The sequence below is a fragment of the Beta vulgaris genome, chromosome 1, assembly GCF_026745355.1.
Source record: "Beta vulgaris subsp. vulgaris cultivar EL10 chromosome 1, EL10.2, whole genome shotgun sequence".
NCBI classification, from domain to species: Eukaryota; Viridiplantae; Streptophyta; class Magnoliopsida; order Caryophyllales; family Amaranthaceae; genus Beta; species Beta vulgaris.
In genome coordinates, this window is record NC_079202.1 from 16,300,002 (window position 1) to 16,372,090 (window position 72,089).

General features: G+C 37.1%; 3 protein-coding genes, 1 long non-coding RNA gene and 1 other non-coding gene across 14 annotated transcripts; 2 read left to right on the plus strand and 3 right to left on the minus strand.

Annotated features, from left to right (window-relative positions):
- The first annotated feature begins 6,656 nt into the window (after window positions 1–6,656).
- LOC104905881 (hypothetical protein) lies at window positions 6,657–37,072 on the plus strand. 10 transcript variants are annotated; one of them, XM_010694523.4, is made up of 11 exons: window positions 6,657–6,939; window positions 7,036–7,131; window positions 11,252–11,362; window positions 12,529–12,657; window positions 13,789–13,814; window positions 18,304–18,554; window positions 19,418–19,622; window positions 20,226–20,571; window positions 23,933–24,967; window positions 27,826–27,967; window positions 28,510–29,138. In XM_010694523.4, the coding sequence occupies exons 6-10, from the start codon at window positions 18,460–18,462 to the stop codon at window positions 27,951–27,953; spliced, it is 1,809 nt and encodes a 602-aa protein (XP_010692825.1). In that variant the 5' UTR covers window positions 6,657–6,939; window positions 7,036–7,131; window positions 11,252–11,362; window positions 12,529–12,657; window positions 13,789–13,814; window positions 18,304–18,459; the 3' UTR covers window positions 27,954–27,967; window positions 28,510–29,138. The 10 variants fall into 10 exon arrangements, 6 of the variants coding, with proteins under 6 accessions (XP_010692825.1, XP_048501943.1, XP_010692831.1 ...); XM_048645986.2 differs by lacking the exon at window positions 13,789–13,814; XM_010694529.4 differs by lacking the exons at window positions 11,252–11,362; window positions 12,529–12,657; window positions 13,789–13,814.
- A 1,952-nt stretch (window positions 37,073–39,024) lies between these two features.
- Window positions 39,025–39,131, minus strand: LOC125494443 (small nucleolar RNA R71). The gene has a single exon (XR_007270692.1). It is a non-coding gene; the product is annotated as a small nucleolar RNA R71 (small nucleolar RNA).
- Window positions 39,132–57,498: 18,367 nt separating this feature from the next.
- Window positions 57,499–58,019, plus strand: LOC104905879 (hypothetical protein). The gene has a single exon (XM_010694522.3). The coding sequence runs from the start codon at window positions 57,563–57,565 to the stop codon at window positions 57,872–57,874; it is 312 nt and encodes a 103-aa protein (XP_010692824.1). The 5' UTR covers window positions 57,499–57,562; the 3' UTR covers window positions 57,875–58,019.
- A 4,192-nt stretch (window positions 58,020–62,211) lies between these two features.
- On the minus strand, window positions 62,212–71,002 carry LOC104905878 (uncharacterized). The gene is made up of 2 exons (XM_010694521.4): window positions 70,054–71,002; window positions 62,212–63,257 (listed from the first exon to the last, which is right to left on the minus strand). Exons 1-2 carry the CDS (start codon window positions 70,618–70,620, stop codon window positions 62,481–62,483), a joined length of 1,344 nt encoding a protein of 447 aa, XP_010692823.1. The 5' UTR covers window positions 70,621–71,002; the 3' UTR covers window positions 62,212–62,480.
- On the minus strand, window positions 63,364–70,046 carry LOC125498219 (uncharacterized). The gene is made up of 2 exons (XR_007275042.2): window positions 66,542–70,046; window positions 63,364–65,369 (listed from the first exon to the last, which is right to left on the minus strand). It is a non-coding gene; the product is annotated as an uncharacterized LOC125498219 (long non-coding RNA).
- Window positions 71,003–72,089: the final 1,087 nt, after the last annotated feature.

Sequence of the window (72,089 nt, forward strand, 5' to 3'; positions counted from 1 at the left end):
TTTAGGACAAAAAAATGCAAAAAAAAAACTTTTTTAATTTTTTTTTTTTTAAGTCACAAGGGCTGCATTTTTTTAGTAACAGCAACCCTTAATTGTTAAGGGTTGCGGTCATTGACCGCAACCCTTCAAAAATGTCAAGGACTGCGATCATTGACGGCAACCCTTCAGAAATGTTAAGGGCTGCCAGGCTAAGGGTCGCGGTCGAAAAACGCAACTCTTTTGCTTTTGACCGCAGCCCTTGGCCTTTTTTCCTCTGGCGAATGAATTCCTGAAATCTCATTAGATGTGATAGTAGTGTTTCTCGGGAAGCTGTTTGTAAATTCCTGATTTGTGAAATCTAGTTATTTATGTTAGAGTCAAGGACTCTTTGATTTTGGTCTCATTCGTTGTTTTCAATTCAGTCAGCATGTCGTCGGAGGATTGTAGTAGTGAGGATGGTGTTAGGGCCGCTTCGCATCCCAAGAAGGCATGGAAGGCTTCGGGATGGACTCCCGAGCAGTTGCATTTTGATATGGAGCATCACGTTTCCCACCGATCGCTTTCGAGTGTCTTGTGTACCTGCTCAGTGCCGACTTCCTTATAGAGTAAACCTTAGGCACGCTTGTTCATTGTACTTGAATTTGCAGGACGAGGGTAGGACTCGTCATCTTGACACCTTCGACTTTTACTTGCTTAAGAAAGTCCGAAAGCTTCAGGCTCGAGTAAAGAGCAGAGCATGCTATTCTGCTTCATTCACGTCTAGGATAGCCTGGCAGATGTTCATTACTCCTAGACTGTAGTTCGTAGTTTGTTGGAGTGGTGATAGGATAGCATCGATTCTTTTCACATGTGCTGGGGACAGCTGACCATTACCCCTCTTTCTCCTTGATTTCCGGTATGTCTTTCACCGGCACCCGAGTGTCCTTAGGAGAGTTACTGTCGTTCAGCACCACGCGGATCAGAGATTTGATCGGCCCGGTCGCCGATGTTTTTCCTCTAGGTTTGTCCTATGCTCCCCGCAAGGTTGTGGCTAGGGGCTTTCTATGCCAGAGAATTCCGACGGGCAAAAGGTACGCAAACTACTGGGTTAGCAGTCTGCGGCCTGTTGCGTATTGATATGGGATTGCGATTCTCGACGCGATTCTCTACGTATGACTGAGCCGAGCTAGGCTATCGAAGTCCTCTGTCTTACCTGCGCACTGCTGGTGGACGGCTATATCTGGATCAATTCCAGGCATCTCTTTAACACTATAGGAAAATGCATCTTGAATCTCCTTGAGCAAATTTATCAAAATGCCCCTCAACTCAGAGGTAAGAGAAGATCCAATCTTCAAAGTTCTTTTTGGACGATCCTCATCCAAACAAATGTCTTCTGGAACCTCTACGGGCTATGGACGTTTAAACGCTACGCCCATAATAGCCATTACTTCTCGAGACGAGGGAGCCTCTTCCTTGACGGACGCAAATTTTCTTTTCTTGCTAGGAAGAATTTTGGACGTTTTCCTTGAGGGAGCAACATGCGTCTGAGGATTTTCAATGGTCATTCTAAACGAGGCTACTTGGTCTTCACATATTCGGCCGCTTTCCCTTCGCCAGCAACCTTCATCAGGTCTTGCTTCGCGGCTTTCCAATATTATGGTTTCAGAGTAGTTAGGTAACACTCTCTGGCCACCTGTTGGTCCTCATACAGGGTATCAATCTGACCACCATCACATTCAAACATCATGAGCATAAGATTAGTAATTATCACTGCTTTAATATGGTTTAGAGTTGGACGTCCAAGAATGACATTGTAAGTTGTCAAGTATCGAACAACCAGGAACTTGATGTACAAAGTCTGGGAGGCTTCCTTCTCTCATACTCAAACTAGCAAAGTAACTGTCCCCATGGGGTTGATAATTCCTCCCCCAAACCCAATGATTGGGTGGTGGAAATGGACCAAGTTCTTCTCATCAAACTTCAATCTAGACAAGCAATCTACACTAATGATGTCTGTTGAGCTTCCAATGTCAATCTGAATTCTTCTTACTCTCATGTTTGCTATCTTAATCTGTACAACCAAGGGGTCATCATGAGGGATTTTCAGCCTTCCCCGATCTTGTTCACTAACTACTACTTTTGGAAGGGGCTAGGCCTTTGTTTGATCAGTTAACAAAATTTGGCCGAGCTTCCTGAGATAGTTTTTGTGCCCCCTATTGATTGGTCCTCCAGCTGCAAATCCATTTGATATGACAAGAATAACATCCTCATCAGTGCTTTTACTTTCTTTCTTCTTGTTTCGACGATCACCTTTCCTTTGAAACTTCCTTCCTCTTTGGGGTAAGTATGAATTCATCTTTCCTTTTCGGGCTAAATCATTCAAAGCCCTCTTAAGGTGCTTACATTCACTAGTCTGATAACCACATTACTTCTGAAAATGGCAGTGCTTGCTCTTGTATGTGTTCCTCTAAGGAGTCTTCATCTCAGCTGGAGCCTTGAGCTCATGTTGATCCTTTATCTCCATAAGAATGGAGTATTTATCTTTATAAGAATGCTAAATTCAATGGGATCAACTGAAGATTTAGATTCTTTCCTCTTTATTCGCCTGGCCGAAGTGGTTGTGGGGGTTATAGCCCAAGTCTCAGCCTTTTTAGGGTTGCTCTTTTTTGGTTGAGCCACCTCTCAGGCTTCTTGGACTCATGATGTTTTGCCTCTTCACATACTTCAGTGGCATGTATAAACACTTCAGCCTCTTTCAATGCTTCCGCAAGAGTGATGATTTTCTTTTTTCACAAGATCAAACTTAAACTTCTTAGCCGTAGCCCTTTGATAAAGGCGTTAAAGGCCACTTCAGCATTAACATCTTGAATTCGCAAGGCTTTGAGATTGAACCTCTTAAGAAAATTTCTAAGTGCTTTGTAACAGCCTGCTCTTCCGAGCAACTAACGAACACACTTCACAACCACAACCTAGAATATGCTTTTCAAGTCTCAGCAGACACCCGAACGGAAGGTTTAACAGGGGAAGGATTTTCAATAACACATCTCAGACTTGATAACTATTCTCAAGTTGCTATACCAATCCAAAAAGTTGTTTCTATTAAGTTTTTCTTTTTCGAGAATAGAGCGAGGACCAAAAATGATATACTGGAGTTTGAATTAGGAGAAACCATCTACAAATGAAAAAGTAAAGTTTTAGGTTTACATTTATAAACATTAACTTCAAATTATAACTAAGGTAAAATAAGTTAAAGACTTTTAGTTTAAAAAGGTCCTCAATTAGGCTAAAATATTCCAAGACCCCAATTCATTTATTCTTAAGCCGGCTTTGGGGCGTCACCTAAGAGATAAAGGATTTAGGTAAATAAAACTTTATTAGTTATACTCCTATAACTCCTGGTTAATAGAAAACATCGCATGCAGAAACCCATTCCTATACCCAAAGCCCAAGTCTTAATTGGATACTTTGTTGAATAAAACTTTACATACTTGTAAATTTCTTAAAATACTCTAAATGTTCTAAGATAATAGGTAATACTTCCTCCATTTTGTTTTAAATGAAGCATTGGGTGAAATGGCACTATTCATGGATCAATTTTCTCTCCAATTCATCATCATTATATAAAGAAAAACATAGTCAAGTGGGGTCTTGTTAGATTGTATTGATGCATAGTACCCAATTATAACTTCTATACACAATTATAGATATTCATGATTGAAGAAGGGCATTGGGTTGCGTGAAAAAACAAACATTTTATTTACAACATAAGGGATGAAGTACCTTGCTTTGGCAAGCCTATTACCAGTGATCAAAGACATGAATAGGTGTTTGTAAGGGTGTGTAACTATTTATTCAAATTTTAAAAAATAGGACTTTAGTTACTATGTTGGTTCTAAACTTAGTCACTTATAGCAATTATAACAAGAACATAATAACAAATTAAAAAAAAAATTGAATATGTAATTACAATTATCCTAGTATGGCCCCTATATCTAAAACTAAACTTGAAGGTGCTCCCTTGTATTCGCCTTTTGATCTCCATCAAAGCTTGATTTTCCAATCAACATACAAGCTAATTGAAATTTAAATTTTGAAATGAAATTACAAAAATACAAAACGGCTCGTAATCCGTATTTAAGATACAAAAATGCATAAACGATATGCAGACCGTATAATCTATTCTAATTTGCGCCATAGTAGTAGACCAAGATTATCCCGGCTCGCGGGCTCAGCCCGATTTTGGGTAAAAAATTCGGACTACGGGCAACCTAGATTTGGAAAAATAGGTCAAATTTTGGCCCGAAAAGCCCGCTAGGCGCCGGCCCGAAATACCGAGCTTTGGCGCGGATTTTTTGGCCCTAAACTTGGCTCAACCCGGCCCGCGACTTTGGCCCGAAACGAACCACTTTTTTTGGCCAAAGCTCGGCCCAATCCGGCCCATGATCACCTCTTCATAGTATTCATCCAACAATCAAGCATATGATTATTCATTCATTCACTTACTTAAAGTAAGTGACCCAATTTATATTTTAGACAATTCTAATACATATTGTTAGTTAAACTAATCAACCATTTTATTTACTTCAAATAATAATAAAATTTAATAGTATTTGAAATTATACTTGGACTTAACATTATCTTGATAATAAAATTGGAACATTATCCAAGAAGTAAGGGTTGAACATCAAAACAATAAACTCCCACTTCAGTGGCGGATCCAGGAATTTAAAAATAGTTGGTAACACTAACGCAAGTTGGAAGTACAATAATGACCAATACATTAAAAAAAATCATTAAAGTTTCCAAAAGCAAAATATCCATATTACAACCAAATAGTACTTAGAAGGTGGAGGAGATGGAGGAAGTGGATTTTAAGTGGGCGTTCTTGTAACAAAAAAACTTGAAATATCCCTTGTATTTTTCCTTTTCATTCTAAAAATTAAAATTAATAATTTGAATGAAATTATACAGCACATCATACACTATACATCATTCAACATAATAATTTCTAAATCACAATTTGTCATCCTAACCTAATTCCTAAATCACAACACAATCATTCTACTATCAATTTGTCATTCTAATTCCTAACCTTAGTAACATAATTCCTAAATCACAAATTCACAACACAATCATTCCTCGATTTGGCATCCTAATATAATTCCTAAATCACAACACAATCGTGATTTCAATTTTCAGCAATAATACATTACAAATGACAAATTTTCAGCAACGAATGAATTAAATCCAAATGACAAAATTAATTTTGATTCAATTTTCAGCAACAAATGAAATCCAATTGATAATAATACACAAATACACAATCTTTAGTAACCTAAATACCTAATTTTCAGCCACAATTGTAAAAATTAATTTTCAGCATCAAGCCAACAATGATTCAATGAAGAATAATTGAAGATGCGATTAAGCGAAGATTAAGAAGGTCGAATTAGAAAAATACTTGAAGACTGAAGTATGGCACTGCTGTCAGTGCCCCCTGCCTCCTTCTCGCAGCCCCCTACCGACGAACATGAAATGAAGAAGTGAAGACAAAGAGTGACCGACGACGATTCACAAGTGAGTAAGTGACGAGGATTCGACAAAGATCTGAAGATCTGAATTCACGAGTCGCTGAACGACTCAACAGCCGAGGTGCCGACGATGAAGGATTGAAGAATTATCGGACCGGCGAAGTCGAAGGAAGTGAACGCTTCTTCTGTTGGGTCAAGGATTCGAGAAGGAGAAAGAAAGAGAAAGAATTAGGTTTTCTTCGTTGTTGAGAGAATGAGCGCTTCAAATGAAAAAAAATTCCAAAAATATTAGTTGCTCACTTGACCACCTATGACCACGTGTAAATCTGCCACTGTCCACTTAGAAAAGGATAACATAACTAGCAGGATTGAAGAAAACATGTACTAAATAAACTTTTAAAACAAAAAAATTAAAATTGAGTAATGCTGTCCAAACATGTAATACAAGCACAAAAGAAATTTTTTTTAAACACTGCAGCCCATACCCAGACAGTAGGCCCAAAGGACCCACTGCCAAGCCAATACGATAGAAGGGAGGGGAAAAGCTGCTACCTACGCACCCCATTACAACCTCAAATTTATAATTTACTTGTTGGGTGCTGCCAACAACCTTCTTTCTTCATCTTCCTTTTTTTCATTTAAAAACCCATTTTCAATAATATGATGTGTAACCTTATCCTAAAAATAAAAGAATTAGACACCCTTGCCTGCAAATTTGTGTAACTTAAAAAGTAATATATACACACCCGACCCAAAAGTTGAATAAGGAATTTCAGCTTTAAAATTGTGTTTAATAATCATATTATTCTAACGAATAATTAAAAATATATAATCAAAGCAGGGAAAAAAATGTATTGATCTTATCAAATAAAAAAAATTGATCTAAGTACAATTCAAATATCATTATATGAACTATTCATAAATAAACTAAAATGATAATCAGTACTAGAAAAGAGGTTTTCATGGCTAAGCAATAATGACAATATTGATTTTTTGACGTTAAATATCACGTTTAACAAGAACTTTTTGAGTTAGTCGTTGTAGAATATTACCCAGTATATATTATTTAATATTGTATGTCGTTAAAAGCTCTAAAAATACATAAATGATAAAATAGAATGTGTTGTCGTTAGGAAAAAAAAAAGCAATTAAGCGGTATATGAAAGTTCTCAAATCAAAAGCTCAAAGCCCTCTTTGTCAAATTTAAGCGCTCAAAAACTATCTTTGTCAAAATTAAGCGCTCAAAACCCTCTTTGTCAAAATTAAGCGGTATCTGATCCATATTTCTCAAATTCGTAATTCAACTCCCAAATTCTTCTCGATTAGTTTCCTTCTATCAAATTCCTAATTCCTAAACCTTTAAATTCGTAATTCTAGTATTGAAGTAATTCGCACTTTATTTCAAGCAATCTGTATTCGTGATCGCAGATTTGTGTTGCCGATTATCAAGGTATGTTTGTGAATTATGATATTCGGATTCTTCTTTACTCGTTTTCTGATGCTTTATCCAAAATTGATCCTCCAATTTCAATTTTCCTTCCCCCAGTTACTCTCAGTCGTTTGAAGCAATTTGAGGATTTTGCAGATTTGCGATTTTGCGGATCGAAGCAAGTCGTTTAGTTTCGATTGCCAAATTGTCGAAGTATGTTTCTGAATTTTCAGTTCCTACTTCACTCATGTTGTTTTTTTTTTTATAAAATACTTTCCTCATGTTATTGGTCGGTTGTTGCTTCTTGAATCGACCTATTATTGCTTCTTGAATTGTCATTGTTTGTTGCATAATTGGGTTCTACTTCTCTATTAATTTACTTCGTTAAGCAAAAAAAAAAAAAATTCTTTGTTTTTATTTTGAAATATAAAGCTTAAAGTTTTTATCCAAGCTCGAACATTCTTGTATGGATTTAGTGTCCTACCACGAACCTTCTCATCCAAAACATAAAAACCAGATAAGACAGAATGTCACTCTTCCTTCTTACAGGAATGTTCATCAACGAATGCTTAACAATATCTTTTTAACTTTTGAAGTGTATTTCACCCGGAAAAAATCAACATTACCCTATGCCTTATACAACATGATGTAAACAAAAAATATTTATCAAGGAAAAATGGAAACAGAAAAATATCAATATAGTTTAAAGTTGTCACCTCTAACTGCATGATCTCACACACAAGGCTCAGGTCAACTATAGATAGCAATTTACTACCTAGCACCAAAAAAAAGTACTTCTCTATTTTGATTTTGAAATATAAAGCTGAAAGTTTTTGTTACAACTTTTTTTTTTTTCTTTTCCTTATTCTTTTCCTATTCTGAATTTGTTGTTTTCTTTCATATGAAGACATTCTGAGCATTAATCTCTGGAGAGTGATCTTCTGCAGTTGTCTCTATGTCACAAAGTTTTGTTGTTATGTTATTTATATTGCTTTATGTGCTTGTATTTATCGTTTCCTTACTAGTAATTTGTTCGGTGTTGTGTGGTGATTTTTGTTGTGTGTATTTTATGTGTTAGTTTGAGATTATGGTCCATTATTCTCAATGTGGGATTAGGTGCTTATCGAAAATTAAGACAAGCAAACTATATGCTTCTGATTAGTTTAAGAAAGTGAGAAGTAATATTGATTATTTACTTCAAGAAGTAATATTGATAATGTGTATTGGTTTCTTTGCAACTTTTTAGCTATATTATAGTAAATCTTATAAATATAAATATAAATATATATTTTTCCTTGTAAAATTTGACTCCTAGTAAAGATTGGATGGCCACCGAAGAATATATGAATGATGAAACATATGAAGTTAGAGTTAATAGTTTTTTAGATTTTGCTTTTCAAAAGTTGGGTACCACGGAAATTCGTTGCCCTTGTTCCAAATGCCTTAATATAGAGTCTGGAAATCGTGACAAAGTGCGAGATCATCTCTTAGTTTATGATATAGTTAAAAAAAGGTACACCTTTTGGTATCATCATGGAAGCTTCCTCCTGGCCCATATAATATTTCCCCCAAAGAGAAGCGAGTTTTTTGCAATTTTTTGAAAGAGTTAAAACTCCATGATGGGTTCGCTTCAAATACATCTTATTGCGTCAATTCGAAAGAAGCTAAAATTTTGGGTCTTAAAAGGCACGATTGTCATGTCATACTTGAACATCTTCTTCCTTTAGCAACACGTGGACTTCTCACTCCACTTGTACGTGAAGCTCTAATTGAGCTATCAATGTTCTTTACAATATTATGTGCGAAAGAATTGGAGCGAATAGAGAAACACATTCATATCACCCTTTGTAAGTTAGAAAAGGTTTTTCCACCTTTTTTCTTTACTATTATGATGCATTTACTTATTCATTTAGCACGTGAAGCTATAATTTGGGGGTCTGTGCATTTTGATGTATCCTATTGAGCAATACATGTTACAAGCGTAAATCATATGTTCGAAATAGGGCTTGTTCAGAGGCTTCCGTCGCTGAAGGGTATTTGGTAGATGAGTGTATGACTCTTTTCTCAAGGTATATGGATGATTTGGAGACCAGATTCAATTGTCCTAACTGAAACAATGAAAATGCTACTGGTTGTGATGAAGCATTGTCTATATTTAGTCATCCTGGTCGAGGTTTAAATGCTCCCACCATTAGACATCTTGAGAAACGTGAGTTCGATCAAGCTCACATCTATATTCTAAAGAATTGTGATGAGGTTCAACCTTTTCTTGAGTAAGAATCATAACTTGAGTTCTCACCTTTTTTCTGTTAATAGTTACTAACCATGAAACCAAGTAATCCGTTTCTTTCACTTTTATAGACAATATTCTACTATTGAAGCATCCAATGAATTAGTGCATTCTGAGCCTTCTAAAGAGGAGTGGGCTGAGAATTTTAAAAGTTGGTTTAAAAATGAAGTAAGTAATCTAGATCTGTATTGTCTTTTATATATTTGAACATAGTGTAAAACAAATTATGTAATTTCTTTTTCATTTTTCTTTGGTAGGTCGCGCTCTTATATAAGAATAATAAGAGTAAGGAAATGGAACACTTGCTCTCGTTATCACGTGGGCCAACTCAATATGTAACATCTTATACTGGTTATATTGTTAATGGTTATAGGTTTCGCATAGAAAATCATGATCAGAATTTGAGAACACAAAATAGTGGGGTGGTTGTGATTAGAAATGCAGGGAATGAAGATGAGATATATATTACTATGGAATCGTAAAAGATATATTCCAGTTATAATACTTGGGGGAACCAAATTGTGTTATTTTGTTAATGGTTATAGGTTTCACATAGAAAATCGTGATCAGAATTTGAGAACACAAAATAGTAGGGTGGTTGTGATTGGAAATACAGGGGATGAAGATGATAATATATATTACTATGGAATCGTAAAAGATATATTCCAGTTATAATACTTGGGGGAACCGAATTGTGTTATTTCGTTGTAAATGGTGGGATGTATATGATAAGGTGAGAGGAGTTAAAACGGATAAATATGGGTTTGTTAGTGTGAATTGTAACAAGCAATTAAAAGGTGATGAACCTTTTATCTTGACTAGCCAAGCAAGACAAGTGTTTTATATCACTGACACCATTAATAGAGGTAGACGACTCATTTCCAAGACTCAACCACGTAACTTTCGCAAGACTTCAAACGACGATGGTGATGATAGTACTTGCGATGACAAAGAGGAAGCATACCATCATGGTGAATTATTTAAACATACATATATAGCTTCCTCCTCAACAAGCGCGAGCAAAGTTATTAAAATCTTACGATTTTACGATTCAAAATATGGTAGACGATTCGATTCGCGATTCTAGACGATTCTATACATTTTTGTTGACTAGCGAAAACCTCGCAAGTTTAAATCATGCTAACAAGGAAAATAAGAAATATATATTATTAGCTATTGCCAATATAGTGGGTAAACAACTATTTTTTCCAATTTTTAGGTCTTTTAACTTATAATTTTAGCATATATTCAATGAAAATTGAGTGCAATATCTTGCATATTCAATGAAAACTATTCGATTCTAAAGGTTGTTTTCGATTCAAACTAGAATCTCGATTTTAACAACATTAAGCGCGAGTGATAAATTTTGTAGGAGTAGGCCGGGTTTAGTTCTGATTTTTGTGAACGATAATGCAAACAAAAATAGAGAACAAGGGCCTAGGAAGAAAAGAAGAGAGAAATAATTTTTGTTATTTGTCTTTTACTTGTATGCAATTTTTGCTACTGAAAACATGGTAACGCGAATTTGTTTTGTCACAGATTTGTTCTTCTCTTCACTATAAGCACTTATTTGATTGTGATTTTATGTGTTGCATTTAACTTTCTGAAATTCAATAAGATATGAGTGTTATTACAATTGGAAGCCTAGTTGCTTATTTGAGTCTGGTAGAATTACACATCATTTGCACTATCTTATCCTTCCTGCCCTTGTATGTGGTACAAAATTTATCTCCAAATAAGATCAAATTGCTGCATATTACTATGTTAGATTACTTGTATTTTTATGTGTAAAGACACACATTTGGTGATTATAGCATTGGTATTTTTAAGTGAATTATAATGTTAAATACTGGTACGGAGATAGCACTGCTCAACAGGTAGGCAACCTCTGTCACGAGCAAATCAGAGCTACTGGGCAGCCTCTATCGCGAGCAAAACAGAGTTGCTGGGCAGATAATTAACCATTCATTCAAGTTTTTGTTTGATTCAATTATGTATCTGCTAATCCTATATATGTATCTTGCTTGGTGATTGTGTACGTAGGTTTAGGTGCTGGAAGTAACATGGCTCATCGTAAAATGCATTTAGGTCAACCTACTTTGCCAAGATCTAATAGGCAATATGTGCCTCCACTTATGCTAGCAAAGGGACGAGGTAAAAAGTTAAATGGGTTGCATTCTTCCCAAACTCAGTTTGGATCTAAATCTTATATTAGCATTAGATCTAATTTGATTAAGAAATCTACTATCGGAGTGGATGTTGGAGTCTTAAAATTCAGAAAAATTGGTATCAATCCTAATGGTCATGGTGATGATGATGATTTTTATTCTTCATTGGAAGATGAGGATATGGAAATTGATGAAAGTAGTGAAAATCTTAATAGTCTTGATGATAAGGATGTAATGATTTTTATTCCAGGATGTGTTTCACAATGACAATATGGAATCTTGTCGTGAGCATGTTCTTAATCATATGAAAGAATTGTGGACGAATTGGAGGTCAAATTTGTTAAGATATAATGTTACAAAACAAAAGATCACTTTAAAAGCGACCTACAATTGTAAGCCATCGAACGGACTTTACGGGAATGAGTAAAAGTGGATTATAAAGGAGACCTATTCAAACCTTCTTTCAACGTAAACAGGGAGCAAATCTTTTAGGCAAGTCATTTGGAACGATTTGGTGAGAAACCTAATGTGTTAACCCTTATATGCTCTTTTAAGTTATAAGCTATACAATTCAATTGACATATGATGTGATGCAAGGGTGGAAAATGAGGGGATAAAACCAGCTTTAGTTGATGTATTTTATACAATTCACAAGAAAGACATGTCACCTCCGAATGCTGAGAAAACAAAAAAAAAAATATGTATGTTTGTCAACCACACTACTTTTTTATATTGTTCATCTTATTAGAATTAAAAATTCTTTGCTTATTTTATAGGATGAAATTCGATAAATAACATAAAAAGATCCATCACTTTCCTATGTTGAGTTAACTCTCTCCTTTTCTATCAAGTTATGTAATCATAATGTTGATATTTGTGGTGGAAACTTTTGGCATATATGTTGATCGTTTATTGTTCTTGATGTTTGAATTGACATGTCGTTGATCATCGTAATGTATAGATGGTTGATGGTTGAACTGGTGTTAATGGTTGTCTTGTATGCTCACATGTTTAAATTATGCCATATGCCTTTTGTAATATTTATGGGGAGATGATGCTGCCAAAATTTTTGTGGAACTGTTCTCCTTTAATTTTTATTAGGTCAACAACTACTCATTTACATGTATTTTATTTTCTCATACATATGTATAGGTTGCACAAAGGATTTTTAAATCTAAATCCCGAGATCGAGTTGTGGGATTTGGTGGAGGAACAAAACTTAAAGATATAAATGGACCACAACCTAGTAGAGAAGAACTTGAAGCTGAACTAAATGATGGAGTAAGAAGATGAATTTGCCATGGATTTTTTTTTTTATTTATAAAAAAACAAGGTAGGTGAATGACAGTTACAAGGCAACACATTCCATAATTATGGGAAGGAGATATAATGCTGGAGGAAAAGTGAAATTAGAAATGGAGATTATTTCAATCTTTATTTCGATTGTTTAACCCCTTATATAACTCGTCATCTAATACCTCTTTATTTCGATTGTTTAACCCCTTAAATAACTCGTCATCTAATACCTCTTTATTTTTTAATCAACATACACCTCCTTTCTTAGTTTCGTCTTATGCTTGGCATTTCTATCGTAGAGAGCCTCATATGATCTGCTCATATGTGCTGCAAGCTTTTCCTGGAGATCAAGGTTTAAACCTCCTTTAAACCTATTCATCCTTCGACGATCCGTTGTCACTAAGTAAGGAGCGAAACGGGCAAGTTAATTGAACTTTACAGCATACTCTAGGACGAACATATTTCTCTACTTTAGATGGATAAACTTGAATTGCATCTGGAGCTGCAGAAATTGAGGATAAAATTCATTTATCATAGCCTCCTTTAACTTCTTCCAACAAAGTCAGTTTGGTTTTGCATCTCCTTGGCGGCTTTCCACCAAAGATCAGGTTGCCTTTTGAGATAAAACATGACAAAGTTAACCTTCCACTTATTAGGGCATTGAGTAGCATTAAACAACTTTTCCATACTGTTTAACTATTCTTCAAACTCAGTAGGGTATAGTTTTCATCATATGTCGGTGGCTTATGAGCATAAAACCTTTTTTTTGGTTGATAGTAGCATAAAACTGTTTAAACATGTTCGTTAATTAGTTAAAAGTCTTGACCTGAATAAATCATGATTAGTGGAACTTAGACAAAATTTAATAGAAGTACTAAAGCTAAACTTTTTTTTTTTTTTTTTTGAAAGATACTAAAGCTAAACTTAAAATCAACATTTAGGCCTGATTAATGCTATATTTGGATAAATAAATAAAACGTAGAGAATTGAAAAAGGGTTAAATTTACCATTGAAATTTTACCTTAATATTTCTACCGTAAATCTTTTTACAACGGTATTACTCGTTTATTCTTACTGTTTCTCTCTGTTCATGATTTTCTCTCCCCTCCACTTCAGTTTTCACCTCCTCCGAACTACAGCAGGTCAGTAATACTCTCTCAATTTCTCTCTTCCTCTGGCAATTACTTTTCAATTGTACATTTCTGCATTTTTGTGATGATCTTGGATGTATAAGTGTACAACTAATTTGCATTGTGAAGTTTGCAGCCGTGGTTAGTTTGCTAGTAATTTGCATTGTTTAAATTCTCATCCTTTTGTGTTTCTGAGAGTTTTGCTGATTCGAGTTTCTTCCTAACTTGAGAAGCAGCTTCGTTATCGGATTTGGACACTTGATTTAGTTTGATCTGTATGGAGTTGCGAAATTCAATTTAAGTATCGTTTGAAGTGCTGATAATTTTTGAGGCCTTTGACATCTATTAGGTGTACTGATTTTACTGTGTTTTCCTTGTTAATGTTATTGATATAGGATTATTAGCTCGTCCTCACTTCGAGTTTCATGATTAGGTTTTTTGAACTATTAACTTTATAATGTTTATGTATTTAGTTAGTTTGTATTTGGTTCATCTGTTCACTTTGTATAAATTGCTGTGTGGAAGAATTTTTTTGATGTATATATAGTTGTGTTATGGTGGACACTGATTGGGGATCAAATGGTGCTCTTATCGGACGATAAATGGTGGAATTCAGAATCGTTGATGAGAGGTTTTCTTGGTAAACTGAAACTCAGTTAGTACTACATGATTAAAGTACGAATATCTGTTAACTTTGATCAAAGTTGTGTCACCTTTCTCATTCATCATCAAATTATATTTATACATCCTAAAGGACAAAGTCGTACTCGATTACAAACTAGGAATAATAATCCTAAATAATGTCATAAGCCATATAGAGTCTTGACACCCCTCAAGGTGGAGCGTGCAAATTCCGACACCCCACTTTAACAACAAGAACTCAAACTCAGTCCTACCAAGAGCTTTAGTAAAAATGACTTGGTAGGAACATAAGAGGGAGTAACAAGCCCCTGCATCACGAACAAACAAAGTGACAATCAGTTTTAATATGTTTAGTTCGCTCATGAAACACTGAACAGTTAGCTATATACAAAGTAGATGGACTATTACAATATAATGCTGAACTCCAAGATCACCCAGTACTTGCTTGACCCATTTCAATTCACAATCTAAAGCAGCCATAGAATGATATTCTGCTTTTGCAGAGGAACGAGATACCGTAGGCTACTTCTTGGTCTTTCAGGAAACTAGAGAATATCCTAGTATAACAGACCAGCCACTTAGGGAAGGTTTTGTAATAGGACAACTAAGCCAATCAGAATCACACCATCCTTCTAGGCGGAGATCACTTGACCGGGCTCATCCTTTTATGTTGAGGTCAGTGCAAGTCTGTCTATGATTAAGAGTCTAGGTGGTGTTGAAGCTGGCAGAACGAAATAAAATGTTGTCCTGGATTTTTCTTCAAATATCTGACAACTCTAAGAGCTGCCTCTTGTAATTAATTTGGACCATAATTTAAGAGGGCCTAGTATGCTCGCAGAATTGTTGAAATTCAAGCAAAAGATCACAAGGTATGTGTTCTTTAGTATGATAGAGCAACAAGCCATCATCTTTCATGGTCGATGATGTGACCGCATTTATCATTTTGGTTGGTGCTACCCCTAAATCAAAAATTTGGACTCCATTGTCCATAATCCATGGATTAGTACCTATAAGCCTCATAAAGGCCTCCAAATAGATTAATTACATGGAATTGAACCAGTAAACATACTGCTAAAAGGTAATTGTGAGAGAAAAAATCCCATAATTCAAATTAGAAGAAATTTTGGACAGTTTTCTGGAGTGAACTTTCTTTTGAATAAGTTTCACATCCCACTTCACTGGGTCTTTGAACCTGGGAAGCGATCAGTTGGCCACCTCAGAATCGATGCCAGGGACATTCAGGATGGAAGGAAGACTGAAAACAAGCGTACTTTATTCATAATTATAAGCATAGAAATCCTATACCATCTTTTTAATTATTTGGGTGTTTGGGCTTTTACTCTAAATTTGGCTTACCGGAGCAACGATGTTTCTTTTCAAATATTCAAATGTGGATTTTGTTTAGCTTGATTCTAATATAATGAAGGCAGTTTGCTTCTCTCCACATGAAAAAGTTTCTCTTCCATTGTTGGTAATATCTCCCTCCAAAATACAGAAGGCTTAAATTTCTCTCTTTCTTAACTTCTCACCAACACCCTTTTCAAAATTTCCTCCCAATGCAGCAGTGCCCTAGTACTTATTTAAGTAGATCCTTGATGAAATGTTCTACTTAATCTAGAATCTGATATTTGTCCCTCCTTTTTCTTTGATATCTACCAATTGCATGTATTATGGTTCTACCATAGAGATCTAGACTTATAATTCTTTCACAAATATGGGTTTGGACCATGGAATTAAATCTCTCCCGCTCCGTACAGAACGGCCGTTCTGTAACGGATTTTGGATTTACCATTCCGCGAAATCTCGTTACGGAACGCCATAATAAAAATCACATACTATTCGCCGCGTTAGAACGCTTTTATCCCCGTTACATCCGTTCTTTTCAAACATTGTTCAAAAATATTTTATGATTTAATTATATAGCTGATGAAACATGATATTCTGATAGATTTGATTATCTTATGTTGTAATAATGCTTCATAAACTAAAGCAATGCAAATAAGGTTAGAACTTATTAATGCGAATTTTTTTAAAAAATTTACGCCGTGTCGGCCACGAAATGTTTGATTCCCCTGTTACAAGTCGTTCCTGCGAACGCGACCATGACCGCGACCATGACCGCGACCTCAATTTTTTTTCCATGGTTTGGACTTTGGTGAATAATGTAATAACCAACTATACACAAGGCCTTGATTGATTATCTCCTAGTATTATGACATGATAAAGTTGACAAGTTTGAAGCTGTTTTTGGGTCTTCCAATTAATATGCTAAATTTATTGAATTTCTTGCGCCGTGACTTAGTTGAAGGATGCAGATGGGTCTTGATTGGTTCTGGGTGTTTTTTATCAGATGCAATCTTCATCTCTAAATTATGATGTTAAGAAAAGAAACAATTATTGTTGTGGTCATTTTATGTTGCTTTTTTTGGTTAATAGTTATTAGTGATGTGACTATGTAACTGAATCATATCAAGTAGCCCCAATACATCCTCTGTTTCATAAATAAATAATTCCTCTGTTTCTTAAAACTTGCAACATATTCCTTTTCGTGATGTTCCACCAATACTTGCTACATTTCTTTTTCGGTAACTTTTTACACAAAAATAGCTTTGTTCTATATTTTAAGCACATGGACCATGTTTCACTCTTGCTTCTCCTTGGTTCTTGTGTCATTTACAGCTGTTGCAAGTATTAAGCAACAGAGGAAGTATGTATTATTAGTACAAGACTACTGGTTTTGTTAATCACTGAGTATTAATATTTTGTATATAATTATGCTATTCTTGCTGTTTGCATTTGTCCAGTAATACCAGACGAACTACTGGTGGCCCCTGATCAGTAGCTCTTTTACGTACTGCTCTCAGATGCTGCTGCCTTTTTTTACTGATTTTTTGAGCTACCAACATCTGCATCACTTATTTCTCCTACTCTTCGGGGATCATGAGAAAAGTGAGCAGAAATAGGTTTAGAATGGTTTATTGTAATTTAAGGTACCTTTGACTAGAGACTGATTTTACAGGAGCGTCTACTTATTTTTGCCTATGTCATTTGAATATTTGACACCATAACTGATTTATGTGAAAAGGCATAGTATTATAGGTTGGAAGCTGCTATGGAGCCTTTCTATTAGTTAGTAGATAGTAGCGAAGAGAAGGAACATATACTCGTAAATGTTGTTTTACTAATTTTCTTAAGGTTCCTGGATTGATATACCTTGCGCACAGTTTCATGAGCTCTGTGCCAAATTCAGGAGGCATATCGCATGATCACTAGTATGTATCTAGAGGTACATAATGCTGTGAGTAGTAACTATGAGTATATGCAATTAATACTCTTTGGAGATGCATGACTTGAGTAGTTTGGATACTTGAGTTGTGTCACGATTTGTGAAGGTATCCTTTACATTTAATTGAGTATAATTTGCATTTCGTAGTCTTCAGTAACTGTGTTATCTTTTACAATCCGTGCAGTGTAGGTCCCTTATGTTATAATTTATATACGGTTCAATAACGGGCTGGGGGAGGGGGTTGCGGAGGAGGGGTGGTGGGTTAGGGTTAGGGTTAAGGTTAAGGGGTTAAGATTAGGGTTAGGGTTTAGAAGGTAGGGTTCAGGGGTTAATGTTAGGGGGTTAATAATGACAATATTGCAAATAACTTAAGCGGCAAGTTAATGTCCGTTAGAAAAAGGGTATTTGGTGAATGTTTTCGGAAACTCGGGGGTATATGGTGAATATGTGAAACATTGAGGGTATATGGTGAATTTCATGATTTGTCGGGGGTATTTGCCTATTTGGTGAAAAAACTGATTTATATATATGCGGATGATGTTTCATGAATTAATGGATGTGGGTGTTTTGCAGAATGAGTGGCGGTTAGAAGTTTAGCATGCAAATACTTCGAGCAAATCTATTACTTGCAGGGAAAAAGGAAAAAAAGATCTTGGAGTGATCAAGACAAACGCTTCCTCTTCTTCAGCTGCCGCAACACATAACGTGAATTCGACAAAAGCTGCTTTAATGGTGGATGATACCATTGCAGAGGGTTCTGAAGTCAAGTTGGAAGCTAAGCATAAAGCTGACGGTTCTTGGCATCCATGTCAAGTCTCTCTCTGGTAACTTTTTTTTTTCATACTAGCTATCTATAAGCCAAAATTTAGGCGGAACCAACCGTGATAAAGGCGATTTCGCATGCGTTTCCAGAATTTCCCTTGTCAAGATTCCCAGTGCTCCCTACTATAATGACATAACTCAACATAAGAGAAGACGAGGCAAACAAACAACAATTTAAGGGGAAAAAGAAATGCTATATAAGTTAATTTTATAATATATAGTTCAAATCATAGTATGGTGAACTAGGAGATATAGAAGATTTTAATAAGTCTTACAAAATTACACTTCATTATTATACCATCACAATATCGGCATAGAATCATAAAAACACCTAAACAGGACAATAATGCCAAATTTGCAGGCAAAACCGCGAGCGGTACACGTTGAACGTATTTGTTTCGTTCCCACAAACCACATTGATTTGGAATTAGATGTCTTTTAGGGCTTAATATGGCAAATTGATTCCGGTCTCATTGCATGCGGAGTTAATTAATATCATTATGTTACTCCGTAAATTTGGTTTTGAATTTAAAGGAAGAGAATCGGAAGACATTTGGGTTCTGAAAGAAGTTTCTCTTGCTCCCTGATCATGAATTCCCTAGATGTTAAAAACATGTCAAGCGACTGTAGGTGGGTATAGGGGAAGGAATTCCCCCTGAAACGTGTTAACAACTTTCAGTATGGTCTTGTGAAATTATCCATATTAGTTGTATCTTGAAAATGATTATTTTTCGCATATGAAGGAAAATTATTGTATGCATGAAAATCTTGATCTTATAATATGAGCTGTTTTGCCATTATTTAACGTATTGTTTATTACAAATCTTTGCTGGAACAACTTCATCTCTACAAATTGTCATAATAGCTCTGGTGGAGGACTTTCTGTAAGATTTGAAGGTCAAGTTTCAGAAGATATAATATTGGACGTAGAAGATGCATTAGTCTGTCTTCGAGTACGTTCAGTTCCTTTGCAGGGGGATGATTGCTATTATATTGAGGAAGGCAAACGTGTTCTTGCTGCTTGTGAGAACAACTTCCAGAGGTTCTATTTTGATGCAGTAGTGCAAAAGGTGGATCTATCTCCAAGATCTTTTTGTGTAAAATGCTTCCTATGCTTGTTTGATTTTTTTGGTAGCATAAAATGTATTTAGGTGTTCGCCTCAGGGCACTTCGCCTGGCCTGGAATTAACTTGCATATATAGACCTTTTCAATAATATCACATTTCAAAACGCTTTGTAAATAAGGGCAATCTTCCTCAGGGCAAGCTTTCATGCTCATTTTTACCTATATTAAAATATGCACTTCCTTCCTAGCTTGAGATATGTAGGTTGAAAGGTTTCAGTGCTGTATGCATTATTAGTGAGCTTACTAGGTCTCCTTCATGAAGCACAAGGCGCTTCGGTTGCTATAAGACATTTATATCTTAGCAATAAGCGCTGCTGGGAAGGGCTTGCTTTACTTTGATGGAAAACATTAAACTTCATTTCTGTCTTTGCTACTCTGTTGTGGGAGGCTTAAAAAAGACTATCATGGGAGCAATGCAATTGAAATTTTGTTTTACTTGGAATGCTCCTACATCTTTCTCCTGTATTCTGACGAGTTATTTTTTTTGGATTAGTGTTGCTACCTGCTGTTTGTTTTACTAAAATTTTCTTGTTCCTCTTCTTTACAGGTAACAAGGGTGCGACATTCAAAAAGGGCTTCTTGCAGATGCACTTTCATGATCCAATGGCTTTCTGAGCATGTTGAAAACGGAACTTCATGTATTCCATCTAGTTCCATCATGAAGCTAGCTACAGAAAGCATTAAGTCCCATCCAATTGTTGCGGCTTTTTTAAATTCCCTGGAAAGATCATATTTGTCTACTTCACCATCAACCCCTACAGCTTTTGATGATGATGACACTCAAAACGAAATTGATCTTCAAGGACTACTGAAGCATATAGAAGGAATTGGCAGCTTCGCTGATGCATCCAAGAAGGAACTTTTAAAAGACACTCTTTTAGGAGCTGACCATGGTATATCTGTTGTGACTAATCTATGTTACAGTTTCCTACTTCCTATGTACTTGACATCCTGTCATCTTTACTCTTAGCCTCAAATAGCAAGTTAATGCTATTTATGTTTGAATAGTGCTACAGGGCTATGCTAGAAGATCAGAGAAATTGCTAAATTTCTTTTTGCGGGGGTGGGGGTATTTGTGTGGTGAAATGCTAGAAGCTCGTATAACATGATTTAAATGTTTTTCCTTCAAGGCTCTGTCATTTTTAAACCTAATTCTCAGGACAATTGTTTTCTCAAATATGACCTTAATATCCCAATTAGTGTTCTTGAAGATTAAAATGACTAGTGACTAGTGCCCTTGTAAGCCCTTAAAGGCATTTCTTATAGGTAAGTAACCACGGTGACTTATATGGTTCTCAATGCAAATTATGATAAGATGTGGTCTACATATTATTGTTTACTTATGCTTTGAGGACGGTTTCATGGCCATTTTAGCTCTTAGAATGCAATAGTTTTAGCATTCATCTCTAAGTTACCCATACCAGGTGATTTATATTGTTCCTTCAAGGCTCTAGGTTCATGATTAAAAAAATTTCAAACACAACTAAGAGCTTCAGGATGATTGTACGTTAAGATTCGCTTAGCAATCGATCCCCCCTCATGAGGCCATTTTTATGAACTTTAAGGCTTTGTTTTTTTGCAATGAGTACAATTTCCATATGTAAATAGGAGCTGTGTGGAATATGGAAGTGGAAGTGGAATTTATATGGGATTTCGAGTTTTATGGGCATGTTTTCTATGTTTGGTCTACGATAGAGCTCCTATGAAGAGCTTGATAAAGATCAATACAAACCGAACCAATCAATAGGTGGCTGCACATTCTTTGACCCATGCAGCCAAATCCTCCTCAGATATGGCCTTGATCTCGCTTGATTTCTGAATAAATTTAGACTGCTTACTAGAACATTTGGGTATTTTTCCCCCCATAATCATTTATAGACAGGATATAAGCTGATGTTGTTAGACCTGGTGAATCACCATAGCAAAACCTTTATCAAGGTTGCTGATTTTGTATATTAATTACCTTATAGCATTTTTGAATGATTTTACTAATTGCAATCACTTTCTCACTTTTTCAAGAATGCATTGAATTCTTGTCTTTTTTGTGCTTTTGAAGATACACCCCACACTTCTAACTTATACATGGAGCTACCTTCTCCTACCATATCTATTTTTCTCGATTCCCTAGATACAAATTATCCACTATTTCCAATCACATTTGCTATTTCTTATATCCTCAATAAAGAAATCACCTATTGTTATAAAGAAATCACCTATTGTTATAAAGAAATCACCTATTGTTATAAAGAAATCACCTATTGTTTCTCGTTACATTGACTTTTCTATCTCTTTCATATAGAATTACACGCTATTTCTATAATTTCAAAGTTTTACCAACACAATGGCTCACTATTATATGCATAATATTGTTTGGGGTGGAGGAGTTAGTTGAAAAGCTTCATGGTTCTTAATTCATATTCTAATGGCTAGGTGCTGTTGATTATGCCCGTTTGCTTTGGCAACCACTCTTGTGCTTGTAAGGAAAGTTTTGGCAATTATTGGCAGATCGCTCATATAATATGAGCTATCACTTATGCAGGCTTTGGAGTTTGAGGTTTTTGGCTCGAACTCTTCTTTAATATAGTGAGGTTCTCGCTTGGAGATATGTTTCCTATGGCTTCAAAATGAATTAGTGTTGGCAATCACCGTCATAGAACAGTTCTACGCTTCTGATTTATAGGACTATATTCATAACTCAAAGTTATCGCTCTCATTTGGTGTAAGGTAATAATCTGAGAGATGGTGATGAAGATTGTGTATAGTTTCGCATGAGTTTCCTCATGTGGTTGTCAAATACTATACATATCGACTAGGAAACTAGCTAACTTGTTTGTTTCTTCATTACTTCTTTTTGTACCTATACTCACATTCGCCAGGGTAATGAGTAGTTATGACAACTAGTGGAGAAAAATACTTAATTGCTAGTGGACATTTATCATTTTGGATGCACATTATGGAGCTTTCATTTCAAATCATGTGCCAACTTTGTTATCTTTCTTATGCTTTTGTACCAAATGGGCTATTAGGGTATTTTTTTATCATTTATATGGCAATGTCAAAGCTTTTGTAAATTACTATTTGAATCTTTTTATTAATTACTCTTTGGTGATCCACATATTGTGAGTTACAACTTATAATTACAGTTGCAAAGTCTGGAATCTTTTTTAAGTTGGGCCTTGGGGGATCTGACTCTGTTGAGTGACATGATACTCAAATGTTTTGTTACATGTTTGCCCTTCAAATCATGAAGAAGGCAGATTTAGCAGTCACTTCCAGATTGGCCACACGATTTCAAGGATTTTGCTTTTAGGGCTCCAGCACTCTAGGTGCTTAAGTGCTTGACTCAATTTCTCCTCAAGTTTGATTAGGAGTTCCCTTCTGGCATATTGGCCATGTTCATTTGGCTTATGCCCCAAATGCAACTTTTGAGAAATGACCTCTGGCTCGATATGTAACAACAGTAATAGCCTTAAATATGCTGTTAACGGGACCTTAAATTCAAACTATGTGTTGCGATGACGGGGCCATGATTGATGTTCTTGGGTGTCCAAAGACAATTAGTAAATAGGTGTCCCTTGCGCGCTCAGAATGCTACTTAAGGAATTAACTTAAGAGATCACCTACCTCTAATGATCTGAAGGCTTTGGTCCGGGTTCTCTGCTAAAAAGTGCCTGATATACAACCAAGGGTCCGCAGCCTACTGATGTTTCTTGGCCTTCATATATCTCTTAGTGACATCTTCTCTCATAAGAAACTTTTAGCAAGCACTTTCATGTCACCTATATGGTCTGGGAGTTAAGAACTGCTACTTATATAGCTACAAGGTACTGATCCAAACTCTTCTAAGATATGTTCCAAGGTTATTCCCATATGATGTGAGTTCTTTTGTTTAAATTGCTCTATGGTTTTAGGGTCAAAACCTTCTTCATTGAAAGGTATATTTCATCTGAATACTTACTCTTGGTGGGGAAAGTATATCTAGTTTAACAAAAAATGTGGCGGTTTAAATATCAATTGCCTTATATAGGAATATTTGCATTATCTCACACAAACACAAATGTTTGGAAGGAGAATCTTGAGTATAAAAGCCAGCAGTTGAATGAAAAATCTCGGATTTTATATTTGAAGAAGCAAGGACATGTATTCCCCTTACTTATAGCCCACCATTTTCTACGGTTGCACATTACAATAAAATTACAAAATGATTTAGTTAGTATGATATTTCAATCAACTTTTTTTTTTCATGATTAACAGCTGGAAGAGATTGTTGGAACAAACTGCTTGCTTCAGAAGAAGTGAGCAAATGTGTTCAAGTTAGTTGTGAAAGGAATCATTTGAGGAAACCAGCAAGGAGACAAAGTATACAACCAGAAAGTGAGACTGTGGTAACTTCTGCACCATCATCTACAGAGGAACAAGTACAAAATGTGTCTCCTCTCAGTCCTCTTGCAGCTCGTGCAGTCCTGGCTTCGTTAGTGTCAAAACTTCCCCACGAAAATGAATCTGTTGTCCAAAACGAAGGAAAATGTGTCTCTGTGTTGGATTATTCCAAATTTATGCGTGTTTCTGGGGGCTCTGGTTCTTATATTGTAAACAAGGTGAAAACAAATGAAAGAAAGGGTTCAGGCAAGAAGCTTCATTCACGAAAGTCGAATGGAAAAATGGTGTTATGTAATAAAGTCGAAACCTGTATGGATTCAGGTGGCTGTTTAGCATCCTCGATGAGAGATGAGGAGTTAACCCAGCCCGTGGTAGCAAGCAGAGTGACTCGTTCAACAATGAAAAGAGAAAGTGCAAATACGAATCGAGATGATGAAACCACAACATCAGCGAAATACTCAACAACTGTTCCAGTGACACGATCTGTAGCTCACAAAGGTAAAGGAAATTTGGCTGTCAAGGTCAGTGAAAAATTGCAGGACAATAAGGCGAGACCAACCAGATCAACATGTTCTAAAATAATAAAAGAGTCTGAAGTTACAGATGTAGAAGATGAAAGCAGAAATCTGGATAAAGGGGCAAAATGTACCACCTTAAGCAGTACAGTTCGTGTCACTCGTTCGACAGCTCGTGCGGGGACAGGAAATTTGGATGACAGGGCCAAAGAACGATTCCAAGCTAAGCTAGAAACTGATAGTGCTCAACTAGATTATTCTAACTCTGATTATGAGGCTATGATATCAACAAAGAAAAGGACCTCTTCATTGATCAATGCCAAGCCAACATTAGCAGAAAGTGCTAAGAAGCAAAAGGGATTAGATGCTGTTGAGAGGCGACAAAAGACAACAGGTTCTTGCGGAAACTCTATTGATTGTCTTTTTCCTATCTTTGGTTTTCCCGATATACTTGTGTGCATTTTCTTGTTGTCTTCAAAAATACAAGCTATTATATTGTTTCTTATACAATGCAATAGCTACAATTTTATACCTAGTAGAGATGAATTCTATCGTCCATTGTTTTGCGGCATTTACTTTACGATTTAAACTAATAAGCTGGGTTAATAAAAGAAGTGCTTCGAGCATCTACCTGGTTAAAGTTCAACCTTTGTGCCTGTGCCTATTTGGCTTAGTCCAATCCATTGGGTATGGAAGTTAATATTTCTTATATGTATCAACTCTGCACGCCAGCTTTCAGACCAAATGGCTGCAGTACCAAGGCAAGCAATTCCCTCTGTTTTAGAAGAAATTAAAATGTATTACATGCATAGCTTGACTCAGTTATTGAATTATGATGGCATGGGTGACTATCTCTGTCCTGCAGAATTGACCGCCGAAATTAGAATCATTAGCAGTTTGGAAAAACTTTCACTTCATCTTAATAAATTAGATGGGTAGGTGGGGAGTCTTTCATTTTACAAGTTGATGCACTAATAAATTGCTTGTCAGTGTCGTCTTCTATATTAGCGTGAGGAGTATTGTTTCGGCAGTGAACTGTCAGAAGGAAAAGAAATTTATGTGCCGAACGAAGAAATTCCCCACTTCCCTGCCAAAAGAATCACCAACTTTTGGCTTCAAAATTGATGGACTAAACAATAGCTTATTGTGAAGTAGCAAGCAATTGTTGCTTTTGGGTCTAGTTTCCCTAGGTCTAATGGAAGCTATCCCCGTCTTATGATAGGGGTTGCGCTGTCCGCTGTGGACACTCTATCACCCCTTACCACCATAAGAGAATGGTTTCTGCAAGAGTTTCTTTAAAGCTGTTGCCTTAACTAATATTGTTATTAATTATGGGCATGGTAAGTCTGGCTTTTGACGAGTTATGATGCCTACTTTAGGCTTCATCCTCCAACTTGAATGGTTCCCTTCCATCTTAGTGCCTTTACCATGTATGCTTTTTTGCTTTCTTTCCTCTACCTTTTCCACTTCCTTTGTTCTCTTCTCTTTTGTTGGAGCTTAAGCTATATATTTCACTACGGTCATGTTTGGCACCAGCCTTTTAGTTGGCATTTTATCTTTGTCCAAACACTGGAAAGTAGCTTTGTACATCTTGTAGGTTAGTTTTATGTAGTAGTTAGAAGTTTAAGTAGGGGTCGTATACGTGACACACTAGCTTTTGGTATTTGAAGATTAGTATTTCATAACTTCCATGCTTAAAGACATATCTCATTTTACACCCTTCTACAATCTACGTTTACTAGATTATCTCTGTCAACTTACATTTATAAGTTCCCGATTTTACAGATTGGTTTCTATTAATGGTTGGGCAAACTGCTTACTTCTAGTTTACAGCATCCAACCATTCACAGCTTGTGAAATGACTAACCAGAAATTGTTGAGAACATGGTGTTAATTTTTTATTACTATTTCAACAAACTTTCTTAAGCTAGTTCACCTGTTTAGCTCTGTATGATGCATGTGTGGAGCATCAAAAATGCACAATCCTAGTTCTCTTAGGATTCTTTATGAAGTGTCCTAGTTCTGTTAGGAGACTATGTATTCTAATTACTTTATAATTCTATGTTTTAGGTGTTTGAGTGATGAAGGAATCCTATTATATTTAGGAGTCTAACTCTAATTCCTTTGTCATTGAGTCTTGTTAGGAGTCTAAGTGAGCTAGGATATAGTAATTCTTATCCTATAGGTGTGGCTAGGCTTAATATTAGGCGTGTGAGTAAGTTTTGGTTTATCTTTAGGATTAGGCGTGTGATGATAGCTTTTGGTGTGTGATAGGATTTAAAGTGTGTTAGGATAGATTTATTGGTGATGTTTTTTGTTTATCTTTTATGCTTTCATAGTCTAATAAGTTTAGGACTCTTTGTGTGCTATATAAGGCCATTCGGCCATCATAATGAAGAGTAGGGTTTTCTTGTTTAAAGTTAAACGTGAGTTTACTATTGAATTTGGACGGATTTTCCAGATTTATTATTGTTTTTAGGGAGTGAACCTAATCTACAAGATCCTTGATTTAAACGAGTGAAGTTTAGATTAAGCTTAGGTGAGTTGTTTAGAGAGTGAAGCTAAATCAAATCATCTAAAACCCTTCATAATTCAAGTTTAAGGTGAGTGAAGCCCTAAAAGTGAATTAGAACCCTTAGTGGAGATTAATTGAGTGAAGGTTCTTCGAAACTAAGCAGATTTCGTTCGCGGAATCATATCAGATAGTACTCCTGTTGTGGCTACTCGGACTTATGAATTCACCTAGGGAGCCAGTTCCCAGTAACACACTTGCCAACATGGCCCATGACACACGTGGGATACACCAGTTATGGACATGATATGGGTTCAGCAGATGCATTGGCTTCAGAAGCAGAAGGAAAGAGACTATTTAATGGCTGAGGGAGGGGAAATAATTTCATTTACTGGACTAGGCAAACGGAATATTACACCCCGGTAAATTTGGTCAAAATAAGGGAAGAGTGGACTCTTTGGTTTCTTAGTTGCTAGGTTGCTCAGTACACTGACTATCTTTATTCTCTGGGTTCCGGAGCTTTCTTGTTTGTGTTTTCTGTTTTTCTTTTTCTTCCAGAATTATTTGTTTAAGCTTGTCATTTAAAATACAAGGGAAAATATTAATTTCATTGAAAATCAGATGTTTCTTGAATCACATAGTGGTAGTAAGAAGTAGGAACTCTTATGTACTCCAGATCCAATGCTTGTTCACTTCAGAAGATTATAACCTGAGATTCAAATTTTGATATGCTGTTGCAGTTGAAGATCTTCATGGAAATGTAGATCCACAATCCCAAAAGACACCAATATCTTCCAAGAAACAGCCTGCACGATTTTCACCTCGGCTTAGGTTTTCGCCTCGCATTCAGTCACATGATGAATCTTAACTTCAGATTCAACTGTAAGTCATGCCTTTCCACTGCTACTTGTTCGTGCTTACTGCGAATTTTAATGAACAAGTGACTGCTATTGTTCATCTTCATAAAACTGTCAGATGCACAAGGTTTGACAATTTGATGAACTTTAGCATTTCTGATTTATATAATATTTTTATGCAATGGTTGTACCGATGTTTTTGTCCTCCTACAAGTATGTTATGCTGACAAAGGTTTTCTGCTCTCTTAAATGGCCCTGCAGCCCTATTGCTCTCTTTGTCGTCTATATTTTTATTTGAAATCATTTCTCACTTCATCATAATTCATATAGTAAAAGATTCTATTCTCACCTCATCACCTCATCTCTCTCTCTCTTTCTCTCTCTACATCACATAGGTCTTCTCAATAACTGCGTCAGTTTCTGGCAAACGGAGGGATTACTGTTATATTGGTGTTGATGTTAAAGATGTGTATTCTTCAGATTGTTGATTTCAGATGAGCCTTACCTATTCTCCTGAACATTAACAGAAAGAACATGGATTAACTAACCTTTTTGCTTGCTTTGCAGGATAAATGAGGCATGTAAGCGGAGTGGAGTCATTGATGCAGTATGTACTTTGGAGTTGCATATACTCTTATTTTGTCAGGTAATCTTCTTATTGAGATTGCATCACTGCTTCGCCAATTCTGTATACTACTTAGCAAGAGAAAGGAGAATATTAATATGCTTGTGACTTGCGTGGTAAATGAGAACGTTACTATTATACCCCTGCTCTAGCTTTTTGAAAGGCCTCTTATTGCAAGAGAGACTGCTTAGTCATGGTGTGAGAACTTGCTGTAGGTAATATAATTTCTCTGTTTGGCCAAGTTCCATTATCGATGGTCAATTATGGCTAATGCTCTGTTAGGCCAAGTACTGGAAATAAAGCTTCGGAAGAAGGAAATAGAAAATTGCAGAAAAGGAAACATTATGCTTACAACTTACAAGTCATTGTATTAGTTTTACTAAGGCATGTACCCCTCAAAAAAAAAAAAAAAAAAGTTACTAAGGCATGGACCGGGGAGGTTTGGATGTATGCTTTTGTACCCATAGTTGTTGAAAATTTATTAAGCAGTTGTTCCTACTAAAAGACCGTGTATGAGCATATATGGAATGTATGAAGTATCAAGTATTATTGACCCCGTAGTGGACTTGTACATGAACTCCTTGCATGTTAAACTCGTCGGTGTGCTCATAGGCTCGCAACCTCGTCATAGCCTAAATGGCTCTTAATGACTCACTGCATTGAAGGATCCTTGATCGTTGGGCCCTTGGTGGTCTCCCCTGCCACAATCTTTTATTCCTGGCTTCCTACTTATTATGTTCAAGAATTGCTTATGCATTCATGTTAATGAACACAGGTAAATATTCTGACAATTATACGAGGCAGATGACATATATAATAGAACTCATTTGTGAGAGTTCGCAAGAGAAGTTGTATACTAAAATTCATTTCTATGGGCTCTACTTTATTGACAAACAAGCTGATCCCGAACATTTGCAACCTTGTTTTTATAGAATGAACTCTTAAGTTTTTTTTTGATTGTTTTTGTTTTGACAACGAGAAAACTTACAACTAAAACACTAAAAAAACCAAACTTAACAAGCAAAAATACGGAAAACTAGAAAGACGATAGAGCCTTCCTAGAGCATGAGTTGTAGCAACCTCATCCCTGTGAACTTTTATGATACGACACCAGTCAAACAGCTTGGCGGTATTCCTAATATCCTTGAGTGTATGTTGGATCGGAATATCTTGAGCTTTAGAGGATTAGAGAATGCGGACCAGAACAACCGAGTCAGTATAACGATAACACGAGAGAATGCATTATCCCTGGCCTAAACTAGAGCGAGAAGGCATGCTCGAGCTTTTGTATGAAGAGCAGAAGCAGTAAAACATTGTGCATAGCTAGTTGGCGTAGCCATTCCCCGAACCTGTGCAACCCAAGCAGCAACCCCTTTTTGATTATGTTTAAACCATGAACCATCCACACGAAAGATAACCTCAGAAGGGGTTGTTGTATAGCGCCCAAAAGTAGAAAATTGAATGTTGATGCTTATACTTCTCAATATGAGTCTGCAAGGATTTTGTCGTAGCTCGAATTTGTTTGAAAACCTACGCATTAGGTGTGTTCCAAATAGCCCAAAGGGTGTCGATGTAGTCTCTCAGATGATCACTATTGAGTCCAGTCCGCAAAAGGTAAAGAGGTATTTTCAATTTCCGGATTTATTGAATTCGAGCTAGCCCGTGCTTCCAAAGCAAGGGGGTATTCCCAGAAAAGATGCTGGCGTAATTCTGAATCCCCAAACATATAAGACACGAATCAGAGTCACCAATCCCACGAAGATACAAATTAGTCAGTGTTGCGAGACTATTTTGCCAAAGTTTCCAAATAAATAATTTCCATTTTAGCATGATTTTCAATCTCCATAGAATGCGAAAAAAACGCATATGCATTAAAGTCATCATGCCACAAATATCATGTTGCTGATTGAATAACAAGAGCGTATGGTGACTTGGTGGAGTACTCACCATAATTTGTATGAGGTCATTATAACTCATCTTTAGTAAAGGAAAAAGTGGGAAGTTCGATACCTAAAATCTTGGAAGCACTTGTTGGAAAAAAAAAGACTATGAATTTTACTACTATTCCATGCCTTGTATGTAGGAGAGAGCAGATAAGCAACTCGTAACCTGACAACCACAAAGAGAAGGACATCATCCTTCATAACCAGTACTTGACCATCAACCCATTTGTCCCTTGCCACTAGAATACCTATTCCATCCTCAACTTTCAAAGCGCAATGATTTCTCAAAGTCCTTGCAGCCTTTATTAGACCCCGCCTGCCCCAATAGAGATTTCAACTCCTTAAATGACATTGAGGCGCGCAAAAAACACGAGAAATAAGTAATTGCGGGTGTTGTTGAATGCGCCAGGCTTTTTGCATCAATAAAGCTTCAGTAAATGTACCAATGTTGCCAAGACCTAACCCTCCTAGGCCCTTTAGAAGCTGCAGGATCGAACGTTTTCTCCAATGTATTACTCGATCTAAAGTGCTTTTCCAAAAGAACCGGGTAATAAGACCATAAAGTTTATTAACTATAGTTTGAGGGATGCTGAAGAGCGCAAGGTGATGTATAATAGTTAGCACTAGGATGGAATTAATAATAATCATTTTCGTTGATTGCGATAAAGTACGATGCTTCCATTGAGAGATTTTCCCGATATTTTATCCAGTAGAGGAGTGAAATGGCGGACTTTTGAATATCCACCTGAGTTCCTAGGTACTGACCAAGCGAGGGATGAGAATCCATCCTAAAAATCTCTTAATACTCACATCGTTGCGTCTGTGGAAGGTTTGGACTACATTTGACAAAAGATTTATGTAAATTAACATCTGACTCGAGATGCTACAAAATCTCTCTATCATAGATTTGACGTTTATGCAGGCCTATTGAGTCGCTTTGAAAAAGAAGAGCGAGTCATCCGCAAAGAATAAATGAGAAATAGTCGAACCTTGTCGATGCATCTGAATACCCTAAAACTGTTGTATATCTACTGCAAACGAAGTCATTCTCGATAGGATATCCATACTGAACAAAAACAAATATGGTGAGAGATGATCACCCTGCCGTAACCCACATTGTGGAACAAAAGGAGCTTTAATTTTGTCATTGACCAGGATCCTATATGAAACTGTGGAGATGCATTGTTGAATCAAATTGACCCTTTTTCCGAAAAACCATAAGCCATGAGGATTTTAAGAATAAATAGCCAACTTACACGATCATAAGCTTTATTCATAACTAATTTAAGAGTTGCTAAATGATGGGCCCATGATCTCTGTTTATTGATGTTATAAATAAATCATGGGAAATAAGAATATTATCTCCCATTTTCCTTCCATGAACAAAAGCAATCTGATAATTATCAATTAATTGTGGAAGTAGTAGTTTCATCCGATTTACCAGGCATTTAGAGCCACATTTATAGACAATCTTATAGAGACTAATGGGTCTTAGATGATGTACCTCTTCTGGTGAATCATTTTTGGGAATAAGCACCAACAAAGAACGATTTCATTCTTTAAGAAGATGTCCGGTTAGCAGGAAACGATTCACTGCTTGTAAAACATGAGACCCTAAAGTTGGCCAGTGAATTTTGAAGAACTGGAAAGGAAAGTCATTGAGCCCTGGTGATTTATCATACTTCTTGTAAAACATGAGACCCCAAAGTTGGCCAGTGAATTTTGAAGAACTGGAAAGGAAAGCCATTGAGCCCTGGTGATTTATCATACTTCTTGTAAAACATGAGACCCCAAAGTTGGCCAGTGAATTTTGAAGAACTGGAAAGGAAAGCCATTGACCCCTGGTGATTTATCATTAGCAATATCAAACATTGCATCTTGAATTTCCAGAGTCGAGAACAGTGTCAAGAGTGAATTAGTGTCAAACGGAGTAAGAATAGGTAGATGTAGTTCACGCATAACCAAATCAATCTTCTCAGCATGATGTTGAGAATCCACTAAATTTGGTCCCGAAAGTGAATATAAATCTTTGAAATGATTCACAATAAGCTGCACTATGTCATTTTGATCATCCAACCATGTGCCATTATCATCTTTTAGCATGAAAAGTTGGTTACGCCACTTTCTCTGTTTAATTCTGCTAAAAAGAAAGGAGGACGACAATTCTCCGAGTTGGACATGCTTATCCTTAAGCCACTGGCCCCCATAAGCATGAACCAAGGAGGCTTCCTCCATCAATTACGTCGCCTACTGCCAAGAATCGTACCAGAGGCAACAGTGGTCACATGTGTACCGAAGGTTTGAAGTTGAGACATTATCTTGGCCCAATTAATACCCCCGAACAATCTTTTATCTAAGCACTAGGTTTTAGACGATGTTGAAGAATATGCAATTTTCGAGATAAAAAGTACATAGGCGAACCGGTAATGTGTAGTGACCAAACCTCTTGTATTATTTTCACTACTTTAGGTTGTTGTAAACACCAACTTTCAATTTGATAAGGTCGTTGATCTATACTCATAGGTGGTTCCATGATAAACCTGTGGGCCAGCCCTATGAGTATTCTCGTAACCGAACAAAAACTAGCAGTAGCTCTCATTGATCTTTGGGCCCAAGCTCCCAATCCCGAAGAAGAAAAATCCCCCTGTTACCTGCTTGTGGCCTTGTCGCAGATTGCGAGTGGTTTGGGCTTTGTGGTTGGGGAGGTAATTAAATTGAGATCCGACCCTTTATTGCGCCTAATCTCCTGCCCAGATGAAGGGGCTACTGAACCAGTTGAAGGGAAGTCTACTCCGAATCTTGTACAAGGTGAGGGAGAATGATGAAATCGTTAGCCTCGAAGGAGTGAGATTTCTCATTGAAGAATTCGAGAAATCTGGAGGTGGGTTCGTATAATTTTGAGAGTTTTGATCCGAGTACCCTTAAAACGAGTGTTGAGGAAGATCCAGTGGTGCATCATAATAGTCTTTTGAAGAGACATCAGGAACAATATAGAACCTATACGGGTCATGTTAAGGCCCAACAAGATTAGGGAGAGTATGTAGTAGATTGAGCTGATGGTTTCTATGTATAAACATGTCCCTTAAACCCGTAATCGTCTTAGTATATTAAGGAATACCTTCCCGTGTGCGCAGAACTAACATACCATCATCTTCTAATTCACGAAAATACGATTTGCATCATAAGCTGAGAGATTACATCGACCCTTATTGTCACCTACGCAACCACATTCTTTACAAAATTTATAAATGCCTTCATACCTGAGGTAGACCCTAGAGACGCGATTATTGTCCAACAGTAGAAAGCAACCAAGGATTAGTGGCTGCGAAAGATCAGCAACCACCCTCGCCCGAAGGTAGGGGTGGAGAGGAAGGCCCGACCCGTGGCTGTCAAGCTTCTCCACGAACCCAACGTGACTTAGCAAGTGAACCATCCACCCCGGTTCAAGAAATCCCCAGGGGAGATCATGAATTCGGATCCAAATGCGAGCAACATTAAAATTTATACTAGTAGGGATTTGGATTTTCGAACTTGGGCGAAAAGTAATCGGCTTACCATCGATGATAGTAGTATATAGATGAAGTAATGCCTCGCGATAAGTGAGATTTTGACATTCAAAAACAAAGTACGGACCCGTACGAAGGACACTGTGTTTCCCAATGATTATTAACTATATTAAAGACAAAGCTAGACGTTGGGGTGAATTATCGAAGAACACGCCCACTACCGCATGGGACCAGTTGATATATGGAAAGTGATGATTGGCAGGAGGGTGTTAGATGAGTATGCTCATGCGTTGCATCTGGGGTAATGTGGTGGAAAAGTGGAATTGGTTGGTTCTGTAGATGATGAACTGGAGTTATTCATGATGTAGTAATAAAGAAGCTTTAGAGGATATTCATTATGAAAAGTTTGGTAGGTAGATTTTGTAGTTATGTGAGTAAATTTGCAATAAATAAGAACGAATTTATAAACTGAAAATCCTGGATCTTTGACGGCTAAACAAAAAAAATGTAGTGTTGGCTCCACGTTCGCATGCACTAAATATGTCACCTAGAAGGATAATCTTGCAAACATGTTGACTGAAAGGCATCTGCTTACAGGAGATCTGATTGGATGGGTTGGAGGCGCCTTGGAAGGCGTAAAGACGATTATGGGGCAAAATTAGGTTTCCCTAACTCTAGGGTTTATTTTTCCTCTCTTTGAAGAGTTTTTTAAGTGATCCCTAGAATCAAAGCAAACAATTCTCTTTTGAATGAACTCTGAGTCAGTAGAAAATTTTGAGTCAATCAAGTTGGTAAGATTTAAATGTAACCATAGAAAAATATTTTAATGTAGTTGAGCATATTGTTAGATTAATCTTGTACATTGGTGTCTTTTCTGGGTTTCAACTTTCAAGACTCAAAATTAGCTTTTGTCAGACAAGTTGCTCTCACACACACTAACAACAATGGTAACTTAACTAAGCTCGAGGTTGAACTTTAATCAAGCCTAACACTAGTGGAAATTTTGCTTATTTCTGCGGTGGAATTGCTAAAATTTTACCCATACGCAACAATAAACCACGTCAAAAGAAAAGGTAAAGTAGAAAATACACCTATTGTTGCGGTTCCCAGTCGAAACCGCAGCAATAAATGCCAACGAGAAAAATTATCAAATTTGATTGACTGTTTGACCATTTGTATTGATGTGGTTACGGCTTGAAATCCTAGCAATAGATTAAAATATTATTTTTTAAATAATATTTTAACCTATTGTTGGGGTTCCTACGAAAAATTCCAACAAGGCTGTATTTTCCAGCGATATAAGCGGGAGATGTTCCACATTGCAAGATTTGTTTGACGATCGTAGTTTTTATGAAGGAAATTTTTGTTTGATTCAACTTATGTATTTGTTTGATTCGATTGCTTATGTAGATGTCGTATGACTTTTTTATTAATGAATTAATTTTACTATTCAAAAAAAAAAAAAAAAATTATAATAAAACACGTAAGCTAACCTGATAGGGTTCACCTTTTGCTTCTTCACTCTCTTAGCCGTTTTTCTCTCTCACCTTCTATCCCCTCACTCTCTTCTCATCTCATTGGTCTTCATCGTCTTGTCAGTCTTCTCTCATCATCTCGTCAGTCATAAATCCTCGCAAGTCTTCGCCGAAATCATCTCGCGGGTCTTCTCTCTCACCGAAATCATCTCACTGGTGTTCATCGATCTCGCCGATCGTTCTTGGCTAGTCTTCACCCAGATCTCGGCCTTGGTCGCTGGTCCTTTCTCTCACCGAAATCATTTCGCCGGTCTTTATCAATCTTACCGATCGTTCTTGGCTCGTCTTCGCCCAGATCCTCGCAAGATATTGCAGTTTGTTTTTCGTTTTTATTTCTTTTTTTTTAGTTTAGTTTCTTAGTTTTCTCTTAAATTTATTTTTTTCGTTTGTTTTATGATCTTTGAGTTGTAATCTATCGCCCAGATCTCTATGTAAGTTTCTCTTCCAATTGTATTTGAAATCTTGATGCTTTTGTATTTTTTTATTTAATTCTTGTTTAATTTTTTGGAATGGAGTCACTGAATGTTGAATGTTATGTAATTTTTAAAATGTAATAATTCAAGAATAATTTTAGGCATGTGGGCCTTATTTGGTAAGTTGATAAATTAAATTATGCCTTTGAAAGGTAAGTTGGTTGTTGGTTAGGTTCAGCAAATAAGAAAGATTGGAATGAAAAGGAATTAATCTTGGATTGTAAGTTGTGTGATCACTTATTTAATCCTAAGATAAAAAGGAAGTTCAGTGGTAAATATTTGATTGTATACATTTGTGTTACTTGCGTGTCATGTTACTTGTGTGTGATAACAAGTAATAAATTGTAAATCACGTAAATGTAACTTGGATAGTAATAAACTTTAGACTGATGCACTTCTGAAGTTGGACAATCAGGATTTGGAGTACATGGTGGTAGCCCATGACTTTTTCTGGGAAATGGATTGATCACCATTCCTATTTTTCAAATATTCCTCGATATCGTAGGTCATTCTGGAATACGGAGTCGCGCCTGTGTTTCGTCTTCCTAGGTGAAGGCAAGTTTAGTTAGACAACTCGGTCCAATAACTATTTCATTAAAGTAATCAAAAGATGTTAAAGTTTAGTTTAGTAAAAGTCATCTAAAAAAATGTTATATTGTTATATTATTATTTATCACTGCTTATTATTTATTAGTATCATGTTAGGAATGGTTATGCATTATTATGTAATACTCAGCTTTGCTGATTACATGCTTTGTTTGTGATTGTTGATCATGGCTTTACCTTATAGATCATGTGATGACCCATTTTGGTGAGCAGGTTCTTTAGAGCATCGTGAACAGATTCTTTAGAGCATCGATATCTACAGGTTTGCAGATGTTGCATCATGGGGATTTGGGAATGGAGAGCTTGTATAACAAATTGTGTTATCTATTACTTTAGTAGGAACATATTATATTAAGTTTGGTATTGAAGTTAACATTTATAGTGTGTTGGTTTAAGTACTTTGTTTATTTATTTATTATATTTAAAGTATGAAGTTTAGTTATATATGTTTTTCGCTGCAAAATTCTAAATAAGCCGATACGTTATCACATGGGCGATAATGCTTTGATGATTCTCTAAGTTTTATATTGAAAATGTGTTTTTGAAAAGAGAGAATTGTCGGGGTGTTACAAGGATGATAAGTGCGTTCCTAACGCACTTTATGACTTTCTTTTGGCTTGTTTTGGTTCCCTTTTTTCCCTTTTCTTCCCTCTTTCTCCTCACTTTTCCCTTCTATTTCATTCACATGATCATACTTGATCATAGTGACATTTTGCTAGATTTTCGATCTATTTTGATCGAATTTCTAGCACATATGCTTTCACCATGTTTGCTCGTGTTTTTATTGCAGGAATGACCCCTTTCGGGGCCGAGTAATGCGAGACATGACTCAAGGGAACGAGCTAGAGGATGAGAGGGAGCATGAGGTGCACTTGGTATGCCCCGCACACGATGGTGCACCCGCACACGCTACTGGTGCGACCGCACCATCAACCAATCTTGAAGCAGATTACATCGACTTTGGTGCGCCCGCACCAAGCACAAGGTGCACCCGCACCTGTGTCAGGTGCGCCCGCACCAACCACTTTTAAATATGTTGTTGATGTGATTGTGATGTTTAGAGAAGTTTATGCATTGATCTTGGTGTTTTGAAACCTTAGGATAGATATTGATCACATTTATACTTTGGTATTTAGATTTCAAAAGTTCTTCAATCGAATTTTGACTCTTTTATCATTCCCAAGAATCAACTTAATTTCTAGGCCAAGATATTGGGTAGAAATTAAGGGGATCCTTTATTAGGAATTTTCCAAACTTATTGAACCTCTTAATCAATTGACTAAAGACCATTCGAGAGAGGATTTAGTTGATTGATTAAGTGATTATTCTTGAGGACCATTCGAGAGAGGATTCAAGTAATTTAGAGTGAAACTAAACCTTGCATAATCATCTCCGTACATCACAATCGCATTAGCATTCATTGGCTATTCTTATTCATACTAGTAACCTTAACTCTAGTGTCTTTTATCTGATATTTAAACTCGTGTTATTTGCTTATTCGTGCTATTAGTTAGACTTAATCGATACCAAAACTTTTTCAAACCCCCAAATACCCTTCAATTAGGTAGTCTAGACTTGATAGACTTTAACCAATCCCTGTTTCCCTGTGGATCGACCCTTGACTTGCCCTTACTATTCCCTTAGTAATTGCTTGTTAGGACTATAAATATTGTTTGGAAAGCGGTTCTTAGTGCCTTAACGACACACTAAAAACCTCTTATCAAAATGGCGCCGTTGCCGGGGAAATTGTGCTATTGATTGAAGTTTATTTTAGTTTAGTTTGCTTAGTTGTTTTTTTTCTCTTATTTTCTTTTTGACTGTGGTTGTTATTTGTTAATCCTCTGCTTAGCTTTGTTGTGTTACATGAGAAGAAGAACTCACGGTTCACCCACATTGCCTCTAGATCCTGAAATCGACCGTACATTGCGAAAGCTTCGGAAGAATTTGGAAAATTTGACTTTGGGTTCCGAGCCATCTTCACCAATCTCAAGTACATCAAGTGAAGTTGAATCAGAAATGGGTGAAGCAAATCCACAACTGTTTAGGGATTTCGGAAATCCGGGTTCCTATGTTCTTCAAGGTGGAATTCGACTCCCCACTACCACTGTAAGTTTCAGCATTCACCCTCAGTATACTCGGATGGTGAAAGCAGAGCAGTTTTGTGGGGGGTCGGATGAAGATCCTCTTGACCATCTTGACAGGTTTCTTGAGATCTGTGCCATGATAACAACTAATGATGTCTCACTTGATTACATCAAGATGCATTTGTTCCGGTCCTCTCTTACCGGAAAGGCAAAGTCATGGCTCAAGAGCTTGCCAGCTAACTCCCTCACTACATGGGAACAAGTCACAATGGCCTTCTTGAAGAAATACTTCCCGGAGTGGAAGATTGCGGACATAAGGAGGAAGATCTCCTCATTTGAGCAAGAGAACGATGAGACACTTGCCGAAGCTTGGGAGCGGTTCAAGGAGATTATCCGTTCATGCCCACACCATGAGTTCAACAAAAATCTACTCATGCGATTTTTCTATGATGGTCTTGATCCGATTTCACGGGCCAACCTTGATGCTGGAGCGGGAGGTCAACTTTCTAAGATCCCCAAGAACAACTTGAGTCCACAATTGAGGAAGTGATCAAGAACTACTCATGGGGTGGAAGATGAAGAGGTGCTCAACCTAAGAAGAGCAGAAAGTTTGAATTAGGTCCCATGGATCAAATTCAAGTCAATACGGACCAACTCGACAAGAAGCTCTCTAAGATCAATCTTGCCTCATCTACTCCTTCACAGGTAAACTCTTTTTCTTGTGATATTTGTGGTGGTACTAACCATGATACTTCTTATTGTGGAGGTACCCATTCGGAGCATGTGGCGGCAATAATTCAAGAGGAGATGGTATCAAGGAAACCAAGGGTATAGGAACAATCAACAAGGAGGTTGGAGACAACCTCAACAAAACTACACCCAAGGATTCAACCAACCTCAACAAGGATGGAATCAACCTCAACAAGGGTATAACCAAGCTCACAACCAAGGGTTTGCGCAAGGGTACAACCAAAACTATAACCAAGGTGGTTCCTCCTCACAAGGGTCCAACACTTACCAAGCTCCACATCAAAGGACCAACAACCCAAAACCTCCCTCCAATCTTCCATTCCCCAAACAAAATCCCGAACCTACACCATCTCCCGATCCAACCTCTCTCCAAATTTCCAACAACTCCAATCCATGAACCAAATTCTCCAAAATCATGAGCAAAGGTTTCAAGAGCTACAAGCTCACAACAAAATGCTTGAAACCCAAATTGCGCAAGTAGCCGAGAAGAATCCCTCAACCCCCACAAATCAACTTCCGGGCCAACCCATCCCTAACCCCAACCTCCATCAAGCCAAAGCCATTCATTTGAGGTCGGGAACAAGCTATGCGGGTTCTAAGATGCCTAATGGGGAGTTAGAGAAGGATGAAGAAGTTGAGGTTGTTGAGAAGGAGGATAAAGCTGAGGAAACTGAGAAAGAAGAAGTTGAGGAAAAAGATGAGTCACATGTTCAAGTTGGTGACAAAAACCCATTGCCATCACCTCCACCAACCAAGACTTATGTGCCTCCGGTTCCCTATCCTCATAGGTTGGTAGAGAGAAAGTTGAGTGACAAGTTCACTAAATTTCTTAATGTGATGAAGAGCCTGTAAATCAACATCCCATTCCTTGAGGCTATGTCTCAAATGCCAGCTTATGCTAAGTTCTTGAAAGAGATCCTCTCCAATAAGCGAAAACTTGAAGATGAGCTTATCTCCCTACCTTACCAAGTGAGTGCTCTTGTGCAACGAACTATGCCCAAGAAGCAAAGAGATCCTGGGAGTTTATTGCCGGTGAAGATAGGTGATTTAGAGCCTAAGGGTGCACTGGCCGATCTAGGAGCGAGTGTTAATTTGATGCCCCTTTCTATTGCAAAGCACCTAAAATTTCCTCTTCATCCTACGCGCAAAACGATTCAATTGGCGGACCGCACTGTGAGAGTTTCCTGTGTGAGTTGGAGGATATACCGATTCAAGTTGGGCATGTGTTTGTACCATGCGACTTTGTGGTATTGGATATGGAGGAAGATCCTCAGATTTCTCTTATTCTGGGAAGAGAAGCTCTAAAGACATTGGGTGCCATGATAAACTGCAAAAACGACACAATCACGGTTGAGGTAGCTAATGAGCGGGTGGTGTTTGAGTTCTCTAAGACATTGAAGAGACCTATGATGGAGAGAATTTGCTGGGTAAGCCTAGTGGAAGATGAGGTAGAGGACGCCATGAGTGTGGTTGCTACTGGGGATGAGTTGTATTCTAGTCTTACCGACACCCTTAGCTTGGACATGGAAGAGGAAACACAAGATGAGGCGTTTGAGGTTCTAGCTACATCATCCACTGATAAAGAGGAGTGTTCTAAGCCTCCTCCCGAGGTAGAGTTCAAACCCCTTCCTTCCTCTCTTAGATATGTTTTTCTTGATATATGCATGCGCTTATCCTGTTATTGTCAATTCGAGTCTTGATGACATTTCTATATCCCAACTGATTGGAATTTCGCAAAAATATAAAGATGTCATTGGGTATTCGATTAATGACCTTAAGGGGATAAGCCCTTCTCTTGCTATGCATCGTATCCATCTCATCGATAGTAATGTCTCCTCCATCGAGCATCAGAGAAGGCTCAATCCCAACCTCAAAGAGGTTGTGAAAAAGGAGATCCTAAAACTGTGTGACGCGGGAATCATCTATGCTATCTCAGATAGCAAGTGGGTGAGCCCGATTCACGTGGTTCCAAAAAAGGGAGGCATGACTATAGTTGAGAATGAGAAAGGAGAAACAATCTCGACTAGGACCGTCACTGGGTGGAGAGTCTGTATTGATTACAGAAAACTGAACAAATCCACCCGCAAAGATCATTTCCCCCTTCCCTTCATTGACCAAATGTTGGAGAGGCTTGCTCGTCATTCACACTTTTGTTTTCTCGATGGTTATTCCGGATTCTTTCAAATCCCCATTCATCCGGATGACCAAGAGAAAACCACCTTTACTTGTCCGTATGGGACATTTGCATATCGAAGGATGCCCTTTGGTTTGTGTAATGCCCCATCCACTTTTCAAAGGTGTATGACAACAATCTTCTCTGACATGCTAGAAGATTCCATTGAGGTGTTCATGGACGACTTTAGCGTGTGTGGTTCGTCTTCTGACACATGTCTGGTTAATCTTGAATGTGTGTTAAAAAGGTGTCAAGAGACGAACCTCGTCCTGAATTAGAAAAAGGCATTGTCCTTGGGCATAAAGTGTTGAAAAAGGGTATTGAGGTAGATCCGGCAAAGATTTCGGTTATTGAGAAGCTTCCGCCACCGAACTCGGTGACAGGAGTTCGTGCTTTCCTTGGACATGCTGGTTTTTACCGGCGTTTCATCAAGGATTTCTCTCAAATAGCCAAACCGTTGACAAATCTACTCCAAAAAGATGTTGATTTTGAGTTTGATGAGTCTTGTACTACGGCTTTTGAAACTCTTAAAAAAGCCCTAACTTTTGCCCCCATTGTGCAAGCTCCGGATTGGAGCTTGCCTTTTGAACTAATGTGCGATGCTAGTGACTTTTCAGTGGGAGTTGTTCTTGGGCAACGCATGGAAGGGAGGCTTCATGTGATAGCCTATGCAAGTAGGACTCTGGATGATGCTCAAAGGAACTATGCAACTACGGAGAAGGAAATGTTGGTCGTGGTCTTTGCATTTGACAAGTTACGTTCCTACATGACATGTAATAAGGCGGTGGTGTATACGGATCATTCTGCGGTCCGGTATCTGATGAGTAAGAAGGATGCCAAGCCTCGGCTCATTAGGTGGGTGTTGCTTCTTTAGGAGTTTGATTTTGAGATGAAAGAGAAGAAAGGGATGGAGAATGTGGTAGCTGACCATCTTTCTCGCCTCCCTCTTGATAATCTGTAGGAGATTCCTATCAAGGAAGATTTGAGAGAAGCAGCATTGTTCGTCATTCTGAACAATGAGGTTCCATGGTTCGCGGATTAGTCGAATTATTTGGCTTGTGGGATTGAGCCTCATGGTTTTAGTTCCCAACAAAGGAAGCGGTTTTTCAAAGAGGTTTCAAGGTCCTAGTGGGACGACTCGCTCCTTTTTAAGAAGTGTCCTGATGGAGTGTTTAGGAGGTGTGTTCCTAATCATGAGATGACCTCTGTTTTGACTCATTGCCATACTTTGGCATGTGGAGGGCACGGTGGAGCAAGCAAAACTGTTGCTAAGGTGCTCCAATGTGGTATGTTTTGGCCGACATTGCAAAAGGATGCTTGGGAATTTGTGTTGGCTTGTGATAGATGTCAAAGGAGTGGTGGCATCACAAAGAAACATGAGATGCCTCAACAGAACATTCTTGAGGTTGAGCCGTTTGATGTCTGGGGAGTCGACTTTATGGGTCCATTCGTTCCTTCTTGTGGCAATGTGTACATTCTTGTTGCGGTCGACTACGTGACAAAATGGGTTGAAGACATTGCCTCTCCTACCAATGACCATAAGGTAGTGACCAAGCTCTTGAAGAAGATCATATTCCCTCGATTTGGAGTGCCCCGTGTGTTGATCAGTGATGGCGGTTCACACTTCGCCAAAAAGCAATTAGAATCACTATTGAAGAAATACGGGGTGAATCACAAAGTAGGTCTTCCTTATCACCCCCAAACCCAAGGCCAAGTTGAGGTCTCGAATCGAGAGGTTAAGAACGTCCTTGAGAGAGTGGTCAATAGGACACGAAAGGATTGGTCTTTGAAGCTTGATGACGCTCTTTGGGCTCTTCGCACGGCTTTCAAGACACTTATAGGCACCACTCCCTATCGCCTACTGTATGGCAAAGCATGTCATTTGCCGGTTGAACTAGAGCACAAGGCTTGGTGGGCAGTTAAGGAGCTCAACATGGATCTTCTTGGCGGGAGAAGCTCGAAAAGAACGGCTAGTAGAGCTGGAAGAACTTCGTTTTGACGCTTATGAGAGTTCTAGACTATACAAAGAGCAAACGAAGAAATGGCACGATCACCGGATTCAACAACGAGAATTCAGGGTTGGGGATAAAGTCTTGTTGTTCAACTCAAGACTAAAGCTCTTCCCCGGAAAGTTAAAGTCCAAGTGGTCGGGTCCCTTCTCCGTGTTGACGACTACTCCATATGGAGCTTATGAAGTTATGGGTGAGAACGGTCCATTTTGGGTGAACGGTCAAAGATTGAAGCTCTGTCATGATTCTCATGCCGTTGGTTCCATTGGTTGCTTGATTCTTCGCTCACCTGAGCGACTCTTATGATGGATGTATCCTTTTTAGTCAAGCTAATGACTTAAAACAAGCGCTACATGGGAGGCAACCCGTTTCTTTTATTCCCTTTCTCTTATTTTAGCTTCTTTTTCTTTTGTTTGTTAGTTAGACTTTTGATTTATCAGTTAGCCATGAGAGCTACATTGGGACATCTGAGTTTTTAAGAAAACTTGAGTGAATGAGTGATTTGGAAAAGAAATATGTAAAAAATAGACGGGTAAGGTGCTCCCGCACCTTATAGATGTGCGCCCGCACCAATTTAAATTTTTTTCGAAAATTTTGACTGGTGCGCCCGCACATCTTGTAGGTGCGCCCGCAACTTTCTCTAACTCGTTTTTGCAAAAAAGAAAAAAAACAGAAGGTTTGGTGCTCCCGCATCTCCTCAAGGTGCGCCCGCACCTAGAGAAAATTTACGAGAAAAAAAAACTTCGGTGCGCCCGCACCTTTACAAGGTGCACCCGCACCAAATCCTCCGGAGTTTTTGAGGAAAAAAACAGAAGGTTTGGTGCGCCCGCACCAAATCCTCCGAAGTTTTTGAAAAAAACAGAAGGTTTGGTGCGCCCGCAGCTCTTGATGGTGCGCCCGCACCAAACATTTTCTGAAAACTTTTTTTTCGATTGGTGCGCTCGCACGAGGAAGAGGTGCGCCCGCACCAACCCGGCTGGGAAAAAAAACACAAGTTTTGTAAAAAAAAAAATTCGGCCCTCCTCACTCATTCTTCCTCATATTTTCGAAAACCCTCTCACACTCACTCACTTTCTCTCTCTTCCTCCTCTCTAGATCCGGCCACCACCATCTTTTCTGGCGACTTTCGACGGCAAATTCACGGAATCTTCATCATCTTCCTCTCTACACCATTCAAGGCACAAAAATTGGGGTTTTGCAAGGTTTTGATTTCTAGGGTTTCAAATTCGGGATTTTCATCTCCATGTTGGTAACTCTCTTCTAAACCTTGATTTTTCATCAATAATCTAGTAATTTGGACTTCTAGTGTGTTTTCTTTTAGATTGCATGCTTGTTTTCCTTAATTTTTTTTTTATTATTCATGAACTTTGCTCATATTTGTGTTTGATTTTGTGGTGAACAAGTGCAATTTTCTGTCGTTTGTGATAAATTCATATTATTCTTACACTTTGTGAACTACATTGCATGAATTTCTAGGTGTTGTTCATTCTTGTGCACTAATTGTGGTTGGTTTGGTGAAATTGTCTTGAAAGTCTCTTTGTGAGTGGTGATACTCTTGCTTGTTAGCAACTTGGTTGCTATTGCTTGTGGATTGGCTAGCTGGTAGATTCTAGGATTAGTTTTTCTTTCTTTTTGATTTTCTTTCTTTGTGTGTTTCTTTGTGTGGAGAGTCCGTTTTGTGGTGTATCGTTGCAGCGAATCATCACTTATCCTTCCCCTTTTGCAAAACAAAATTTTTTACCACCATGGGAGAAATAGTGGTGAAGGCTCCTCTAGGTCTAAGCGAGCAAAGACCGGGTCCTCTTCACAAGGACCCTCGTCTAGCTCTCATCCCCTCCCCTCTATGCTCTAAATTTCCCAATGCCGCTCATAAACAAATTTTTACACAACTTTCTGAGCGCACACTTCGTCCAACGAAGTTCTATGACTCCACTACCTGCTTCTACCTTAGAATCAACTCGATGATAAGGGAGATGGCAGGTAATGTCGGGCTATCGGACTTCCTTGCTGTCCGTGAACCTACTTATGATCAACTTACTCTCGAATTTTTGAGTACGTTGAACATAAGTAGGGAGGCGGACACGGGTGCTCTAACTCTTCAGTTTCGTATGTTTAATCAAGTTAGAACATCTCTTTTTGACGAATTTTGTGAGGCATTCGGGATGGATTCTCGAGCTCCCTGTGATGCCCCTTTGGGCACCATCTGGCAGGGATACAATGAGCAAGAATGGTGGGCTAAGATCACCAACGACACGACTCCGTATCGGACGAACTCGTCCAAAGCGTCGGAGATCATCCATCTTGCTCTCCGTTACTTCCATAGGATGTTGGTTTACACCATCTTTCCTAAATAAGAAGTCGGGCAGTTGAGAAAGGACGAGCTGCTGGTTCTTTGGTTGGCCACTGACGGGGCCCACCATAGAGCCTGAATTAACTTTGTCGCACTCTTCCTTAACCGACTGCAGGAGATTCGGGGGGGCACTACGGTATCAGGGGAGATCGTTTGTGGTGGAATGATCACACGGCTAGCGTCATACCTCGAGTTGGACGATGACCTGGCTCGCTTGGAAGCTAGCGTGCCTACTGCTGGTCAGTCCAACAAATTAAATGGTGCGAGTCTGCAGTAGATGAAATATCTGCGCAATTACCAGAAGGAAAACTGCATTTGGCTTGTGGGGGGGGGGGCGACCTTATTGTCTATAGGGCCCGACTTCATCTGGACCTCCCGCTAACAGTGAAAACCGTTGGTGGGTTCCCCCTACCCTTGTCGCCCCATGGGATGTCCCTGATAGGACTGTCACTCAGTCCATCCCTACGGAGAGCATTCCACGAGCTCTGAGAGGTCCGAGGCGTGACCACCACATTCCTGAGAATGAGGTGGTCGAAGCTTCCTCCTCTTAATCGTTCGATATGGGCTCTGTCATGGCGGCTATAGCCCAGATGCAGGCCTCCCAGGAGGCCAATCACCGTGCGGTTATTGCTACTCTTGCCGGTATTCGCACCGACCTCGACCATGTGTGTAGGGTGGCTTGGCGGACTCACCTCGCCAATGTCCACGCCGGACATGAGCCTCCCTTCCTTAACCATCCCCACTATCCTCCTTCTTTCGACCCTCGCGAAGGGTCGTTTGAGGGTCCTTCTTTCCGTCCCTCTCCCCACTATCCGCCTTACTATCCTGACGGGTCCAGTGGTGGGTATTTCCCTCCTTACCCCCTCCCGAAGGGGGTAATGGTGGGAACTATTAGGAGCTTTTCATAACCCCTCTCTCTCTCCTCTTTGCAACTCCGAGCGCGGAGTTTCGCTTAAGCTTGGGGACTTGCATGTATGCCTATATCTTTGGGAGTTTTGGGTCATCGATGGTTAGAATTTAGGGGTGTCATTGGTTTTCGGTATTAGTCGGTGATTGTTCATGTCTGTTGGTTTTGACTTCCCCCACCACTGCTGACTTCTCTTTCACCTGTACAGCTTTGCTTTGGTAGTTTTGTTTTGCTTTGCATATATTTATAAAAAAAAAAAACATTTTCCTCTTTTATTCTTTTTCTTCTTTTTTCTGCATTTAAGGATAGCTTGGTTGCATGCATGATTTGTGGCTAAAAGTGTTCATGACTTGATTGGAAGACCTCTTAATTAGACTTGATGATTTTGGAAGCCCTGTTGTGATTTAAGCGTCTCTTGAAAGCGATAACTTTTGGTAGAGTCTCTTTGAAATTAGGCGATTGGATGAATGGATTGCCTTGCCCCTTGTGCGACGAATCCCTAGGAGGGCCAAGAACCTCGTAAGACTCACTCAAACCCTCACCATTGATCGAACTTGTGACTTGCATTTTAGCTCCCAAGATTACATAAGACGAGCCTCTAGGAGAATGATTTAGGGCGTTTTTTTGCTAGTAATAGGAGCTACAAAACCAAAAGCTTGAATACCTGCATAATATCGCTTCTCAACCCATCTGAGCCTTTTATCCATTTTTGCTTAACCCACATAATGAGTCATGGCCAAACTTTCCCCAAAGTGGAGTGCATGTGTAGTTTGTGTTGAGTTAAGTTGTTTCGATACTAAGTCTTGGTTGAAAGTGAGTTAATTTGCTTGTGTGATCGCAAAAGTTGAAAAAAAAAATTTGTGAAAAAGAAAGACAAAAGAAATAAAAGAAAGAAAGATCTTATTGTTTGATTTGGTTTTTTTTATTGAAAATGAAAAGAAAAGAAAGATCAAATTGATGAGAAAAATGAAAATTCACAAAGTGAAAAAGAAACAAGTGAAATTCAAGGTTATGTGTGAGATTTCTTTATTGAGAATGTGTTAGGACTAGCTGGGGGAGTATTTACCCCTAGTTTGTACTCCACTTACCCTTTTTGCACCACATTCCTAGAATATAATCCACACCCCTAACCTAGCCCGTTACAACCTTAACAAAGTCCCTTTTGACTTCTAGATTGGACTTGGTCGATTTAGTAGTGGCGGGCATTTTGTGCAAGTCATGATAGGGTCATCAAAATGTGTAGAGGCGAGCAATTATGGTTGAGCATCCCTAGGGAGGAGTCAACTTGGGTCTTGGAAGTGGAGAAGAGTGAGAAATCATTCTTGGAAAGCTTTCTTTCAAAAAGACTCGGTTGATCGGTGGATTGAGACCTTAGAGTCACTCTTGTGCTTCCTAATCATCTTCCCTCTTGTGTTTGGTTGGTCTCCTAAATCTTGCTATGAACTCATTTAGCTTGCATGTCATGATTGTAACCTTGCATTTAGAGCATATAGGTTAGTTTGTTGCATGTTTCCCTTTTCTTTTATTCTTCTTTTCCTTCATTCTACTTCTTGGTTTACTTGAGGACAAGCAAAAGCTAAGCTTGGGGAGTTTGATAAGTGCGTTCCTAACGCACTTTATGACTTTCTTTTGGCTTGTTTTGGTTCCCTTTTTTTCCTTTTCTTCCCTCTTTCTCCTCACTTTTCCCTTCTATTTCATTCACTTGATCATACTTGATCATAGTGACATTTTGCTAGATTTTCGATCTTTTTGATCGAATTTCTAGCACATATGCTTTCACCATGTTTGCTCGTATTTTTATTGCAGGAATGACCCCTTTCGGGGCCGAGTAATGCGAGACATGGCTCAAGGGAACGAGCTAGAGTATGAGAGGGAGCATGAGGTGCGCTTGGTATGCCCGCACACGATGGTGCGCCCGCACACGCTACTGGTGCGCCCGCACCATCAACCAATCTTGAAGCAGATTACAGACGACTTTGGTGCGCCCGCACCAAGCACAAGGTGCGCCCGCACCATCAATGGAGGCTTTTTACAAGGAGACAGAACACTCAGGTGCGCCCGCACCTGAGGTCTGGTGCGCCCGCACCTCCTTTGGTGGGCTCGCACCATGCGTTCCGGAAAAGAAATTCATCATTAAACCTTTTTTCTTTTAGTTTTAGGAGTTACGCTTTATTCTAGTTTTTCACACAACATTCTAGGGTTTTGTATTAGAGAGAAAACACTTTAGTTTTCATTGGTAATTGAGATTAATGAGCATAGTTTGTGATTCCATTGATATTAAGGTACTTTTCTTCATCTTAATTCAAAGTTTCAGTTTTTAATTCATTCTTTTGTGTTTCGTTTTTGCTTAGATTATTTTAGATCTTCATTCTCTTAGTTTATAATTGCGATTCCATTAGTTTAATCATTTCTTAATCATGTTTAGCCTTAGATTAGTCATAGATTTATTGTTTAATTGCTTTAACTCCATGATTAGTGAGTAGTTTCAAATCTAGGGTTAGGGTGAAAGTATGAATTAGGGTTTTAAATATGTTGTTGATGTGATTGTGATGTTTAAAGAAGTTTATGTATTGATCTTGGTGTTTTGAGACCTTAGGATATATATTGATCACATTTATACTTTGGTATTTGATTTCAAAGTTTTTAATCGAATTTTGAACTCTTTTATCATCCCCAAGAATCAACTTAATTTCTAGGCCAAGATATTGGGTAGAAATTAAGGGGATCCTTTATTAGGGGTTTTCCGAACTTATTGAATCTTTAATCAATTACTAAAGACCATTCGAGAGAGGATTTAGTTGATTGATTAAGTGATTATTCTTGAGGACCATTCGAGAGAGGACTCAAGTAATTTAGAGGGAAACTAAACCTTGCATAATCATCTCCGTACATCACAATCGCATTAGCATTCATTGGCTATTCTTATTCATACTAGTAACCTTAACTCTAGTGTCTTTTATCTGATATTTAAACTCGTGTTATTTGCTTTTCGTGCTATTAGTTAGACTTAATCGATACCAAAACTCTTTCAAACCCCAAATACCTTCAATTAGGTAGTCTAGACTTGATAACTTTAACCAATCCCTGTTTCCCTGTGGATCGACCCTTGACTTGCCCTTACTATTCCCTTAGTAATTGCTTGTTAGGACTATAAATATTGTTTGGAAAGCGGTTCTTAGTGCCTTAACGACACACTAAAAACCTATTATCAAAGGAATGAAAGCTAATATGGCTAAGTCATCCTTGTACTGTAGTGGAATGAAAGATAGTGAGGTACAGAGAGTTGTTGAGGTTTCAGGACTCAGTCTTAGTCCTCTTCCTTTTATATATTTAAGTGTTCCTATTTGTTCTAAAAGGATCTCAGTAGCTCGGTGTGATGGCCTAATAGAGAAAATGGCGGCTAGAATAAGGGTATGGAGTACAAGGCACCTGTCCTACTCTGCTAGAGTGTTGCTAGTGAACACTGTCTTAATGAGCCTCCATATGTATTGGGCTCATGTCTTCACTCTTCCATAGAGAATATTACAAGAAATTTAGAAAATCTGTAAAGCATTCCTATGGAGTGGTGATAGCTATAGTCACAGACCACAAAACATTGCTTGGGAGAATCTCTGTTGTACTAAAGTTTCAAGAGGGTTAGGTTTTAGGAATGTTATTAAATGGAATACTGCAAATCTGGGGAAATAAGTGTGGGCAGTTGCTACTAAACAAGATAATCTTTGAGTGAAGTGGATTAATGTAGTGTATTTAAAGCATGCTGATTGATGGGAATATGTCCCAAATACAGGGGAAAGTTGGTATTGGAAGCAAATTTGTGGCATGCATGAAAGATCAGTTGAAACAACTGTTTACTAAAAATGAATTTCGGAGTATAACTCAATACTTTGTCAGCCAAGTTTATGATAAACTGATGGGTGCTTCCTCGTGTTTATTAGGATAAAATAGTGTGTAATAGAATGAGTGTGCCAAAACATAGATTCATTGTTTGGCTAGTTGTGCAAAGGAAGCTTCAAACTACCTGCAGACTTGCCAAGATTGGTGTAAGCCCTACTGGAGCTTGTCTAATTTGTGGCAGTGTTGATGAAAGTCATCATGCACATTTATTCTTTAAATGTCATTTTGGGAAAAAAATGTTTGATTGTATTCAAGAGATGGTTGAAGCTTAGTGCTGCTGCTTCTGATCTGAATCAGTTGCTTAGATGGATTGTTAGATGTAAATGCTCAAGATTCAAAAGGGTTGTTTGGGTTATTGGTATTTCAGTTGTGATTAACATGATTTGGAGATGTCGCAATGAGGTCTATTGGAATCAGCTAGTTCCTTTAATCCACAAGATTGTTAAAGAGATTAAGCAAATTGTAAAAAATAGAATTCAGGCTGTTATTCCTTCAAGAATTGCTAGAAGAGATTATAATTGGTTTATAGCATTGTAGGTGTCTTAATGTATAGTTGATCTCTCTAGTTGTTTCTTAGCCAGATTATTTCGGTTGTAAACAAGGGTTTGGTTCATATATATATACACATCTACTTACTTAGAAAAAAAAAAAATAACGCACACAAAGTGTTCGACAATATGCATTAATGAAACCAGAATATAATATGGTATTTGTATATATCTTCTATATGCTAGTGTTATGTGTGCTAATATGATAGAATGGCTTGAGAAATCAATTCACCTACTATTCTATTAGATAGTAACAACTAAACCATGTCATTGGTCTCTAGAAATTCCAATCACAGCATATTGAACTACAATATGACATCAATTTTCGTATATATCCTTATTATTTGATGGGATCAATCATTTAGTTGGACCTGCTGGTATTATCTATTTGTAACACTAATCATTTGACAAACTTCTCAAGAGAAATTCATTTGTTATTTAAGCATTCATGATCAATGCACTATCTAAGTAACCATGTGTCTCCAAAAGCAAATGCACTTAGAAATATGTAAAGTTACTCCAGTACTAAGGGCCAATAAGCCAGTGAAGTTTCATTCTTTTACTCGGTTTTTATTTGGATTATGTGTGCTACAACTTCCATCTACTTAGAATTACTTTATTTAATCTAGCAAAATAAAAGCCGAGGACAAGACCTGTACAACCTCTTATTGCAGCATTAGTCGAGCACACTCATCGATCATGGCTTACAAACCATGCTACAGACCACAGCTCATATACCTCATATATATGTTAGACTATGTCTCAGTAAACTCATGTGTAAACCATGGTTGGCAGACTCCACTTCTTTTACTATAAAGAATAAGATGCGCTCAAGTCACATAGAGTTGCAAGAGCTAGTCGCGATACAAGGCTGAACTCATAAGCTTCCATTATTTGCACACTCGTGAAGCTCTTTATTTGAGTAAATGTATATGTCATTGAATGATCGTCATCGTTTGAGTATATGTATAGCATATCTGCACATTTACATAATAAAGGTAGACATGAATATTTCGTGAATCTAGTGATCCTTTCCATCAAGGTCACATCAAACCAGACTTGAGTTTTTCACTCCATCATATGAAAATAAGCTGCTAACAGCACTCTCATTATATATGAGCAATATGCCTCAGTATTGGTACATAAACTCCAGTTCACATACTATTATGCTCTTTATTTGGGTAAATCAGGATGAACTAACGATATATGCATTAACGACTAACAGTCGGGGAGAAGCGAGAAATAACACAATAGCCATGACTATCTCTCTTATCGATCTAAGTGCATTTGTCGTTAGAGGGAAGCAGGCCCCAAATTAACTATCTCTATCAGTAGCCTACGACCTAAGTGGATCTGCCGTTAAAAGAGAAGCACACCTCTAATTGACTATCTCTATTAGCGGTCTACGACCTAAGTGGATTTGCCGTTAAAAGAGAAGCAAACCTCAAATTGACTATCTCTGTTAACAGTCTACGACCATAGAAGACCTTCAGGACATAACTTAAAGGAGCATACATACAAAAACCATATGCATTAAATGACTTTATGGCTCATATCCATAATATATTTTATAAATGTCAGACCATACTACTCTTAAGCTGACTCAAACTCAACATAAGAGTGGGGACTAGTAAGTATATGTCAAGAGGCTAAAAAACGTGATAAATAGATTTGTCGTGTACATACTACATCTCATAGATAATTGTTATGTCTTCCACTAATAAGCTCACATGTTATCTCAAAAAGGGAAAAGATACAATCTACAAACAGCAAGACTACAATTTCTTTTAGCAAACTCGAGGAGTGGGGGCTAGAGAGCATATACCATCACAAAAAAGTTTTTTGAGTATTGATTTCTCAAATCATCATAGAAATGTAAAGTTAACAAAGTGACCAAGTTGTTAATTGTTAAACTACATTCTTTTCTTCCAAGATAAAAAGAACCTGACAATTTCCAACAAGGATCCATGTATTGTCAGCTGACCAATTAGCAACTTGTGATTCGAAAAGTAGCAAGTGCAACGGTACAAGCTCAACACCATTTTACTGTCAGTTGACAATCAGCAACTTGTGACTCGAAAAGAAACCAAGTGCAACGGTACAAACTCGACATTATCTTTGTAACACTAACTGCAAAGATTGTAATATTTTATAAAGCCTCAAGGCACATCCCATAGCTAAATTATAAAGCGTCCCTCTCAAGTTCAATCTACAATCGAACTTAGACCTATGAGGCTAGTTGTATGGGAATAATAATGATGCCAATTAAAGCAGTCTATATTCCTAATTATCTTAACAATACCATAGCGGCCCAATACGAGTATGATCATTCTCTGTTGGGAATAACTCGTTATATGGCCCATACGCCTTAAGCGGCTCATTTACTCTATTTAACCTAATAAGTCACTATTATAAAAAGGGATTAACGGTCAAGGTAGAGGGATCTCTCTCCACTCTCTACAAATTGCCCTATTTTCTCTCTTATATTATTTATCCATCTTTGGGTACTGACTTGAGTGTCAGAGGCTTCGCGACGACGACACATGCATCCCGTGCTTAGAGTTCATCTTGCAGGTACATCTTATAGGTGAGGTTCAAGGATTATTTTACATGGCGGCCTCACCCTCTTATTCAATATCGAAACAAAAAGCTTGTGTACATATTTTTACAATTACATATATAATTATAAAATATTATTATGTTTTATGTTGTAACATTAAGCATTGAAATTGTAATGGATTAGTGGTTAAACTCTCACATTTCACTTCATCTCAAAGATCTGTGTTCGATTTTAGAAGAGGGTCACGTGACACCGTTCCTCTAATAGGAAAGCCTTTTAATATATTTGCATAAATATATTTTCTTCTGTAAAAAATACCATATATAAATATATGGATTAATATTCTCCAAGTTTATTCACTCTTTGTCCCGATCTCCCTAATTCCCGAACTCTAGATAGTGAAATTCACGCTTCTAATTAAGCTACATTATCTATTTTTTCTCATACTACTACATGCCACATGGTCAGTGGCGGAGCTACACGTGGTCCCTGTTGGTCACGTGACCAACTATTATTTTGGAAAAAAAAAATTAAAACTCTCTCTTCTTCACTGACCAAAAAAATCAAACGCTGCCCCCTTTCTCTCTCTCACGTCTCTTTCTCTTCCTCTCTCCTTCAACCTCAAGTTGTTAACTAAAATTCTTGAGTTTTGTTTACATGAATATCCTTTTTCTTTCAAATCTTCAACTAAAATTATCATCTCGTCTTGATCTACCGATTGATACTCGTTTTGCATTTTTCAGAGAAAAAAATTATCATTCAAAACCCTAGAATTTGGGGAAAAACTCGTGTGTTGTCGGGTTGGTGTCGCAACTATGGTGAATTGGTGATTGGTGAAACTCGTGAAATTCTTCTTCTTCGAATCGTCCTCTTGAATCTCCTATTTTTCACAGGTTAGTTTTTCGTTTTACGTAATTTTTTTGAAATTAATGATTTTGATCCAAGAATTCTTGGATTGTTTTGTTAAATTAATTGATTTGGTTGTTGATTTTATTGAATAAATTGGAGGCCTTGTCAAAATTTCAGTTTCATGGATTTAGGTTCTGATTTGCATTAGATTTCATTGATTTTTCGCTCAATTAATGCTTCGATTTGTTGTATTTGAAGTTTGGTTTTGTTATTCTAAAGAAAATCTTTGAAATTTCACAACTATTCTATCGAAAATCCTAGATTTTGAGACTTGAATAGTCCAAGTATCTTGACCAACGAGATCGTACTTGCTACCATGATCCGAATCTTTATTCTCATCCTCATTAATTTGATGCATCACCTTCTGCAGAACTTCAATCCAAAACGATTTGATGCTCTCTTTTAATAGTTTGTGACTCCATAAAATCATTAGTACCCGCAAAGAAAGAAATCCATTATGTACCATTTAATATCGGATCAGTGTCCTTAAGAAGATTAGAATCCTGCTTAGTAAGCAGCTTGTGTTTGGTACATAACACCATGTTGTTGTTGTTGTTTTGTTTTTGTTTTAGGTTTATGAATCTCTTTTCACTTCAATTCGACAGCCATGGTTATTTTCGTCCAGTTATTAGGAGGCTAGAAGGTTTCTGTTATATCCCCCATTCAATGGACAGAGAAAGAAATATGTAGATGTTGATTGAATTTTTTTATGGCAGGTGTGGACGTGTGGTGGAGCTTATCTCAGACTTGCTTATTTTCGTCGTATTTTTGATCCGTCTCTTGCTTATAATTCTATACTTTGTTGTTTGCTATCCTTTTCTTATGATTTTTGGCCTTTTCATGTTGTGGCTATGCTCTGATATTGGGAGTATTTTGTGATTTTTGTTGATACATTAATAGTTTGATGTGATTATTTATGGAGATAAAGTGATTTCACTCGGAATCGTGTACATTGCAAGTTTAGAGCAATTGTAACTAGCATATGGTGTTAGCCTTGGTTCTGCAATTGCAAGTTAAGTTGTTGTTTTTTTCTTTTAGCTGAATTTATGTCGTACCCATTTTTAAAATTTTAATTTTGAGGTTTTCCATCCATGTACCTATCCGGCCGTCCCTATATCCGTTTCCGTGCTACCTAGAGTGTGACCAACTATTCTCAGATTCCTGGATCCGTCACTGCACATGGTAATTCAAGTCTCTTACAACTTCGAAAATAAAAGGAGCGAGGAATATGAAATTTTCAATCTACATATAAGAAAAAAGTCTAATATATATTTGAATGGTAATGAATAATTGGTTTGGATAATTGATTGCTCTAGGTAGAATCAGTGGCGGATCCACTGGGGGTACAGTGGGTACAGCTGTACCCCCATTTTCAAAAAAAAGTTTGTCGGAAAAAAAAGAAAAAAGAAAAAAAAAAAAAGAAAGAAACGCGCCCCAAAGGCCAAAACTGAAAAGACGCGTCCCTTCTTTCTCTCTCTCAGACTCTCACTCACGCGTCCCTTCTTTCTCTCTCCTCTGGTCAGTCTAACGTTTCTTTTTTCTTTTCTCTCTCCTTCTTGGCTTCTTTCTTTTCGCCTGCCGGAGACCCGGACTCCCGTCGCCAGACTCGCCACTTTCACACTTTGCAGCCCAGAATTATTGTAGACGTTGTCGCCCTTTGCCGGAGGCCCGGAGTTCTTCACTTCTTCTTGTCGCCACGAGCCCACGGCCCACGCCACGAGACGCCACCGCCGGCAGAACTCACTGTAAGTGTAAGTCTGTAACTCCTTACTCCCGTCGCCACTTTCTGTTTTTTTTTTTAATTTTTTTATAATTTCTGCTAATTTATAAAGGATAGGTTATTAGGTTACTTGAATTGAACTTAGAGATTTAAATGTTGAATTGAAATTAGAGATTACTAATTACTTCATTACTTGAATAGTTGAATTGAAATTACTTGAATTGAAATTAGAGATTACTTCATTATTTGAATTGAAATTGAGATTACTTGAATTGAAAGTAGAGATTGTAAAATTGAAATAGAGGTTGTGAATTGAAATTAGTTGAATTTGGAATTAAATGTTGTGAAATGTAATTTGAAACAAGAAACTTTGGTATTAATATCTAATAATATGTTTACTTATACTAGATTTGGAAGATGAAAAACAAAAGTTTAGAATCTTTTTGGAAGAGAAGTGGAGGAAAATCACAAAAGTCTTCAACTTCATCTTCTCCAACATCAAAGGAGCCTCTAATTGAAGAATGTAATCATGAGGTTCCAATAATTGAAGAAACTAATCATGAAGCTCCTCCAATTCAAGAAGAAAATGAGGCATTGAATTTTTGAAGAAACTAATAATTGTATTTGGATTTGAATTTTTATTTGAAACTTATGTATTTTTGTCGTTTTAAATTAGTTGTAATTTGAATTATTAATTGATATTGGCATTGTATTTTGATTTGAATTTTTAGTCGTAACTTAACTCAAGTATTGTATTTTGTTTTATTTGAATTTTTCTCATCCGTACCCCCATCCCGTAATTCCTGGATACGCCACTGGGTAGAATATACAACAGTTGCAAATGTTTGCAGGTGGACATAGTGTCAACATGAGTAGCTCACACGTGGCTACATAATCATAGTGCCACCTAACCATCAAAGTGAAACGTGTGACTTTCATAATAAACACATCCTCCAAAACTACAACAAACCACTGTTACTTATCCAGAAAGTAAAGTCAGTCCGAAAAAAAGTAGAGAGGTCAAAAGAATGGAGAAAAAGAGCAAGGAAAAAGAAGGAGAAATAAGGCAAAGAGAAGATGATAAACAGAAAGACTATACTTATGAATATGAGCATCATCAAGCTCCTAACATTTCAGAAATGAAATCGACGACTACGAATGCGTATGGAGGTGGGATGTACGCCCTCGAAAAGGCAGATGAGAGACCCTCACATCCTCCTGCTAGCCAAACTCAAAGTGCTGATGGCCCGGCCGAGGCAGAGCATCAGCCAAAGCATCAGCCTCCTCCTTCCTCTGGAGACCGTGACATTGATATCACTGGCCAATCTTACATACAATAGTTTTCTTTACTAACTTGTAATCTCGTCCGATCGCAGCTTACAACTGCATGCTGTTGGCTGTTTCAACTTTCACGTGTGTCGTTTTGAGTTTTGTATTGTTTGTTTGAGTTTAATGGTAGTCGTTGTTTATGATGTTTGTTTGAAATTGATAGTATCAGCGGTTCGTCATGAATTAAGCATCAAAAAGATATGAACGAGGCATTTGTTCCATTATAAGCCTTAATATGATAATGACTTATGAGTCTAAAGTCTACCCTGAACACAAAGACTCGGAAGGAAATTAATTAAGGGGTCGTTTGGTTCAAGATATAGAATGGAAAGGGAATGGATACAAATAGAGGAGGGGAATGGTAACAAAGATGATTATCTTTATTGAGGGTTTTGTTTAAGCCAAGGAATGGAAATGAAGGGTAATTATTAACTCTAAGTAATAGATTTTGTTACTTGAGGGGGAGGAAATGTAACAAATTGGGAGAATCTAATGGTAATAGATTGATGACGGGTTGAACCAAACAAGAAAAAAAGGAATCGGTAATTGATTCAGTTTCTTAAAACCCAAAAATAGTGAACCAAATAACCCCTTATACGATTCCTTTTATTCATGGTTGTCTCCTACGTTAAAATAAATTATAATTGATATTTAGTGAGTATAAAGAGACAAAAAAGTTTGTAAATACTTTTTTTTTTTTTTTGAAAATAAAAAGAAACGAAGTAAAATACAAAAATTAATTTTTTTAAATTTGTATTTTATACAAGGATTAAAATGTAATTAGATTTGATTTATGCCTTTATATTATTTTTGGATTATATGTAGTTCACTTTGCATATGCTGTCTCTGCTCTTGTTATTAGATAACAATGCCTAGTGTCAACTAACAAACTGATGACACTTGTTTTTGGTGCAACAAACATGGTGACTTTGAAGTATGCAGAACTAATCATCTTCCACAATTAGGACCTCATCACAAATTAACATTTTCTTGTTTCTTTTGGTGCAACAAACATGGTGACTTTTAAGTATGTCAAAATAATTATCTTCCACAATTAGGACCTCATCACAAATTAACCTTTTGTTGTTTCTTGTTGAGCGAGGGATATGTATATAAGGTAGTCAGGATATGGAACGTTGGGAAAAATCTTATATGGAATTATTTTTGGAAGCCTCGTGAAAATTTCTACTGGAAAATATTGTATGGTAACATTATTCATTTCAATTATACTCATTACTAAGATTAAGTATGGGTTAGAGATCGATAATGAGGATATGGTTATTAGGTTAGTTATGTGTTATAAGTATTTTATTGAGGCTTTATTATATGGTGCGGATGATTTGAATTTGGATGATGTTAGCGATGTTTTAACTCAGAGAGATTTAATTGGCAATAAGTAAATTGTTAAATTTAGTGGTTCATTTCAATCTGATGTTTTATTGGTTAGTGGTGGTAAGAATAACAAAATAAAAATTTGTAACTATTGTCGTGTAAAGGGACATATCAAGTCTCTGAGTGTTGGAAGTTGAAGAATAAAATTAGTGGTAAATTAGATGATAGGAATTAGGAAGTCTGTCACTGCAAATTTTGTTGACACTGATTTTGATGATGATGATAATGGTGCAATTTAAGCTTACAAAAATTTTGGATTGAGTTTTCACGATGTCTTTATGACGAATGTCTTTGAGATTGTTGGTAAAGCGAGAAATTATGTTGATTTTTTTTATGGAGTCTAAGTTAGTTTGTTTTTTGAAATACTTGAATATAATTGTTTCTATAGTTATGCTATTTTTCATCTCAATTTGGTACTTTTATGATTTGTTAAGTATAATTACAATTTAGAAATTTTTGATGTAATTTTAAATTTCTAGAATTGTTTATAGTTTGGTTTTTTGAGATGAATAAGTGTTTGAATAGAGTTGGGCTAATTCAGGTAATGCATGCTTTAGCATTGTGGCATTATTCTCTTAATCTAGGCCATGTTGAATGTTCTAGTTTCGGAGTTGTGTTCAGCAACTCACCGGTTCACAAGTTAAAGAAGTCTCCTTCTTAATTGCTTAAAGGTAGTAGGCATATGGTATTTTGTTTAAGGTGGAGGATTCATATTAGTTATTTTCGTGTAAGCATTACTTCATGGTATTTGGTTTCATGGATTTCAAGTCAAGTTGGAGAATTGTAAGTGTTTTCTTTGAAATCGACGAAAAAAAAGATTTGAAATATCCCGGGCAGGCATTTTTGTGGCTTGTGCGGATGGATCATGTTCACACTCACTACTTTGTTTTTGTTGTGTTGCCCGGGCGGGCTTGAATAGTTACTGGGTGGGTATGATCAATAATTTCAGTTTTCATGATTTGTGGCAGTTTTTCCGTTTTGGAGATATCTCCTAAATTAATTGACGGCTATTGCTCATATTAGTTTAGGGTTTTCTTGAGGTTATTAGGATTTTATATGTCATATCAAAAGACCCTATTAGATGGTCAAAACCTTTTAAGATTCCTTGTAATCCTCTAAGTTTCTCCATTGAAGATTATAGAAAAGCTCCCAAATTTCCACCCGTAGAATAGGTCACATTAACCAAACCACGTAGATCCTTGTGTCTTATGTTCATCTTCTTTATTGTTTTCTCTCTTATATTGTACTGTCAACTATTGTTCTGCATTAAATCAAACACATTACCGTTCTAATACTAAACAAAGTATCTCGTACGGTATCCAAATTTGAAAAAGAACTTTTTGATGAAATAATTCACTATTAAATACCAATATTACCATATGATCTTGACTATATTGCTAAGATAATAATTATTCATTCGAATTATACAGTGATGACATCTTTAGAAAAAGTAATTGTTTTGATTTTTTTTTAACGCTTCTAATTTTCATGTTTTCCTTAAATTTCTTTGTTGTTGTGTAATGTTTAGTTGTAAACCTTGTCAAAAAATAAATCATGTTTCTTAGTGTAAATATATAAGTTGTGCAACTAAGTAACTAACCTCAAAAAAAAAAAAACATGTTTCTCTAGTGTAAAAATATAAGTTGTGCAACTACCTAAAAAAAAAAAAAAAAAAAAAAAAAAAAAAAAAACTCATTTGCTAAACGACGTCCTAGAATTTCCTACTAACGCCCTAAATACAGTATTTTTATACTGTATTTATATACTTCCCTAAACCCTCCTCCAATTTCAAACCACCAACACCACCTTACCTCGACACACCACCACCACCATCTTCTTCTCCATGGCACCACCACCACCTTCTTCTTCACGGCACCACCACCACCACTTTCTTCTCCACGGCACCACCACCATCTTCTTTTCCACGACACCACCACCGCCATTGTACCCCGACACACAATCCCCCCTGTTCTCTCCTATGTTTTTTTTTTGTTTAAAAAAAAATTCAGAAAAAAAGGGGCGCCCACCAAGAACGCTCCACCACATGGTGAGGCGCCTGCCAAGGACGCCTCCACCGGTGGTGGGGCGTCCTTGGTGGGCGCCCCCTTTTTTTTTGAATTTTTTTTAAAAATAAGAGAGGTGTCCACCAAGGACGCCCCACCATCGGTGGAGGCGTCCTTGGCAAGCGCATCACCATGTGGTGGAGCGCCTGCCAAGGACGCCTCCACCGGTGGTGGGGCGTCCTTAGTGGGCGCCTCCCTTATTTAAAAAAATAAATTCAGAAAAAACAAAGAGAAGAAGGTAATTTGTTCTGTAATTTTCAGTTAAATTCTGGAGAAAATTGATTGTTTAGTTTGTAATTATTATTTTTGATGAGATTGACAATATGTACCCATCTTGAAAAAAGGGTCTTGGATGTACAAGAAGATGATAGAAAAGCAGTTAGTCCTTTGTCTTTCGTGGATTTTGGTTTGGAGTTCTTGGAAGGAATTAAGGCTTCTGTGAATGAAGCAGACACTCACGTTAATAATGATGAATCTGAAGCTTCTCTTTATGAGATAGAGAGTGCAGATGTGGAAAATTTGGATTTTGAGAACGGGGTACTTTGGATTCCTCCATAGCCTGAAGATGAAGTCATGAAGATGATGACAGAGAAGTTGATTTTTTTTAGGAGAGAGAAAATAAATGCAAAGTATATAAATACAATACAAAAATACTATATTTAAGGCGTTAGTAGGAAATTTTAGAGCGTCGTTTAGCAAAGCCCTACGTTTCTCTAGTGTAAAAATATAAGTTGTGCAACTACCATCCGTGTGCTTGTCACTTAGAGATTAAATAGCTGTTGAGGGCGCTTTTAATTTTATGCAATCTTTTCCATTAGAGGTATGTATAGAAAGAACCCCCATTTCAAGGCAACTTATATCAACAATTCATTAGAAATACTACTGTTCTGTCAAAGCAATAAACATGACAATTACACTTTATTAAGCATTGCTGCCGGAAAACAGAAAATGAGCCGAAAATAAATGAAAATTATGGAAGTCTAGTAATTCCCTTACAGATTGCCATAACTCATTTATTATATCCTCCAAAAATAATTTTCTATTGGTAATGTACCATTTTATGATCCTATAATTTCTCCTCCTTTTCCCTCAATAAACAATTTCCTCCTTTTTCTATGTACAAGAATCATATATCCTGTATTTCAATTATAGTATCCCACTATCACTGTTTTGACTGTAACCCAAGTTTACAAATTTCTTCCAAGGGTGGAGTATCCCACTTAGCTGCCTTTCCTCTCATCTGCATAAAATTCTTCACACATTGTTTCACATTTAAAGACTTGACCTTTTTCCTGAATTGGGCCAGTCTCTTCCCAGCAGCTGCATCAAACTTCTTTTCCCAACCCACTTCCCACTCACCACGACCATCACAAAGCTCAAGTGTGTCAACTTTCCAAGGAGTCCAACTCCACCATTTAGCAAGCCCAAGCATAACATCAGCTACACAAGACCCAGCACAAACAGGCGTACAAGGCCTGCACTTGGCCCCACTTAGAGGCCCACGGCTTGATAGGGCCGCAACAGGCACATCAAACCGGCCTGGTGGGAACGGATACTTGCGATCTGATAAAATACAAAAAGGCTGTGCTGGAGTCTGGACAGAGATATTTTGGGATATAAGTTGGGCTCTGAAAGCAGTCTCAGAATTCAGCTGAGTATAGTTCAAGTTTTCCAGGGTGGGAATGAGTGACAGACGAGACAGAGCCACCACGGACGTGTTGTAATCCCCAATGCCAAGCCTATCATTAAAGCCCTTGAAAGAGGACCCTGGTGGAACCACATATTGACCTGGGATAAAGCTGTCTGAGCTTAGCGGGGCGGACCAATAGCCATCAACACGGCTCCGAACAATCCAATCATATGTAAATCCTTTCTCCCTTTGATAATCTTCAATCATTGTTAGGCATCCTTCTACTAGGTTGAAATATTGTAATAGTCCCTGAAAAAGAATACAACCTACCGTTAAAAGGAACAAAACTATATATGCACCATGTTGACAAGAAAGCAACACCAAGCTTCTTTTTTTTCTTTTTTTTGACAAAAGCAACACCAAGCTTTATCACGTAAAAACAATAAGTAAAATCAGATTCACTAATTATTCAGGTCACACGCAAGGTTGATACATCACTTAAGTTAACACTCCTATTTTGTGGTCCCAAAACTAAACAATTAGATGATTCTGTTGTACCAAACTTCGGAATGCCATTTATCAGATGGATTCATCCAATTTCTACCTAAAAATTCTCTTACCCTTTCTTCCAAGTTCCAATACTTGCCCCAGAATAGTAGTCCAATGGCTTCAATTCTTTTTCCCGTCTCTTTTCCACCAAGGCTCCTCAGTCCTAATGGTAGGTAAGGCATAGGGAGACATATACATATATGGTATACCATTCCTTTTTTTTCTAGAAAGAAAACGTTTCCCATTATGAAAATAACTATTTTTCACCCTTTGGAAGGAAATAAAAGAAAACAAAATGCAAAATCTTCGATTGTGTTTAGCAATACTGCCTGCAATGGAGCTGAAATTGATTAGTTAGAAGATGGAACTGATTAGGTAGCAGCGGAAGCTGTTAAGATGCTGAAACTGATAAGCTAGTTCATTGCATAACTTATTTGCTAAAATTATTTATGACTGGAGCTGAAATATTTTTTGAGGCTTAAAAAGATAAAAAGAAAATAAAAAATTTCAACACCTGATCTAAGACGCTATATTTTACTCCAACTCAATTTTAGTTAAATTTTGGACTTAAATTTTATTTAAGTTTCTCCACCAAATACCACTAATCGTATAAGGTGACTTAAAATTGTAACGCCTTATCATTTAAGTCACCTAAAATGCTTCTAAATAGAACTTTCGTCAAAATTATATTACACCCAACCAAACTTTCTACAAGTGGAAGTCTATTGTGCTTAGAGCTGGGCATGGGCCGGGCCGGGCCGGCACGGCATGATTTTTAGCCCGACCCAGCACGAGCCCGCTATGAGCACGACACGGCACGCCGGCACGAGTGGTGGGCCGTGGGCCACGTATGAACAACATTCTAAAAGTTTGGCACGAACCCGGCACGAGCACGACGGGCCGACCCGCAAGTTGGCACTCTTATTTTGGTTAAAATTTCATAATATTTAAAATTTGTATAAGGCACGATGGCACGGCATGAGTCGGCCCGGCACGGCATGTGGGCCGGGTCGTACATGACCCTTAGATTTTACAACTTAGCACGAGCCCGGCACGACATGTGCATTTCTTGGCTCGTTTTGGCACGGCACGTTGTGGCACGAGGCACACGGGCTTGGCACGTGGGCCGTCCCGACACGGCCCGTGCCCACCTTTAATTGCGCTCTATTTGATTTGATATAAAAAGCACTGTACCTAAATTTTTCATGTTTCTACATGACCTATACTGGACTAATGCCCATCGGCAAAATATGGTAAATATCCCATCTTGATTTTTTTGTTAGTGCGGTGCCTCGTAGACATAGTCGTAGCATTTTACGTTGGTCCCCAAAAACCCAGCCTTATCTTTTTATCTTATCCAAGGCAGATTCTTTATCAAAGTTGTGCACCCCACATGTTATTGTGTCCCTTTTTCAGTTTTGGTAGAATTATTTCGTAACAGTTCAATTTGAGATGGGTTTGATTTATGAAGTATTTTAACTTGGTTCGCCTCAAAAAAAAATTAACCTTATCAAAAAATTCTTTTAAGAATGATAATTAACACTGAATACTATCTCCGTTTATATAATTGTCTTTTGTGACTATCCCTATATTAAATAGATACGTAAAAGTTATACCTTTTTACGTGTTTTATTAATAACCTCTATCCTCACAAAGTATGTTGATGTGTAAGACAATCTACAAAAAATTTGTTCACGTTTACCAATGTTAAAGGACCATATAAGTGGATAAAACCAAAATCCTTTCATACACGAATGATATCAAATTCAAAACATTAGGTTTAAAGAGTCATATGGCACTTGACAAGAAGGGAGGCAAAAGAGTTAATATAAATGGTCACTGTAGAGAAATTATTAAATCATACAGCCCCACCTAGGGGTGATAATGAGCCTGACAAGCTCGCGAGCAGCTCGGGCTCGGCTCGGTCAAAGCTCGGTCAAAGCTCGGCTCGTTGAAGCTCGGCTCGAGCTCGGGCTCGGCTCGAGACTTAAACGAGCCGAGCCGAGCTAGGCAAAGCTCGGCTCGTAAAGCTCGTGAGCAGCTCGTTTATTATTTTATATTAAAAAAAATATTCTTATTAAAAAAATATTTTATATTAAAAAAATTTAATACTAATTTATATTTTAATTTAGATTACAAATTATATATTTTAATTTGTGATCCAACTTCACCTTTACTCCACTAGGCACTAAAGTCCCACATTGGTTAAGAAAACAAGGATCAACCTTATTTTCTTTATAAATAGCTACTATTCCTTACTTCAACTTAAAGTTTAATTTTGTATCTCCTTGGTTGGGAAACAAAAACTATACTTTATTTTCTTCATAGAAGGAATGAAGTATAATTTTAAATAGTTGATTATTTAATCCTTAAAATATTTGATAATTTTTTCTTTAGCAAAACATGGAGTCCCACATTGAAATTTTAACAATGCTAGGAGGGATTCCAAGTTATAAAAGCATATGTAAACAAAACAAGGGTATAATGAGTTTGTTTTCTTAACAAAACATGGAGTCCCACATTGAAATTTTAGCAATGCTAAGAGGGATTCCAAGTTATATAAGCATATGTAGCATGAGTTTGTTTATCTTAAACAAAACATAAAGTTCCACATTGAAATGGGGATAGTGAGTTTGTTTTTCTTTAACAAACCATGAAGTCCCACATTGAAATCTTAGCAATGCTAAGAGGGAAATCAAGTTATAAAAGCATATGATGGGTGAGTGAACAAGCTCACCTACTTCGAGCCAAGCCGAGCTCATTAGTCGAGCCTAAACGAGCTCGCGAGCCGAGCCTAAGCGAGCTCACGAGCCGAGCCTAAACGAGCTCGCGAGGCGAGCCTAAACGAGCTCGCGAGCCGAGCCTAAACGAGCTCGCGAGCCGAGCTCGAGCCCCAAATTTCCATCACGAGCCGAGCTCGAGCTCGGCTCTCCCAAGCTCGGCGAGCTCACGAGCCGAGCCGAGCCTGGGAAATTATAAACGAGCTCGAGCCGAGCCCAGTGCTATTCGGGCTCGGCTCGCTCGATAAGCACCCCTAGCCCCACCACATCCTACTAGGTTTAAAGTTTTGAGTTTTGACATTATCGTTGTATACTTGCGTCAATAACTAAAGTAATGTGTCTTCCAAAAGATAAAAACTAAAGTTATGTGTACTCTTTTTTCTTTAATCCTATCATATCTATAAGAATATTAAATATCATTGACTTATATAATATCAATGTAACAGTAGCTATATATCATTTTATAAAACCAATATAATTCTAACAATATTATACTTCCTCCGTTCCGTTATAAATGAAACGTTTGCTTTTTCACGCAACCCAACGCGCTTCTTTAGTCATTAATATCTATAGTTGTGTACGCGTAAAAAATATAAAAAAGTTATAATTTGATAGTATGCATCGAGACGAATCTAACAAGATCCCACTTGACTATGTTTTTCTTTATATAATAGCGATAAATTGGAGTCAAAATTGATCAATGAATAGTGTCATTTCATCCAATGTTTCATTTAAAACAGAACGGAGGAAGTATTCTATTTTTGGGCAAGCTGGGCGGAGGGATACCAGGGTAGACATCCCCAATAAAATCACAGCAAAAGATTCGTCCAACTGAGGCATGTTACATGTCAATAAAAACTTGAGAATATGAATTGATTCAGATTTAAGAGACCGCAGCTTCCGGTATCAGGTCAACGTTAATTGGTTTTCACATGGTCTCCCGATAGTTGAAACTGACATTCGTCAATACAAAAATAGAATAAAGAAAAAGAATATATATTTGACCTTCTAACATTCAGCCCACCAAAAGAGAATGAAAAAGATTAATTAAATAGTTCCAGCCAGTCAGCCACTTCATACTCATAGATGGTCCGAGTTTCTAATTCTGTAATAGTTTAATTAGGTTCATGTTATGATGATTTCTTCGATCCAACTTCTAAGCTTATTAAGCTGTCATGAATCATGCCTCATGGATCCAAATTATTCTTTCAAGTGTACTGGCCGGAAACAAACAAGTGTTGCTTAAGTCAACTAATTTTATTGTTAATACTTCTAAGTTTTAATATAAAGCATTAACGTACGTCTCATTTAAGTTTTTTATTTCGAGATCCAGAACATAACTGGTAATAGTCTCATAGATGGCATGGCATGGCACAACTCTTGGAAGGTGGTGTGTAAAAGGGTCTCAAACGACATGCATTTTCTCTCATGCTCAACTTGCCTCAAATTTACAGGCCACGTCATTGAGGGTCGGGGAAAATTCCGCTCCTAATAAAACTCCTACAAGTATGATTTGGGCCTAATCTTGTTTTTTTACATAGTGCAGATAAATTTCTAGTACAAATAATCCTCGAGTATTAGTCTGATCTTACCAATGTTGTCATATTTCCATTAGTCAATAAAGATTTTGCCACTAACTAACTAACTAACTATGAATAAAAATATCTCCAAAATATTAGCCATAATGTTTTACACACAAGTATTCCATATGATGATTTGTGTTATGGTGTACGGATATGCAGAAAATTAATCTAAACATGGAATTTTCATTTTTCTTTTTGGAAAAAGATAAGGATCCTATGCAAAGAAAAGTTTACACCCGTTTTTCCTATTAGGTTAACGATATACTTGGACCAACCTTCTTTCAAAGCTTTAGCCCGAGCCCAAAAGTAAAGAGCAGCACTCTTCCCTCCCACCCCCATATTCAATCGTTATAATTTTTACTAATATATAATGAAAGATATTTAAGTTCAAACAGGTGTATTGGGAGACATGCTTAGAAAAGTGAAAATGATTAAAAAAAAAAAAAGGGAATACTAATTTTACCAATTGCGAAATTATTATAAGTTTGACCTACCTTAAACCATTAATAAATGGCATATTTTGTTCTTATTACAATGATCATTCTATTTCCTTTTTATTTTCTTTTTCTCTTTTTAGTGCAAGATATATGTTCAAATTTGGACAAAGTTTTTTTTATCGTTCTTTTCTAAATTAGGGAAGAAAAATTCCTTTCTTTATTTATTTTTCGTAGCTTTAAATTGTTACATTGACTATTCCTCCACCAAATTTTCGGGAAGAATCAAGTTAAGTCCACAACAAGCAATACGTGAATTGACTCGCTAACTAAGCAAACCGAAGAGTTGGTCAGTTTTGTTCGTATCATTACCAAATTACGATATGTTCCAGGCTCCTTCAGCAACAATCCAATTTCAATTCAGTTTACTTACTTCCAATTTCATAATCATCAATTATAAAAGAAAATAACGCTTCACCTATTAAATAAAGTATTATTTTTGTTTGTTTGAAGGTGGAAAAGCACATTGATGTTGACAAAATTCAATTCAAGTTCTAGGCACCACCCCATATGATTTTACGTAGTATATATACATATATTTTTATTTAGGTGATTGAAAGCTACCACATGTATTAACCTAAATCAAATTCGATTTTAGTTTTTACCACCTATAAGACTTTAAAAATAAATGCAAATATTTTTAATTTTGGTGTTTGAGAGCCATCGAAAACATTGACATATACTTTATGGTAGTACATGATGTAGCCAGCAAGTCTCACCAAGTTCATAATACTTTATTATCATTCAAAACTGACCATATCACATTAAAAACAATTATATTACAAAAAACTAACTTTATAAAAAGATTTACTATATTACACCAATCAACCTATAAAAAAAAGCTTACCAAATCATGCAAAAACTTACCACATCATATAAAAAACAATTTATATAATAAGCTCATAGTAATTTGACTGTCCTACAAACTTTTTTTACTTAGAGCAATGCCAATGATGACACAATTGTTCATGAAATTGTAATTTTTTTAAGTGAATAAAAAAAACACCTCTTTCATTGGTGATAATAATTTATTTATGACTTGAACAAATTGTTCATTGTTCACCATGTAAACAAATTGTTCCTCCTAAACTATACAAAACAAGCGAATGACAAGTTGTCACATGTCCTTAGTAACTTTGGGAAATTTCTGGAAAATTTTTCGGAAAATTCCTTTATAAAAAAAAATTATACCAAAATTTATAATTTATTTCCCTCATAAAATGATACCTATATTAATATTAACATATTTCAAAATTCTTTTTTAGAAATGAAATGAGGTATGATGATTTATTTGTTCATGAGTAGAATGGAGTGATCATGAACAAAACACGATCGAGTTTCGAGGTAAATTTGGTGAACTTTTTGTTCACCATTGTTCACCATTGATAATGCTCTTAGATACCCTTATACCAGTGAATACCACCCCCGTAATCTTCATAATTTAAGTATGTAACTATTATTTTTAAAGGAAAACTATGTGATATCTTTTTTTAGGAAAATTATGTGATATTTGAATGCACCCTATATTTGGTTTTAAAAAGATCCAATCAATTACATATATAGCAAAGATAGCTTCTTAGTATAAGTGCGAAAAAATTTCCTTCAAAAAAAAAAATTGCGAAAAATAAAAATAATAAAAGACAAATTACTAATTAGTGAAGCAAAAAAAAAAAAAAAAAAAAAAGGATGGAAAAGGTACCTGAATTCCATTGGGAGAGTTAGCAGCAGTGAGGACGCGAACCTGTGAGTCGGTCTCAGGGATATTTGTGGGTTCAAAAATCCTAACCGAGTTAACTCGCGGAGCAAACTTCAACAACGACAACTTAAACGAGTTGGAGTCAAGCGGAGAATTCAAAAAGAGGTCCGAGTTAGGGAACTCGTTTAAAACTCGTTCAATAATAGAAGGACCAGTGAGTTCAAATCTCCTCGCACCACCTACCAAACACACCGCAATCCTCGACCGAGTCAACTCGTCCTTCCTACTCGAGCCGAAATCCAGAGCTTGAGCTTCCCTTTTGTTGAACGAAATTGTCTCACTTTCACCATAAGAGAAGAAGTAAAGGAGAAGTAAGAAAAGAGAAGTGAATAGTAAGATTAACAGACGCCAATCAAAATCAGAAATCCATTTTGTCAATTGGATCGATTTTCGAGGGCTCGTATTTTTATCATTATTATTAAAATGAATTTGTGGGTAGTTTGTTGTTCTTGGTTTGGTTGCTGCTTGTTGTTCCATGCTTGTCAACTGTTTTGCAATTTTCAAATCCATTGAGGAAGCATAAATGAGAGAGAGAGAAAAAGAGAGACAGAGAGAGTGTGTGTTTTTTTTTTTTTGGGGGGAGTTAAAAAGTATAGTTTTGGGGATTTATGCTTGGACAGGTGTTTTGGGGGATAATTGTTATTTCTATATAGGTTTGGACAGGGAATTTTGATGAGTTTTTGGGTAGGTGAACAAGATGGGAGGAGAAAGAAAGAAAGAAAGAAAGAAAGAGGGATGGGTTAATTTCTTATTCGGACGTTTTAAGTAATTTGTAGTTGGCGTTATGGTTGATTTGTGCTTCTATTCCGGTAGGGACTTGGGAAGGGATTTTCTCTATTCTCATAATCTCATATTCTCATGTAATGTATTGAGTTGTCCTAGCTCGGATAGGGATTGAATTATTTGTAGTAATGATGATTGATGAGCATGATGCTCAAACCACATTAATGCTGGATTGTGATTCCTCTATTTTGGAGTGATCCTAATTAGGAGCGGTAATAAATCAAATTGAGTTTAATTTTAATCTTTATTTTAATGTGATCAAAATAAATACCTTTTTAATGCAGAATCAAATATGATTTCTTCCTTTTTTTTATTAGTACTTCTATGGTCCTAAATGTGATACGATTCCTAGTAGGTTCCTGATTTTGTTTGGATGCTACATATCTTTGAATTATTGTTTAATTAGAAATTTATTTTGCTTATAAGTTTTTACTATTTTACTTGGAATAGGTTTTTGTTGTTCTAAACTTGTTAAGGATCTTATCACTTTCTAATTGGTTAGTGTGATTTATCTAATCAACACATTTTAGAGTTTTACCTCCATTATGATGTAATTGTTATTTAAAATCTTATTTCATGTAATAAAAATCAAATTTGATTGAAAGTTAAATGTGGAAATTGTTGATTCCAAACTACAAAAAATATGACTTTGTGTTGAGATATCAAGACTTCAAGAAACCCTCTTAATATGTGAAACTAGTTTTTTCTACACGCTAATGACAAATGAAAGAGAATAATGTGCATTATAATAAATAATTAACTGCAAGGCAAGAAAACAATCATCCTAATCACTTGTTATCTTTTCTCCTCTTTTTGTTCAAAAGACTAACTAAAATAGGAAGATGACGAATAGATAACGTTTAGGTCTCTACCTATTCTGTTTTATTATTATTAAGAAAACACCTATCTAAATAAGGTGTTATCTTTTCTAAAGATAACACTTATGTCATATAAGGGTTATGTTAGTTGTGTTATCTTTTTCCAATTATGTAGTAGTGATAATACATCGGTTGTATGTTTTGCAATGACGATAAATAAAAGCCTAGGAAAATCTCTAACTCACGTAGGATTATATCTCTCTCGGCCAGTATTCAGCCACGGACAATTCTATGTTGATGTATCAAGAGTTAAAAACAAAAAGGGTTTGGAAAATGTGATACGTGATAAAGAGCGTGGTAATTCCAATTTTACCACAA

Bases quoted from the DNA above. Each gene is read 5' to 3' on its own strand.
- LOC104905881 (XM_010694523.4), top strand. From the start codon at position 18,460: ATGGTGGATGATACCATTGCAGAGGGTTCTGAAGTCAAGTTGGAAGCT. The intron at 20,572-23,932 runs GTATATCTGTTG...CATGATTAACAG, and splicing joins TCTTTTAGGAGCTGACCATG to CTGGAAGAGATTGTTGGAAC. The intron at 24,968-27,825 runs GTTCTTGCGGAA...ATGCTGTTGCAG, and splicing joins GAGGCGACAAAAGACAACAG to TTGAAGATCTTCATGGAAAT.
- LOC104905879 (XM_010694522.3), top strand. From the start codon at position 57,563: ATGGAGAAAAAGAGCAAGGAAAAAGAAGGAGAAATAAGGCAAAGAGAA.
- LOC104905878 (XM_010694521.4), bottom strand. From the start codon at position 70,620: ATGGATTTGAAAATTGCAAAACAGTTGACAAGCATGGAACAACAAGCA. The intron at 63,258-70,053 runs GTACCTTTTCCA...ATTCTTTTTCAG, and splicing joins ACTCTCCCAATGGAATTCAG to GGACTATTACAATATTTCAA.